The following is a 72089-nucleotide window of genomic DNA, read 5'->3' as shown; positions in this document are numbered from 1 at the left end:
TTGGAGTTTCATGGACTGAGTTATGTCTATTTGAAGTCATGCACTTTTTTCTGTCCAATTTAGCAGCAGCCTTCATGAAGCAAGAGCAGCCTCTATAAGAAATAGAGCCAGCTCTCTCAAAGACTCGAGAAGGCTCTACAAATTTAGAGACGGCTCAGAAAAGTAGAGAAGGCTCAATGAAAAACTAGAGAGGGCTCTACCAAAAAGTAGAGAAGGCTCTACGAAAGTAGAGAAGGCTCTAAAAATCTAGAGAAGGCTCCACTTTTCCATTGAGCCGTCTCCTTTTCAGAAAAAGAGCCTGCTCCACTTTTCTAATGGAGCCACCTCCATTTGAAATTGAACCGCCTCCACTTTTGCAAAGAGCCGGCTCCTTTGAGGGTTTTGAATTACAACGGCAATTTTTCTGCATTTATTTCCTCTAACCACTTCTAACAGCTATATTTAGCTATGAATTTCTTTATATATACAGAGGGTTTGTCTGAAAAGAAAATACGATTTTAAGAGACATCATATTACATTGCAAAGAGAGCTTTTGTTTTCAATCTTCTCATCATCTCTCTCATTTCACTCTTATTCTATCTTGAGAAATTCCAGTAAAGATTAAAAGGGCTGCTGCTCTTGTTTTAATCTTCATAGAGTTTTTGCTCTATTATACTACTTGAGAGAGCATTCAAGAACATTCATTTAAGTGCATCAAAGAGAGCTTTTGGCTCTACCATTATACAGAGCTTTTATTCTGGTTATACTCACTCATAGACCCTCTGTTCAGACATCGATCTTTATCTCATATACAAGCTTCCATAGTTGAATCAGAGTGAACTTCAGAGAGCATTTAGTGAGCCTTTGCTGAACTTTTGTTCTAGTATTTCATCAGAGCTTTTGTTCTGTATTTTCCTCATCATCTCTCATACATTTCATACTTAGAGTTTGAGCTTCACTTGATTTCATATATACTCTATTGTGAGGTTTGATTTGTATCAGTTCTTGAGAGGATTTCTTGTACTGCAAATTCTATCTACAAATCTGCTGTAAGCCTAGGAGGAAGAGTTTCTCTTAGCAAAGAAATTGTAAGGGCTGGTGTGGCCTATGTAAAACTAAGAGAGGTGGTCTCTTAGCAAGGATACTGTAAAGGGTTGGTATGACCCAAAAGAAAGCCTAGGAGAAGGGTGTTTTCCTAACAAGAAAGAGAAGCAATGTCTTGCTTCAATTAAAGGTTTGCTCTCCACCATTAAGGAGAAGCTCTAAGGAATTTGGGAAGTCTCAAGAGGGATCTTGAGCCGAGGAGTAGGAGTTTCCGAACCTCGCAAAAATTGCTGTGTTATTGTTTGCAATCTCTCTTCCCTTATCTCTTTTACAATTGTGCTAATTTGATTACTTTCATATCTTGTTTATTGCATAATTGGTTATACTGTTGATTAGAAATTGTAATTCTATAATTTGCGAAAATTGGCCATTGACTCTATTCACCCCACCCTCTAGAGTCAATTCTTGGGTAACAGTGGCATAATTTGAACAAGTTGCTAGATCATAGCCATTGGATCCTCAATGGACCTTCTCCGGTGAGAGGTGCCCTGAAGAGGATGTGCACCCTAGGTGCACGTGATATACGTACGAGGTGATTGTTTTGATAAAAATATCTTTATTCTAAAATTTTATAATCCGTTTGTGAGAGGGAGATATTTTTTATTTTGCAACTTTTTCATAAATTATGGTTGTTTGTTGTAAAAAAAAGAAAAAAAAAAGTAGTAGTAGTAGTAGGAGGTATTTTATAATTTTTTGATAGTATAAGAGAGTTTATTGCAATTTGGCCTTATTTAAATATACAAACGATATAGATCTAATACTAATTTAATGTTTTTTTTTCTTAATTTTTCCATCAAATGACGATAGTATTTAGTAGAGGCATATTCCTGTGTCGTGTGTGGTCGGTTGATAAACGTCTACCAAAATTAATCAACCCTTGCAATAGCATAAATCATTGTAAAATATGGCTATCACAAAGGTAAGTCAAACCATAAGGACTACAAGTTTATGGCAACCAAGGTCTTTAAAATTACTTTGTTTGATGAAAGAGGTGTAGCGTTTTTGGTTTGTTTGTCACTTAGACTTTGGAATTCAAATGTGCATAAAGCAATAAATTGAAGGAGATTAAGAGGAGAGGAAAAATATGTAGAGAGGATTAGGGAAGTGAATTAACTACCAACCCTATAAACATGCTAGCTTATGATTAACTTGGGAAATAAATTAGATATATGGCAATGATATATAGCAATTCAAGATTACTACACTATCTTCAAGAAGTTCATAAAATCAAGATTTAAGAATAATCCCTCAAAGTTCCACATGCCTGAACTACCTAAATTAAAGTGTAGCTTCACATGTTCACTAAGTTAGGGACTATCAAACCCCTCAATAACTATGGTGATAGCACATGGAGGAAAGAATCAAGAAAAATCCATTAAAGGGGAACCCTAAGCCATGTACTAACAAGCTTCTCATATACATGCCAATAAAAACCTTTTCACAATCTCATTTCCATTGTCACTGTGAAAGTGAAAGCAATACAACCATGAGAAAATATAATCTAATACAAGATAATAGATTCAACATAATCATTTATAGAATTTTGGGTCCATTACATCAAATGTAAAGCTCTAGATTATGAAAATACCATATACACAGTTCATTCCCCAAATTTAAATCAAACTAAAGCATGCTTACAAGAAAGGGCTTCATCACCTCCCTAGAAAGGGAGTTAGTTACCCATAGAAACAAGAAAGGAAGGAGTAGTGATGGCCAACCCCTCCATTTTTGCACCTAGAAGCCACACACAACCCAAGCTCTCAAGAACAATATTTCTCTCTCTAGAAATATCCTTACCATGTGTGTTCCCCCTCATATAATGCATCAAGCCTCTAATAGGCAACCATAGCCTTCCTACCACTCTAATTTCGTGGCCCAAAATCCCTAGAAAAGGGCAGAGCAATCCCTTGAATCAATAGGATAACATTGGGTGAAACAATGCAGCCCACGACTTCTTGTCTGCAGATTGGTGGGCTCCCGCAGCGCAGGGCGAGCGCTCGCAGGATGTCGAGGTGGCCTTTATGCGCTGGCAATGGCAACCTGAGGCTTAGCTGGTGACACTTGGCGGGGGCTTGCAGTGCATGGCGGGGCCCCGCAAAATCACAAACTTTCTGGACAAAATGGCGGGCGCCCGCAATGCTGTAGCCTTGGCTCTGAATTACTTTCTTGAATTGGCTTTAGCTCAGCCCGATGACACGATCATTGTTCTTAGCACTTTTTGTGGAGAGAACCTTGAGTTCAATGGATTACTGGCTTGGCAAAAATGAAGGTTTCCGGCAACAGTATCCTTTGATCTTAAAGAATTTACCAAAGCTTCATTTTTAACCCTTTTTGAGGAACCATCCTGAAAGCAAACAAAAACATGCAAATGAAGAAAATCTATACAATAGGACCAACAAATGGACTTAACTAATGCAAATAAGGGCGCTTGAATATGCAATATTCGGTGCTTATCAGTGTGGGAGTCCAGGTTTGACTCCCCTTCCCCTCCTTGCGAAGTAAAAAAATAGCAGATGATTGTTTACAAAATAATATTGTTTAAGAAATGCATGTATAAAATGGAACACCAATGATTATGGAAATTTTTTGAACCGTTCGAAGTCCAAGCCAACTGGCATGAGACATTTGTGAAGATAATTTGACAAGTTCGTTTTGTGAGTAGTAATACTTGGGTCGAAATCTTAAAAGTGAATTGTTTGATCCACAATTTTTATTGATTATCTTTATCAAATATAAGAAAGTCTTTTATTTTGCATATTCAAAACTTGTAGGTCAAATAAATCACTACTTAAACGGGGACAGTCCCAACAAATTATGTTAGAGAGCAAAAGTGAAATTTTATTTTATTTTATTTTTATTTATTTATTTATTTTTCAGATATAATTGAAATAAGGAAAATTTACTAGTAATTAATGTTATTTAAAAAATCAAGGCCACTTTAATGATTAATATGTGCCTGCGCTTAAGAATCATTTTTCGACCCAAAAAGACCTATTATATTATCTATCAAAAATGGGCTAACAATTATTATTATTATTATTATTATTATTATTATTATTATTATTATATATGCATGTATTTTAAGAATAAAATTATTTATTCATTGATTAATACTCCGTAATATAGTCAAGGCCGGCCCTGAGATTGAAAAAATCTTGAGAGACTATAGGCGAACATTAAATGTGAGGCCCTTAAATCAATTCTTCTTCTCTCTCCTCTTTTTTTCTTTCTTTTAATATATATTAACTCAATGCAATGTAATGAATTGATCCAGGTTGGTGAAATAAAATATAGATATTACCTCAATGCAATCATTTGTTTTTCTAATTGATTTGTCCTTGAGACTTCAAGCGAAGGATTGCTGTAGGCAAACATTAAATGTGAGGCCCTTGAATCAATTCTTCTTCTCTCTCCTCTTTTTTTTTTTTTTTTCTTTTAATATATATTAACTCAATGCAATGAAATGAATTGATCCAGGTTGGTGAAATAAAATATAGATATTACCTCAATGCAATGATTTGTTTTTCTAATTGATTTGTCCTTGAGACTTCAAGTGAAGGATTGCTGGATTGGAACATCGGTATTACAACAAATTCATTTGTAAAACAATAATTCTATAAGAACTTCCAACTTTATGCATTCTAATATATGAAATAATAATTTTATTAAAAAAAATTGCTAATCTGTGAGAGAGTTACTCCACTTCTTAAAAGTGTTTGGAGGAAATAATAAAAGAATTACAAATGTGTCTTAGCACAACAATTTCCCTTATAGGTTTTTTTTGCCCTGTCAAAATTAATATCTTGAAATCTAAATAACAGGAAACACAATCAACATAAAACTAAACTTAAAAAAAAAAAAAAAAGCTTTGCTGCAAAAAAAAATATAGATTACCATAATGGCTCAATATGCAGTAATATGATTTACCCAAAAAAAAAAAAAAAAAAAAAAAAACCTCAAGAGATCCAGATCCTAAAAATGCACATGCAAGAGATAATATTATATTGGTCGAATAGAAAAAATCAATCAATCAAAAAAACAAAAACAAAAAAAGAAAGAATATGATTTACATGGAGGAAAAAAAAAGAAAGAATATGATTTACATGGAGGAAAAAAAAAAAAAAAAAAACCTTTGTAAAAATTGGAGAAGTAGTTACCGTCTACAGAGATAGGACTAAAAGTTCAGCTATGGAAAAATGAAAATTAATCAGAGACAAGAAACTGAGGAGCCAACAAGCAAGAGTGTTCTGTAATTTTTTTCGAAAAGTAAGAATGTTCTGTGTTTGGTTTGCACTTAACTGTACGCTTGTAACTAGAGTGATGATCATATGTATAAAATATATACAAAGTGTAACAGATATTTGACTACTCAAAAGGCAGAAAACATATAAATAAATTTTTTTTTTTTATCCACAGGGACACAAATATATGAGGTTGTGTGGCTACTTTAAAGAAAAAGGCATAAAGAAAAAAGAAAATGCAAAAGGTATAAGATGATCATATGATTTATATTAAATTTTGTCAATGAGATACTAAGATGGGCTAATATTTTCGGTTTTTTCAAGTTTTAAGTCAATTGCCTTAATTTATTTTTTATTTTTTAAGCCCATCATCAATGGGCTTGCAAAATTTGAGGCCCTAGGCGACCTCGCCTTGGGTTAGGGCTTGCCCTGAATACAATATTTCAAAACTCTCTTACTCTATGTTTGGGAGCTCATCAGCCTTTTGGAGTTAGGGCTGCAAATGAACCGAGCTGTTCATGAACAGCTCGGGCTTGGCTAGTTAAGGGCTCGGCTCGGGCTCGTTCATTAAGCAAACGAGCCGAGCTCGAGCCTAATTTCTAGGCTCGTTTACTAAACGAGCCGAGCCTGAGCAACGTTGGGCTCGGCTCGCATAGGCTAGTGAATATGGGCTCGTTAAGGCTCGTGAACAAAGCTCGTATCAGGCTCGTTACATAAATCAGGCCCATTCTATATATATCAGGCCCATTTGTTTTTATTGTACATTTAAAATATTTAGTCCATATTATTTTTAAGTTTGGCCCAGCTCATATTTTTCATTAATATGGCCCAAGCATTATAACTTACTAGCCCAAAGAAAATCCACCATAGATCCATAGCCCAAATAAGATTTCGTCTCACCCATTAAATTAGAATCCATCTCATCTGTTGATTTTGTAAGATATCAAAAAACCCTAAAACTACACCCCACCATTCAGATCTACCTCTTCTCCATAACATCGTCAGTCACTCTCTCTCTATCACTCACTCACGAGTTACGAATCAACTCCACCGACAACGACAACCCTTCCATCTACACAACTACTTCTTTGTCTCTCTCTAATCAACTCAATCGCCATAACTCTCTCTCTCAAATCTGAACGCATCATCTGTCATGTCATCGTCTGTGCCGCTGTCCCTCCATTCTCGTCATCATCGTTGGCCATCCTCTATCCTCACCATCAATTAGGTACTGCATCAATTAATTTTTTGGCAAAACTTTATTTTCACTTTAATTCCATGGATCTGGACAACCTCAAAACATTCTTTAGGCAGTTGCAGACAATTTTGTTTAGCCTTTTCTTCTGCTTCTTCTAAATTTATGGAGATTAATGCTCAATGGCCACAGGTAACTAAATTAATTTATCTCCAACTTATTTTCCTCTGTGATTTCTTTTTCTACTTAATATATGCAATGTTTCAGTGGTTCTATAGATATTATTATCATGGGAATTTATAATTTTTTGATGTGTTATTTTTTCATAGAAAATGCATAATGCACTCATGCTCTAATTTTGTCCTTTTTTTTTTTTCGAAATTAACCCTTAATTTGTTCTTGAAACATAAAAGCTTGCACTACTGCACCTTTTTTTTTTTTTTTGCCCTTTTTCTTTTTGCTTACGTGATAATTGATAAAGTAATGGAAAAAGGTATTGTGGCCTGTAGAATACTAATTAATTTTAAATTTTATTTTTATTTTTTTTTGTTAAACGAGCCGAGCCCGAGCTGAGTCCGAGCTTTTAAAATCAAGACGAGCCCGAGCCTGAGCCCAAATTTTTGAGCTCGTCACGAGCCGAGCCCGAGCCCGAGCTGATCCCATAAACAAACGAGCCTAGCCCGAACAGCCTAAAGCTCGGCTCGGCTTGGCTCATTTGCAGCCCTACTTGGAGTAGCCAATTCAGTCCAAATGCAACAAGAGTAACCAATTCAGTCCAAATACAACATCACGTCATTAAACTTTGTGAATTCAAAATTGTTTTATTTACCTTCATCATTTTGAAGCAGCAGCCAATGGAACTGGGTTGGACTGTCCTCTCTATCCATTATGTTGTCATCCCTAAACATTATTGGATTCCGTATTCAGTGTATGTTCAAAGGAAGCCAAAATAGGTGACAAGGCTAGCTTAATTATGGTGGTAGCAAACAGTGACACTCGTGATAGACTGACTACTTTGCTTTATGAATTATGGTGGTCCTAAATTTTGGGTCCTCCTTATCCAAACTTAGGCAGCATCTATCAACAATATATATACATCTTTTCTTTTTCTTTTTTTTTTCAGTAAATATCAAACTATATAGATTGTTGCATGCTCAATACTTGGACAAATGCTAAATTCATAATATTTGGGCCATAATTAAGAGCCAAGTACCAATTTAGGTCATGCCCCCTTAGTGGCTTTCGTAGTTGTGGGTTTAAGGGTAGGAGAAGTGGGACACCTTTTGTTGCTTAACTATAAGAGAGAAGATTATGTGTATAATGGATCAAGATATGCAACAAGCAAAAGTCATGATAATGGGTTCTGGTCTCTAAAGAGACTAAATCTTAAGTATGGTAATTTATAATTTATTTTTAAAAATTGATATTAGAGAAAAATTAGTTTAAAATTTAAGTTCTCATAATTAAATTTACAAGGCGCGGATTCCATATTTTCAAACTCAACATGAGAGAATGCGGGAAATTTAGACAAGAAATGGAGCAAACAACAAAAAGAAGAATTCAAAAGGACTTCCGAGACTCCAGCATACCTAAAACTCTGCAGTAGATTCTGCAATTGGAACTTGTTTGGGAGCAAAAACAAGTTAATTTGCCGGGAAATTAATGAACCTAAATCTCTTGTTTTTGGCTGATACATGTTTGTGTACACACTACACACACAGACGTACATATACATATATATATACATATTTGTGTGTGTTCTGCTGCCTAGTGCTCCAGAATTGTTGGCTCTTCTCCATCATGATAAAGGATATATATATATATATATATATATACCCACATGAAAAGCCTCAATAAAATTCAAGTTTTCAATCCATCCATCATTAAAGCCACAATCTAAAGTATCAGATAAGAGCTAAAGCATTTCACTTGGCCTGAAAACGCACTCGAGCCATGTAGCTCGTAATTTGTCTCCAGTTACTTTTCTGAAACCGTGTTACAGATGTAATAAGGCCCTAATTTTAGTGTCTGCATTAGTTCTTAACTTTATAGTATCCTAGATGTAAAAAATTAATATATAAGTACATAAACTGATATATATCCATAGTTTTCAAATAATGGTTCATGTCTAATTGATATATACATGTGTGTGCATGATATCTCTCTCTATATGGCAAATTTATTAGAAGGTATCAACAATAAAAACTTGAGTGCAATGATTATTGATTTGGACCTCAAAATGTTTTCTTTTATCCATTCTCATCAAATTTCATTGAAATCTTTAAATGAAGTAATTTATATCTGTTTTCACCAACAGCCTTGAACAACTCGTAAGTTAGTCTGTTGATTCTAAATGTCGAGGTTTGTATTTTATGTAATTGTCTCAACATCGTGTTTGTAGCATAAGAAGAAGAGTCCATAACTATCAATGTACATAAGAAGAAAAAAATGAATATAGAACCTCATGAAAATGATTTCAAATTTTTGTTCATCGGAACAAAGTGTATCCACGCGTTTTCTTGGAAAGTGGCTTCTTCAAGTTACTGCATAAAAAATTTACTTAGGTTCGTGTTTCATTAAGTTCTCAATTACTATATATTCTCATGCATTTATATATACAAACCCTTCAAGCTAGTCTAGTTTACTTTGTTATTGTCAGTACAAATGGAGATCTTTCTCTTAACAATTCAAGATTTTACACCAATTACCTTAAAAGAAAAGAGTCCATTAAGATCTTTAAGAGCAAATGAAACTATATATATATTTATATATGTATAGCCTGCCTCCATATATTGCACTACTCACCACTACAAACTCCCTCATCATTCTAATGATTTCTAGTACTAATGACAATGATAAGGCAATGCATTAAAAACTTGAGTAGCTGCTTCATGCTGATACACCATGGTGGGCCTGGTGGCAATCTTGCTTGCTAGTCTTAATATATATATATATATATATATATATATATATATATATATAGATATAATAATTCTCCCAATATATATATATAGCATCACCAAAAACCAGTATATATAGTTTTGTCATAGATGCAGAGAAGTATCAACATCAGAATCAGAGTCCTGAGTACTCTTGACAGGCGAGGCTCGAACCAAAGGGGTGTCAGTGGGCCATGTCTTCATTGCAGTCTGATCAAGGCCCCGGAAATCGCTGCATTTGCTCTGGGAGTTTGGCCAAAGGGAGAGAGAAACTTGGACAGGTGGTACTACTCTAGGAGGAAGAATCAACTCAGAGTGGAAGAAGAAGCTGGATGATGACGGCTCATAATGCATGGTGGGACTAGAAGAATATTGTTGTTGGTCATGAGACTCCGAAATCATTCTCATTAGCTCTCTCTCCTCTCTCATCTCCTTCATTCTCTCCAATTGCCTAAACCTCTCTTGCAACAATGCAATAGAGGAATGAATGACTGTGTGTTGTTGATCACTACTTTCCCTTCCCATTTGACAAAGAAATTACTCAAAATAGACTCTTTGAATTGAAGTGAAGTGACCTATAATGAGCCTTAAATATCGCAGCATGGTCTATATATATATAGCATATGGGTGAGGTCAACATGGTAATTTTCCATAGAGATATGCGTGTTTGGCTACTGTAATTGATTCTAAATGATTTGAAAAGAGAAGATAGGGAGAATCGGCAGCCAAGACACAAAATCCAAACAGAAAAAGTTGAGTGGCCAATCTAAGGAGTAGTACTTTGTATAATGTGTTGTGGGGGGGGGTGAGAGGCCAAAGTATAGTTAAAGAAGAAAAGGGTGTGAAGGAAAGTCCAAAACAAGGTTTAAAACTAGCACATGGAAGGGTGTGTTTGGAGGAATAATAGGCCTTGTGATGCTCTGTCAGCTTGTCCCTCAAAGCCCTTTAAGCTTTGAAGAAGATGGCGCCTCTCTTTTGGGGGCTTTGGTTGGACATCAACATCTTTTACTTTTTCCTTTTCCTTCTTTCAAATTCTCCCTCTCTTAGAACCTAGTGTTTGTCTGGAGGGAAAAGAAGGGAAAAAGTGGGGGCGGTGTGAGGAGAAAAAGACAATGGTTAGAAGTGGGAATAATCTTGGGAAGTCATCATGCCATTAGTTGAATGATAATCCATGATATGTACTATGATGAATTATTTTCTTAATTAAAAAAAATTTTAAAATAAAAAACATACCAACATTCTCTCTAATATATAACATTCCCTCTCTCTCTCAAATCATGTTTGTTTTCTAGTGCTTGGAAGGGAATGGCATGCAGGGATGAAAGCTGCAGATGCTAGTGGTTGATGGATATAAAGGGGTGCTTCTTTTGTGCAGCGCCAAGGGACCCCTCTATTATTTGGAAATAGGAAGTGGTGGTGTGTTTTGAATTTTCGAACTTCGAAGAGTGGGTAGAGATTGAATAGACAGTAGACATTAGACAACGCGTGCATTCGATATTTCTCTTGTATGCATATGTGTGTGTGTTTGTGTGCGTGTTTGTGTTTGTGTATATGTTTATATGTGTGTGTCCATTACATTGATCGATTCTGGTGGTATGCTGCTTAATGTGGGACTCGAATTCTTCAATTTTTGTGTGCTATGTTTTTTTGGTGCAATTTAAATCAAACATGCAATACCATATAACAACATTAAATTTGTGTTTGGCCACTTTGACAAGTTTATCTACGATGGAACACCACTAAATTGAGGAAACTTTTGTGTGCTATATATACTTTTTGGTGCAATTTAAATCAACTACCATATAACAGCATTAAATTTGTGTTTGGTCACTTTGGCAAGTTTATCTAAGATGGAACACCACTAAATTGAGGAAACTTTTGTGTGCTATATATACTTTTTGGTGCAATTTAAATCAAATATGCAACGCCATGCAATAACATTAAATTTGTTGTTGGCCTCCTTGGCGTGTGTTTTATTATATGCAATATTAGATCGTTAATATTAGTTTGATCTATGCATTCTATGCAATAACTGACTTTGAAATCGGAGGAAATTCAATTTAAATCTGTACTTAACGCAGCATAGTATTCTTATACAATAGCATTAAATCGAAGACGCAACACCACTAACTCGAGGAAATGTATCCAATTTAGGAACCATTTGGACTAGAATATTTAAAAGTTTTAAGACTTTCCGAAATATGCAGGAAATGTATCCAATTTAGGAACCATTTGGACTAGAATATTTAAAAGTTTTAAGACTTTCCGAAATATGCAGAAAATGTATCCAATTTAGGAACCATTTAGACTAATATATTTAAAAGTTTTAAGACTTTCCGAAATATGCAATTGTGTTATATTACAATAGTAATTAAAGGAACCTATGAAGCGGCTTAGGATGTTGTATCACTGATGTCTATAATTTTTTGGTTTATTATCTGATTCATAAGAAAACAATGTTGACTTTTCTTTTTTCCTGTAAATTAAAATCAATGTTGATTTGTTTTCTTTTTTTTCCTCTTTTGGGATGATGAGAAAAACATGAACTGTCAATCTAAATAGGATAGCCCATATTAATCTTGGATTATATATGGCGTAATTTTATTGAGACAGACTTCAGTCCCTAAAGCCCTAACAAAAATCAAACAAAAATTTGGATTTTTTTTTTTTAACTTTATTTTTTTAAACAGCAAAGGACATTTTAATATTTTATTCTTTCATGCACTTTTGCATCATGCATAAGAACAATGAAACCATATTCTACTCCCACACAAGGAGTAGCTCTGTTAGCAAATTGTGTTGTGATTCATTGTTAACATTGTCTTTCTTGTCTTTATCCTTCGAGTCGAATCAATTTTTATCTCCATTTTTTCTTATTACACGTATCATTTCACCTACTATAATTAACTTTTTAAAGTTATTTTTAATAACTTTATACACACAAATTTCGTTTCCGAAAATTTAGTAATGAAAATGAGTAACAAGTAACATTTTATTAATATTTTTAAAAAAAATGTACTAAGTTTTTTTTTTGGAAAGGTAAAGGTAAATTTTATAAATAAAGAGAATGTACAGAAGTATGAGGTAGGCAAACACAAAAGCCCAGTCCAAAAGACAAGCAATTACAACCCTAAAAATACATCCCAACATCACTAAGGTAAGCCCAACCCATCAAACACACATGACACAGTTGGTCACAATTCCTGTGAAACAGCCATTGTGGCAAACGATTGAAGCATCCAGGGACAAGAAGCTTCAGTGTTCCATTCCTAGACCGGTGGCCGTGGAAGAGGACGAAGCACAAACCAAGGGATGTTCCAATCATTTCTAATTCGCCTGTTAATTGGAGAAACCAGAGGAGGATTAACTATGAGTTTGAATCGAATTGATTCCACCATTTTGTTCAAAATTGAGTTCGACTTTTTTTTCTTGAAACCCATCGGTTACGTTTTGACCAGATATTGTAAACCAGAGCTGTAAGTGTCAACCGAGATGTATGTGCTCTGTAATCAAGGGTCTTGCTCTTCCAATGGTGTGCAGCCCATGCAATCAATTCATTCCATGAGGAGGGGAGAATGTGAAAGCCACAACGTGCTTGAAGAAATGTCCAAATGGGCGAATGGAAAGAGCATTGGAAGAAAAGATGGTTGTGTGATTCTATAACCAAATTGCACAGATCGATGACAAAGGTTTGGTGCATTCAGGTATGATGTGTAGATTGAATGGCAAGGCATAATATGAATGAGTGTTTTGGGAATCATTGGTTTAGTCCAAACCAAGTATGTCCAAGGAAGGGAGCTAGGAATATGTTGGCAATAGAAAATTTTCCTGATGGTGATGGAATCCAGTGTAGTTTATCAAGGATAAGTGGATTGGGTTGAGGTAACAGGTTGTGGAGAGAGAGTTGACGTATGATGTTGGTGATGGTGGTTGGGAATGTCCAAGATGAGTCAGTGATGAAATCACTTTAGTCATGCCTTGGTCCTCTATATCTTAGGGTTACGGGTCAAAAAATGTAATATTTCTCTGTGGTCGATTATTGTATAATCAAGAATTTTCCTTTGATTCAATCTCCTTGAATCGGTTGTGTTGAGCTTTCTTCAAATCTTTAAAATTGAAGAAGGGTTTACTGGATTTTCGATCGATAGTTAATGGAACTTAATCACCGTTGATTTCTTCAAAGAAGAGCAACACGTGTGGCGAGCTTGTTGTTCTCCATCCTCAAAAACTTTTGAGTATTGGAGGTCTTAAAAAGTTTAAGGATTAGATGAGTCAAAGATTCAATAGAGCTCTAACTGTCTCTTGATCTCCTGTCTGTCTGAAAATTTAAGAATGATAATGAGTAAAAAATAACATTTTATTAAATTTTTTTTTAATTTAAAAGCACTATTCTCTGTGGTCGATTATTTTTTAATCAAGAATTTTCCTTTGATTAAATCTCCTTGAACTACTCTGATTTTGGATCGGTTGTGTTGAGCTTTCTTTAAATCTTTGAAATTGAAGAAGAGTTGACTGGATTTTCGATCTAGAGTCGAAGAAATTTGATCACGGTTGATTTCTTAAAAAAAAAACTTTACTTGTGTGTTGAGCTTGTTGTTCTTCATCCTCAAAAACTTTACGTAGTGAAAGTCTTCAAAACTTTAAGAGTTAGATGATCTTCCTCTCTAACCTATGTGTAGAGTGGCATTATATTTATAGGTCAAATGTGAGAAGTTTAACTAAAAAATTTCATTTGTCACATAATTGACATTTTTCATTAATTTTTAGCAACTCCAAGTTGGCAAATAAGGTTTAATCTCCTAAACTACTCAAAAGCCACTCGGTGAAAATTGTCTCTTTTTTTTTTTTTAATTGAGTTGGGCCTATATTTGAATTGGGTAATATAGATACCTTGGGCCTTTGGGTAAAAGAAGTCGTCACAACTCACAACTAAGGACATAGGATAGTCAATATCCAGACCATATAAAAATATAACCATGCCTACCATACTATTCTATAAAAGAAAGACTCAAGCATATAATTAAATTTGACAAGAAATCAATTAATATATTTTACGAGAATATTCAATACATTATTCAGATATTATATCATATGATATCAATTCACGTGTTAAAATCCATTTTTTTATATTTCTTAGACTAGGAAGGACAGAAAAAAAGGTCTATTCATGGACAATTCCAACTTGGGAAGCAAGCGTTTGGAACATTCTCGGAAAGAATTTATATATTTTGTTAAACCCCACAATGTATTTTTATTTATTTTTTTTCTTTTAAAATTTTGAAAATTATATATTTCTAACATACTGAGCAAATGAAATGAGGAGCCTAGTTCAATATCATTAGAAATTCAAGTTTGACTCAAATAATCAAAAGTTTGACCTCAAATTTGGCTCAAGTTGTGTGCAAGTAGGTTGAAGTTGACTATGAACTTGTAAAACGTATTATTTTCTGTTTTTTTTATTATATTATCATTATAATTCACTAATTTCTTCATCAATAATAGGTAAGAAGTTTGTAAAATCACCGGGATTAAAAAAAAAAAAAAAAAAGGCAAAACATGTATGTTAATGAGTTGAGCTTATAATATCGAAAATTTATGAATATATATAAATTTGTATGAACTGAATGTTTCTAAGGCTACACAAGTCGAGTCAAACATCGTTTGAACTTAATTCTTTAATAAAATGAATCTCGTAAATGAGTTTGAGCTTTCAATGTTTGCTTATTGGAATTGAAGAACACTAATTCAATCAATTTAAGTAAATCGACCAGACACTATTTTAGAACAACTTGGTTATGCATAACCACTTTTTCATTCCTTTTCTTTTATTAGTATAATAATTATTATTTACAATATTATAAAAGTGGGTAATGACTTCATTCGATTCCACCAGTGTTGTGCTTTAAGTTGTGTTGATCATTATTCGGGGCAAAAATAAAGATTGTTCCACACACGTCCGCATAAAGAAACTAAAGGTGAAAAAGAAAGATATATATAGGTTGAGACAAGTATAAAAATTTTGTACAAATGGGTCCCAATAAAAAGTCTCTTTAGTTAGTGGTTGAAAAGATCAGATGGAGATTACTAATTTGGAAGATGAAAAAACTTTGTGATTGTGATTTTAAAGTATGGTCATCCCCAACATGACGTTGTAGTTGATTTATTTAGGTCCTACCAAGGTGACGCACTCGGGACTAGTGGGATTATTCAAAAGCTCTTCCATAGTTGGTACAGTTAATGAATCTAACTATAATTAAATCAGAGATTTATGTCCTAATTAATGAAAAAAAAAATAGCTATATATGGTGTGTTTTTGGTGATTGAAGGTGTTTTGGGAAATGACTGAAAATGAAGAAAAAAAAAAGGTTAATTTTTGGTGTCAATTTAGTGAGGAAAAATAAGAAAACAATGCAAGGATATTATTTTTCTTATTTAGATTTCGCCAAAAAAAAAAAAATATTATACACACACATACATGTGTGTGTTACACTTGAATATGAGGGTCTTTGGAGGGATGATTGATTTGGGGGTACTTTACAACCTAGCTCTTCATCGTTGCTGACATGTATTCAATCACTGGTGAGAACCCACCAAAAGAAAAGAGAAGGAATATTGAGATTGAGTAGGAATATGTGACTGCCAATATAATTTATCAATATCTTTAAAGCTATTCATGTATGATCTTCCTCGAAAAAGCAGTCTGTACCCAAAATTGCTTTTTGTTTTTGTTTTTCTTTACTTTTTATTTCTTTCAGTAGCAACTTTTCGATTAAGCCACACTTACACATTAATCAATATCTTATTTTGAATAAATTTGTTTAATTGATCATTTGAGCGTGTTTACATGACATTGCACTTTTCATCTGCGATTCGAAAGGGAATATTTTTTTCCCTAACAATGATTAATAATTAATTAGATGAAGGGGACTCGAATTTAGAATTAATAGGGTGAGGAACACTTTAAATTTGATATTTTTACCACTCCAACAACACCACTACACCTAAATGGTGATATTAACTCATCTTAAAGTGATTTTTCACTCAATAATCCAATTATAGGGTTTGAGCTTAGTCATTAAATTTCAATATATGAAGCACAAGTACAACAAGAAGTAAGATGAGGATGTTGATTATAAAGGAATTAAGAAAAGTGGAATATTGTTGATACTTCTTTTACACTCAAAAGATGGGGCATTTATGGCCCACCATTCTTATCTTCAAAACCATTAAAATTAAAAAAATAAAAATGAGCCAAAATTTATACTGTGCAAGAAGGGAACAACAAAAGAAAAAAAAAAAAAAAATTATACATCAATAATAGGAAGATTAAAGCAGCCTATGGTGTAACAATTACTTAGGGATGACATAGGATTATAATATACATGTTGTATGTACAGATATTTAAAGATAATAGTTGAAGTGCATAGAACCATCTAACAAGAATAAAATAATCTACCATCATCATTATGCAAGGTGGTTTATTATTTTTTGCTATATCTCTACTCTATAAAATTGCTTTATCTTTCGAGAAAGAATTTAAAAAAAGGTGGTTTATTATTATTACTATTATTTCAAATTGCGGTGGTGGATTGAGAAATTATTGAACAATCCAAAGGTACTCCAATACAGTACCTCAGTATAATAATGAGTGACTATTTTATAAATGTTTGTTGATAGAGGATACTACAATGTTGGTAGTACTTTTATAATACTTTTCTTTTAGTGAGGATTACAAGTTACAATTTTATTTTAAGATAAATTATACTCTTTCTGTCTCAAAAAAGATGTCATATTTTTTTTTTTGGTCTGTTCCAAAATAGTTATTCACTTTCTTTTTTCAAATAATATATTTTACATCTTTTCATATATGCCCTTGGAATTTAAAACTTCAAACTTGAATATAAGGGTAAATTAGTAACTTCTCAATGAGACAAGGCATGTCCCACATGTTCCTTTAAAAATTCCTACTCCCCAAAAGCGACATCTAAATTAGGACAGAGAGAGTATTAATTATTTCTGAAGTTTGGACAAATTACACATACAGTAAAGTGTTTGGTATTTATTATCTTGACCTCCCTAAGATTTGACGTGTGTGCTTAACAACATTCCCTACCGTTAATGAAAATACAAAAATGACTAAATTGCCCTTTCTTTATGTTAAAATACCTCGATAACCTTATATTTTGACATAAAGTGACAAAAATAATATGAAAAACCCCGCCCCACCCCGCCACATTAGCCCCCGTCCCGACCCATCCCGCTCCGCACAACTTTTTTAAAATTCCAATTTACCTTCAACAAAATCAACATAACTATAATATTTTTCAACCTAATAATTTAATAAAACTTTAGTACAATTATAACAATTTAAAACATATCATTTCAACATGATCAATCAAAACAAATAACATTCTTCCAATAACAACTATGCTGCAAGGAAATAGATCTAGGGTTTTAGAAGTGAATATAATATATATATAGTTATGAAATTTAATAATATTTTATAACATATAAGGGTAGTTTTGTAAAAATATACTATAAACGGGACGGGGAGAGGCGGGATTACCCTCCCCCGGCCCCGCCCCGTCTCCCGTCGGGGTTTCAAATACAATCCTCATTCTCTTCCCATTTACATAAATGAGTTCTCAAACTCGTCATAACAGGAATGAGGTGGAGCGAGGACCCGCTGAGTATGGAGATTTTGCCATCCCTAGCGGCATGGTGTAATTGGGAGGTTATTTGGGAGTTAATTCAAGCTAATAATGGACTTGCAAAGAGGGACCCGATACAGTTGGTCCATTTTATTCTCCATTAATGGAATCTACACATTTTAGAATAAATTGTTCTTAGATAGACACATTGATTGTACTTTCGATGACTTCCAAATGTTAATAATATAACGCGTGTTTGTGTCACAAAAATCAAAATTAAAAGTCACTTCAAACCTTTTGAATTTAGTAGGTGGTTTGAGTTGTGTGTACTCCGATGAACTCAGCAATGAACTCAGCTTGGACTTCTAAATTAAAACGAGTGACATTTTTATGAAGTAGAACAATAATGAAATGATGAAAAAGACTATCAGATAAGAATATGAAGACAAAATTGGGGAAAAAAATAGTATACGAAGACAAAATATCCTTTTACGTTTTTTCCAAAATACAAAGTCAATTGACAGAATACAACATACACATATACATCACATATTATTATTATTATTATTTCAGAATACGTGAATCGACTTCATAATACACGCATTATTCAATTTAGGAATGCGATTCGAAAGCGAAACTTTAAAAATTTACCTCTCAAATTTCTATCAACGCTGTTATGTTCCTGAAAACCACACCACACATTATTAAAAAGCAGACACTATATATATCACCAACCAATTAATGTTGTCTGTATTTTTTTCAAAATGATACCAATTGACATAGTAGTATGTCTTTTAATGTTGTCTGTATAATACCAATGTTCTCCTACTAGTATGTTACACACAACACTTGTTAAAAAGCACACATGACACAATATATACACATCACCGATTGAGGACAATGCTTAGCTACTCACCTGAGTAGGGTGAAACTACTCACTCCTACGTGATTCAATAACAAACTAACACATCACCTTTAATAATAAAATAATTTGCACATTTTTCTGTTTTTTCGGATCAATCATTGAATAAACCGTATATAGTGTTTTTAGGTGTGGATTATCTTATTTTTAAATGTGGTGTGTTATTTTATTATTGAACCATATAAAGGTGAGTAGCTTTACTCTATTCACCAGTGAGTAGCTAAGTATTATCTACCTATTAATGTTGTGTGTGTTGTTTAATAAATGTGATGCCCGATGAATTTGTTGGGAGGAATTAATTTATTGGTGATTCATTCATGGTGTCATATATCACCATTTAATGTTTTTTGTATTGTTTAATAAATGGAACACGTTAAACTTGTTGGGTGAATTTAATAATTAGTTGGTGATTCATTCATGATGTCACACAATTGATGTCACAAAACTTAAAAAAAAAAAAAAAAATTGAGTCAAAATTCTATTTTTTATATGAAAAATTAAAGAATTATTTTGAATCTATTACAAATTAAAAAAAGAATCAAATATATATTATGATGAGAGGATAATATCTAAATCACATAAAGTGAAAGCAGGAGTGAGAACGAATTCAATAGCGAAAGAGTTATAGCAGCAAAATTAAGTTACAAGCCGTGAGAATTTATACATATAATTCTTCTCAGACTTTGCAAAAGTTTGGTACAATAAATTTGTCATGTATATTTGTATACATGCATGTGTGTGTGTGTATATATATATATATGTATATATTCACTTATTTTGTCATAATGGAAATAGGAATCCTAATTTTTTAGGTTTTTGGTAAAACCCTAACATGGTCGTGATGGCTGAACGAAGGGAGAAACAATCCATCTATTCTGAGAAGTCATGAGCTACCGAAGCAAGGAGGAAAGCCCATGATAACGACTAAGGAAAGGCTTGAGAAATGCTAACCTTACGTTAGCAGTGAAGCAGGAGTCAAAAGGAAAGCCTCTCAATTTCCACGTCAGCATACACTAGTGGTACAAATTTTTTTTCTCTTCAAATTAAGTAATAATAAAATAAAATAAACAAACGGGCAAAAATAAATGAAATTTGTTGCTTCTGAGAAGAAGCGAGTGTCAACGACTCAACGTCCATCCTAAACGCCGTCTGCGACCAAAGAAAACACCCTCAAATGTTTTTCAATTTACGGAATTGCCGTTTTGCCCTTCCGCGGACACCGCGTTCCAATAGCGCCCCTGGTTTTTAATCTACACAGTGAGCGTACGCTTGCTCCTTCTCGGAAACCGACTTTCGAACCTAATTTTGGTCTCATAATATAACTTTTCATCGAACACCACCATACTAGTATATATGTGTCTATATAACAAAGATGTAGTGATAGTTATTTCTCAAAAAAAAAAAAATTTAAAAAATTATTTTTAAAGAACTATAGAAGATGATTTTTTTTTTTTTTTTTTTTTTTTAATTGACTTTTTAGAAACGGTCATTCAAATAAATTTTTGTATAGGTTTTAATTTTCAATGCTCAAAATTAAAAATTGTTTTCAAAAAATCGAACCAAACAATCTATTCTTTGATTTTTTTCGTTAAGCATAACAGTTGAATAATTTGTTCTCATGCTCACTTTACTTTGTTTATTAGCTAATTAACTAGGTTGGAATTAAATAGAGTGGTATATTTTAATTTTATTGATTTAACTTGGTAATGGTGTCAGTAATGGCTATTTCTATTTATTTTGTTGTAAAGCGTCTTTTATTTTTATTTTTATTTTTTTGTGGATTAAGTTTAGATCTCGGATCGGATTTGATTCTAATTGAATCTAATAACTAGAATATGAATTGAATATTTAATTCCATAATCTGTTAATAATCCAAATGTGATGTGAATTATGATCAGAGTTAATAATTTGATCCAATAAAAATATAATATAAAAAATCAACACTCTCTCTCTCTCTCTCTCTCTCTCTCTATATATATATATATATATATATATACTTGTCATTCAACTGGTATGTTGTTAAAAAAACTAATATTTTTTTTTTCTTTTCTTACATAGAGTTTTATCATGTATGATATTACAAATATTAAGCATATAAATTTTTTTTCATTTTTCAAAAATCATTTTCTTCCTCATTTTTAAATTTTTTTTTTGGCTCTTCATTGTATTTTTCTTTGATAGAGAATCAAATATACATGGTCAGATTATTGGATCGAATATACAATAAATTATTAAATTGGATATGAATTTACTAACAAATAATCAAACAGTACTTATCGAATTGAATTATTCATATTACTTATTAAATTCGGGTCAAATTTTGCCTTATCTGATCCAAAATCGATTCGGTGTTAATATTGACCCGAAGTAAAAATCTAAATAAAGCACAGCAAACAAGAAAAAAAAAATGCACCACAGAATGATACATTTTTCATTCTAAGTAGTCAGTTTTTACTAAAAGAGAATATTTTTTTTTCGGAAGGTACTAAAAGAGAATATTCTTCAGCAGTAAAACTCAGGTGGGCATGTTGATAGTGGATTAAATTAAAATGTCCCGTAATGGCAATGATGTAATTTAATGAAGACTCAGGGGTGTTTGTTGCTCCGTCAGCACTATAAAATTATCACACGACATGCTACTGGAATTCTCATTTCGGCAAGAAGAGAACGGTTACTCTCTCTTTCTCTCTCTTCTCTCATCTCCGAAGAAAAAAATCAAAAGTAATCGAAATCCGAGCTGAGGGCTTGCGAATACTAGGTATGTGAAAACCCTTTTGTTTTGATTCTGTTTTGCTTACGATTATCTATTCTATTTCAATATTTGTGCTGTTCTGTGCCATGCTGATTGTTCTCTAGATTTTGGGCACCTATTGTTGTTTTGGCTGATTTATGGTTTGGATTGGATTTAAGATTTAATTACAACGTTGTTCCTGATAAGTTATGTTAGGGTTAATGTTAGAACTGTAAAATAGTGGCTCTAGAATTGGTGGATTTGATGAAGTTTTGATTTTGAAATGGGCTTTTTGTATAATTTGGAATTTGATGGAATTCAAATGAAATTGGATTTGAAGGGATTTAAGGGAAAAGTTACTGTTTTGATACCCAACTCAACTCTTCCCGTGCCCTCCTCAAGCTTAGTCTCTCTCTATCCTCTCCTTGCTCTGGTCCATCTTCCAGTTCCCCCATATGCCTCCTCTACTCTCATCTCACTTATATGTGTGTGTACACACATATACATATTGACCTTTTTGAGGTCAATACAAATTGTACAATCTCTTTCCATACCACACATACACAATCAGACACGTGTTTATAGGTCTCTCCGTTTCTAATTAAACATAATATCACTTCCTTTTTTAATTTCTTAATTTCATTCCTGTATGTCTTTTACGAAAAGGAAAAAAAAAAAAAAAAAAAAAAAAAAAAAAAAAAAAAAAAAGAAAAGAAAAGAAAAGAAAAGTAATTTTGATTACACTTAGATTTCCCAAGCATGTAAAATCTCATATTCAAAATTTTAGTTCTGCATCTTAGATTTTTTACCCCTAATCTGAAACAGACAATAAATTTCTTTGTTGTACTGTTTCCAATAAATTTTCTTAATTTGGGTGAGTTTAATGTTAATTATCACCTACCCAAGAAAAGAAAGTTACAAATTTGTTTTTTTCCGACTGTTTTGGTGCATCTGATATTTTTGTTAAAATGTGTCCCATTCGCAGCAATGTGCAGTTTCTGTTATTAATCATTGGTACCATTATGTGTCTCATTCTCTTTTTCTGACTGTTTTGGAGTATTTTAGACTGACTTTGCATTATAGTTGACATTGTTGTTAGAGCATTCACTTCCGTTTCCTTATATTTTAGAAACTTCAAAAACAATTTCACAGCTGAATGTCATTTCTGACATTTACGAATATGCATAATCATTTTGTAGACAAACTTGTTATAAGCATGATGGTGCTAAAGCAAGGAAGATTAGCGTTGAGGTTTTGTAGAGCAATTGAATTGATAAAAAGATTAACCAATTCAGAGTGCAGTCAAAAGTTTTAATCATGTAGGGTGCTATATATTGATATTGCAGATCCTGCTTAATTTTGTCCGTTTCCTTTTCATTTTATAACTTCTGAAAACCCTTTCACCTCCAAAAATTTCAAGTGGTCTGTAGTTGCATTTTAGGCTTGCGGGTTAATCATGGTTGACTAAGTTTTTTTCTATAGGGTGTTGGGGAGAAGGGATACTGCTAGGAACATTCCATCTTCATATTTTGTTGTCGTGGTTTAGATTTTTTTAATTTTTTTTTATATTTTTAATTTTAAATTGTTCGGAAGTAATGTTATCATCTTAATTACCAAAAAAAAAAAAAAAAAAAGAAGTAATGTTATCATCTTTCCTGCCCTTGATTTTTCTGCTGTTTCACCAAGCCTTCTTTTTGTCCATGAATATCCTTTTCAGTTTCACTACTTCATTCAATGTTTAATAAATAGCATTCAAAAATATAAATTCAATCTTTGAGTACTTTTTGGAAACCAGTGTTGGATGTATAAAGATCTATTGAATTTGATTATTTTCTGTATACAATTTATATGATTTTTTTTTTCTTTCAAAAAGATAGATTTCCTTTAAATTACAAATGTGAAGTGCCCAATTCCCAAAATTACAAACCCAAATTTGATGAAAATGTTTGATTGAAGAGAATGTAAATAGTCACTCTGTTAGTGTGGTTGTTGAAGGACTTGTAATTATTTAATACCTCTTGAGGAGTGTGCCAATTTATGAGTTCTGTTGCAAGTTCATATCTCTGTTTGCAACTGGATAGTGGAGACTCATTATCACACAACTCCAACATATAACTGGAGCTTTTACATGGACTTTGCTTTTGCAAATGCTTATGTTTTCCTTATCTTCCATGCTATTTCCTGTTTCTTAAATTCCATGATTACCTTACTGCTTAGAAGCTCTATTGACCCAACTTCTTATGTATTGCCCATTGATATTATTAATTCTTTCTGTTCAAGGCCACTGTTGTCAGTTCAATTGATTCAATTTAGGAACTTTTTCGCAAATATCTTACCTGCATGGTGGTTTATTCCTGCCTCCGAGACTGCCTCCAAACACATTGGAGGGAAAAACATAGTCCAGAGGGGTTGTCATATAGTAGAGATCTCAAATTCAATTCCTTCTCCTCTCTTTCTATTTAAAAGCCTTGAAAGGGCAAATATGGTTTTCAGTGCTATTAGTAGTCACAGAATCCCGTCTGTTGATAGTTTTGATCATCACATTTTCTTTCAGAGTTTGACACCTGCCCTTTTTACCAAAAATCTTGAATTACTTGTTCCCTTTGTACCAAGTATTTTGTGAGTGTTAATGATTATTTCAACATCAAGGTTGTATTTCTCATGATAATCTATCTTTTTGCAGATTACGTTGATTCCATCATCCATTCTCCGTAACCGGAGCAGCAGTCAATGTTAACAGAGTGGCTAAATTCATTGGAAACAAGATTTTGGCTGTCAAACAAATTATCTGGATGCTTATTGAGAAGCCAATGCTCATATCTTTTTGTCATGATTTGGCAACTGATGATGGCGGCCTATAACAAATGAGTAATTTTGGAGGGTTGTAAAAGCAACTAGTTGGTAGAAGTCCTGCATTCTATTGTCTTCTGAATCAATCAATAAATTATCCCCAGATGCAAACATCACCGGAACATCAGGATTCAGGTGGTATTCACAGGTTGTACCATCAGTCTATGCAGCAAATTGAACCATTCTGCTTGTCTCCTTTCCAAATTTTAAACAACAATGAATCTGCCGATAATAGCAGCCAAGGGACTCAAGTTTCTTTCCAAACTTACAATGAACAGTTCTTCACCCTGGATTCATCCCCGGCAAATGCTTACATGGTACAAGATTCCCCTTCTGCTCTAAGCATCTCATCTAACAGGAGCCCCTTTTCACCGCAAGGTTCTCAATCATACTTGTCAGATCCGCATCAGTCCCCCGACTATACTTATGGATCACCGGTTAGTGGGTCTTCTTTTGTCGATGATAGCAGTGAACTGAGACACATATTAAGAGACTTGGAAACCAAATTGCTGGGGCCTGAATCTGATGTTGATGACAACTGGAGTTCCTCCTGCAATGGTGCAGTCCACCAAGCCTCTTCCCTAGCAAGGTCAAATCAAATGTTGGAAATGAACCGTAGCTCAGACTTGAAACAAGTGCTCGTTGCCTGTGCAGAGGCAGTATCAAATGGTGATAGATTAACTGCAGAAAATTTGATGCGTAGGTTAGAAAGTATGGTTTCAGTTGTTGGGGAACCTATCCAACGGTTAGGTGCATACTTGTTGGAAGGCCTTAGAGCAAGGCTGTTGTCGTCAGGAAGTGTAATATACAAAAAACTGAAGTGCAAAGAACCAACTGGCTCAGAACTGATGTCTTACATGTCTGTCCTCTATCAGATCTGCCCATATTGGAAGTTTGCTTACAAGTCTGCCAATGTTGTTATTGAAGAAGCCATGATAAATGAACCCAGAATTCACATAATAGATTTTCAGATAGCACAGGGCAGCCAGTGGGAGTTTCTCATCCCTGCTCTTGCCGTTCGCCGTGGTGGACCTCCGTATATTCGCATTACGGGCATTGATGATTCCCAATCAGCTTATGCTCGAGGTGGAGGACTTCACATGGTGGGGCAGAAGCTATCAAAGGTTGCTGAGTCATACGGAGTGCCGTTTGAATTCCATGGTGCAGCCATGTCAGGATGTGAGGTCGAGCGAGAACATCTTGGGGTTCGACATGGAGAGGCGCTGGCAGTGAATTTTCCTTATGTGTTGCACCACATACCGGACGAGAGTGTGAACACTATGAATCATCGAGACCGGCTACTAAGGCTGGTTAAGAGCTTGTCACCCAAGGTTGTTACCATTGTTGAGCAAGAATCCAATACTAATACTGGCACATTCTTTCAACGGTTTTATGAGACCCTGGATTATTATACAGCTATGTTTGAATCAATTGATGCTGGTCGCCCAATTAGGGATGACAAGCAGCGGGTCAGTGCGGAGGAGCACTGTGTGGCTCGAGATATCGTGAACATAATAGCATGTGAGGGGGCCGAGCGGGTGGAAAGGCATGAACCTTTTGGGAAGTGGAGGTCTCGACTTGGAATGGCGGGGTTTGAGCCTTACCCCTTTAGTTCCTCAGTGGGTGATGCCGTCCAGGATGTGTTAAAGGTCTATAACGATAACTATAGAACTGAAGAGAGGGATGGGGTTCTTTATCTTGGGTGGAAGAAAAGAGCTTTGTCAACCTCTTCAGCATGGAGGTGATGATAATCTTATTAGTGGTTACAGCATAAAATTTGTAAATTTTTCCTTCTGTTTGTTAGATACGAACTTTTCTAAGTTTGAGTGACACGCTTATTTTGTACCTTTATAGATGAACTCTCTGTGCTGCAACTCCTCGTGCAGAACTCGAACTTGAGTCTTCTAGCGTTCTTTGAATCTTCTAGCTTTCTGTACATGCCTGATTAGGAATGAAATTAATGAGTTCTGAGTTAGACTTCATCTGATCTGTTTCACTCCTTGCCAAGTCATGAAGTATCCTAGTAGTCATTATGTAGGTTCGCTCATGAAAAATGTGCGCTAGGTAGACTCTTGTTGTACTCTTATGGTCATGCTATAGATTTTTTCATGAAATTTTTTCCCACCAGGTATTCTCTTGTACTCTTATGGTTTTCTACAAGGCATTTTCATGAAAAATGTTCTCACTGGGTGGACTCTACTCTTTTGCATCGGTCATGTAGGTGACTCATCTTTTCTGAGGATAAATTCATGAAATATCTTCTCAGATTTGTGTTCAATTTTTCATTTTTTTTTTCCCCAGAATAAGTTCTGGTTGTTGCAGTTGAAATGAAAACCAAATTGAATTAGCTTGGATTTCACTAAAATGAAATTTGATGATCATGGTTCTTTTTATATAAGACTTGAGACTTCCTCAAATCTTGATTATCTATTCCAAAATGCAACAGCCTACAGGGCACTTCATCACACTTGATGATGGACATTTGCATTGGCCTGCAGCTGGAAAACGTATTTGGTACCCCATTACACAGTTTATTCTAATACTGAACCAGAAACATAACTACTACCATATACGAGTGCTAAAGAAGGGGCTATGACTTCTCTCACCAGGAGCCAGCCATCAGAGGCTGTACCTTCTTGGGAAAACCTTGACCCCAAGAAACTCGGATTGCTTCTCTGGGAGCGGATCGCAACATGACCTGTTTCTATCTATAAAATCAACTACGAGATCTTATGGTTGCGTAACCTTGTTCATAGTGAAACAAGCTGCCTGAGTGAACTCTTACTGGAGAGGAAGACCAAAAAAGTAACCTGCAAGAAGTCTCAGTTGTATCAAGAAATTATGAACAATTAGCTATAACTGCAGGCATGGTTTTGAACAAACTTCCAATGAACGGGATTCTGACACCTCAAAAAGATGAAATTTATACTGAATATAGCTTTGGCTTCACATGATCTGAAAACTAAAAAGTACATTGTTTGTCTTTGTTCAGAAAAATCCTTCTGTGACCCCTATACTAATTTCATATTTGTATGCACTATGCAACTTGTAAGTTTACAGAGGTTAACAAAGAAAGATATATATATATATATATATATAAAGCAAAAGCCAGTTGTACATGTAAGCAGACTGTTGCAGTCATGCAGAAGGCAGTTAACGACAATTCTCCAAAACCCTGTTTAACAATTAGCAGCTTCAGGCTTCAGCAATATATAGCTGCATTTCGCGTAAATCATCTGGAAGGGAGCAATGATAACAATTTACGGACCCATCAGCAAGCTTCCCATGCTCTGTAGGTAAGGATTAGAAGAAAGGTTTAGATGTGGTGTATCAAAGCTAAATGTTTCACCCTGCTTTTCCCCAACTTCATACTGATTCACAGTAATATATGATGAAACTGGGGTTGTGTGTGTTGCCATACAACAATCAGGACTAGTGACATCGATTAGGGTCTGCTCATGTTCAGCCTTGGTTTGTGGCATCTTGTTTGATCCATCTTCAGGACTCAAGCTGATCCCAACACCAAGATCAAGGCTTATTGCATCATTTCCTTCTAATATCGTTCCTTGAACGGGTTCCATAGATGGCATACATGTACCGGCTCCAGCTGTAACATGGCTACTAGTCCGTCCAGCAGGTACATCATGGTTATGTTTTCCCTCATATGTGGTTATTACAGCTCTTGGATCATGTGATGCCCTTTCCACATGTTTCCTGACTTGGCATCCAACATTCGTGCACTTGTAGTAACTCCTATATAGCAAAGAGTAATAATAATTATTGTACTTGTATCTCTCTCCTTAAAGATGAAAAGGCAACTTGAAATACGGAAGATAAATGAAATACGGTGTCATGTGACCACCACTATATAAATCATGGCTGGTGTCTTACTTTTACTGGACAAAAGAATATGGGATAAAGTTGCCATTCAGCATTTTTATGTGCTAAATCAGACATAGAAGGTTAGATGATTTAGCTAAAGTACAAACCACGTTAAAAATAAATTCTATCTATCTACAGGATAACAGAACACTTCCAAATGTTTTCTTTTCATTCACTGTAAAGGTTTTGGAGGGAGACGGATTCACAGTCACACCTTACCCGCCGGGGGGGGGGGGGGGGGGGGGGCGGGGAGAGAATGTGCTTCAACTGTTTGAAGCCTGCATGTAGGTGTTCTGAGATATGGATCAAAAACGAAATAGTATACATTGCATATTTAATTTGATATTCTGTTCTCCAACCACGAGCTAAGCAATAATAAATGCACATAAACATATTTGCACATTGTAGAACATTACCCCCCAATGCACTCACGAGCAGGCACACTTGACATGCATGATAATAAATAAAAATATTCATTAAGATCCCAAGGTATACTTCTGCATCTATGAATTCCCATATGCAATTCTATGCCATTTACAGGAGGAGGTGTACTTAACCCTATAAAACCTTTACCCAATTATTAGAGATGTCTAAATAAATTCTTCTTTGCCTGCAGCCATATCTTCAATTAAACAACACACCATCATGTCCTTCCTTACAATCTCAACCCATGTTAGACAGTAACTGAAGTCTACAATCATGGACAAGTTTACTCCTACTAGAATAAGTGTTAAAGAACTAATATAGCAACACCGTCCTTTTCACAGTGGTGCTTCTTTCAGAAACAGTCAAATATGTAATGTAAAACCTGGCAGAGCAGATTCACCGGTTTGCACAACAAATTTTCCTATCTTTTTCCTTTTCTCCTTGTGAACCAGTAGCCAATTGTCAACTGGCAGATGTCCTGGCAGACAATTTCAAACTACTGTGGCTGCTTTTGATATAACAATGCACCTATTTTTATGTCCATCATTAAGTGTAAGGTCATCCGATAGAGTTATCATAGTTGGAAGCAAAAAAAAAGAGTTCTTGTACTTCTTCCAAAGCACATTATTCATATCTAAAAGACACCACAGGATGAAAAGTAGAACAATACTACAATCATCTTCATAAGTGATTATTCTAATTCATAGGACTATATTTCCTGTCACAAATCCACTCAAAGTACTAATTCTCCTTTGACAAACATGGATTACCTCACTTCAAATTTGCCTTATTAAAATTTACTTGAAGAGGTATGCATGGAGCAACAGCCTGGCTTGGTCAATTGGAAGTAGCCTAAAAATGACAAAAGCTAGAAAATCCGCGGCCGCAGAAATATATTTATGCCTGGTTTTAGGAACTAACAATAGGTTAAGGTTGTCAATAGGCTAAAGAAATATAAATATAGAGGGGTTACTTTCTTGCTTCACTTACACGCTACAAAGCTAATAGGAGCAAGTTGATAAGCTAAAGAAATACATATATAGGGGGCTTACTTACTCCCTTCGCTTACAGAGCTAATGAGAGCAGATATATTTATGCATATGCTGACGACATCTTACATGCTAGTGAAAACAGAAATTAGAAACTTGAGCTTCTTCAGCACCATATACAATACACAAAACAGTAGCAGGTGCTAAAGCAAGTTCAGGAGCAGGAGGGTTGGGATGTATTTTTTGTCCTTGAGAATTTTGAAGGTCAGGGACATAAGAGAAGTACATAAAATAAACGCATCAGTGCCCCCAAAAACTCAAATGTATGTTTTCATGCGTGTTTGTCTGAATTGGCACATAAGGTTTACTGAATCATGACTATGGTACAGCTCTACCTACTTCTTAATACTGCTAGCTTATGTGGAAAGTTGATTCATTTTCACTTTCAACACAGTACGAATTCCAAATAACACTCTGGTTGTTGGTGCCAGCACATTTTTCATGACATCATCCCCATGCCTGGAGAAACAATTTACATGTTTCTTTGTATAAGTGTCACATGTCAATTGGTCTTAGGATAAGAATCAAAGGTGGAAGAAAAACAGTCAGGCTCATGATTTTTTCCCATAAAACAGCTATAACATGAAAATTTTAATGCACCATACCTCGGGTTAGGATTGCCTTTCACCACTTTCTGCCCATATTTACGCCAGCGATACCCATCATCTAGTATATCAACCTCACTGATAGTTTGAACAACTACACGTGGATCTCGAGTTGGCGTAATCAATGGAACTAGATTTACACAACCAAAATCTTGCTTCCTGCTTAATTTTTTTACCCAGATGTCAATGAATTAGAAGAAAGATACACATGTTAACATAAACATTTGTCAATTGTTCAAAATGAAGTACCTGCGCTTTGATTCTGGATCATCATCGTCATTGTTATCATCATTACCATGCTCATCATCACTTGTAACTGGAGGAAGCTCATCTCGTTCAAAGTGATAAGATGTCTGGCCATGTGCATTGGAAGTCTTGCCTTCAAATATGACAATGGACCAAAGAAAATCAAGCAATCTACCAATAGAAGTATCAAACAGAAATTATCAGTGAAGTTCAAGCCTACCTTCCGAGCTTGTTAAACTAGAATTTTTTTCTAGATTTTCCTCATGGATGGACAGTGCAGTCCCAACTGCATATCGACGTTTAGGTTGAGGTTTTGGATGATCATGCCTACCCTTATAAATAATCTCGGTAATCTTTCCATCAAGAGAGCTTTCCAGGAGCTTCTTCACTTGGCAGTTAGGATATGTACATTTGTAGTAGCTCCGGGGGAATTCACTACCTTTAACATGTTTCTGACCATACTTTCGCCAGTTATAGCCATCTTCTGAAGATTTCTCTCCAGTGACTGAAGGACCAGCTTCTTTTTGTTCTTGTTCAAATGCTTGAACCTCAAAATCAGTATCCTTGCTCTGCTGCAAGTTGCCAGAGTCAATATCAGCAGGTGGAGGAGAGTTTGAAGTAAACAAGTCAACTGCTGGATGTGGAGCGTCAACAGAGAGAGCCAAGTCACGTGAGGAGACTGCTGCCTGCTCACTTGTAAATAAAGCTGATGATGCAAATGATTTAGGCTGGCTCTGATCTTGGGCTCCCACAAATGGTTCATATTGCTGGAAATTTGAACCTGCAGAAGCCTTGCAAACAGTTAAAAAAAAAAAAAAAAAATTAGATAAGCAGTACTCAAAGGTGCAATCTTGGCATATTGCATGCACAAATTATAATGAAATAAATAACCTAAAGTTCACAAGTTAGAAATGAAATTTGAGTAAAATGCACTTCAAATTCTCATAGAATCATATGCATATTTCTTCTTCATCTGTTTACGTAAAATGAAATCAACTCAACTAACAAATCTTAATCTTGAGTACCTATAGTCACCAATTAAAGTGAAACGCCTCATATGATAGATCTAAGTTGTGGCCGGCCAAATGATGATATCAAATTGAAAAATAAAAGCAACAGGAAGTCACCTATCGCTGTATTACTTGCCAAATTTAAGTCAATTTTAAAAAAGCAAAAAACCTGGAAGGCTGAAAAAAAAAACCTACTGTGCCAATACCATTCACATACAAGAGTATCCATGACTTAAAAGTAGCTCATGCATTACTGAAAACTAGAGTTTTGCAATGAATGTATATGAATACAGAAACTAGAGTTCGCACTACAAGTAGGGAGACTAGTGATTTTTCTATAAACATAGGATCGCACCAAGGATCAGTACTAAGCGCATATCTACTCACAATTATTTTAGATGAAATTACAATAGATGAAATAACGAAGGACTTATAAGGAGACATTCGCCGATAACATATCTATATTGAATACTTCGAAAGAACATTTAGCAATAAAATTAAGATGTGGAGAGATGCATAATAATGAAAAAGTTTAAAAAATTAATACGACAAAACTGATAATAAATTTAGTAAAGAGTTGGATATTGATAATATAATGATCACACTTCAAAACCAAAGGATTATCCAAAATAACCATTTTGATACTTAGGATCAATAATATAAAAGGATGGTGAGATAGACGGTGATACAATTAGTAGAATTGGATCAGGTTGGACAAAATGGAGAGGCGCTGGTGGTGTTTTATGCGATACAGAATAACAAACAAGTTAAAAGGAAAAATTTTTAGAACAGTTATTAGGCCAACTATTTCATATGCAGCAAAGTGTTATGCTTTATAAAAGAAGCAAGAACAATGCATTCATGTAACTGAAATGATTATGTTAAGATGAAAGGTAGGAGTGACTAGAAGAGACAGGGTCACTTATCAAAGTGTGAGGCATAAATTAGAAGTGACGCCTAAAAAAAGAATGAAAAAGAAAATCATGAGGCCAACCCCATTCATATGCTATTGACGACAACGACGATGACATTATTGAAAACTATTAACAGCAATTAGCACAGTGAAGTTGCAATTAGTAGAAAGTAGAAAAGCTCTTTTAGTTGGTTTGTCCAGATTTGCACCTTCATCCAATTTCTTGGTGCATGCAAACAACCATCAGTAGAAAGGCCATTTCCCAATGATGGTCATGTCAGTTTGGGATGCTATAGGAGTAGACTAAATGCAGAGGTGACCTATATGTTGTCGTGTCATGAAGAAATATCTATTACAAAATAGAGTGCAAGATATTGAGCACCAATCTCGGCACACTCAGGAAAGAGATGTCCCTCGAAACAGCAGTCTTAAATTTTTTGAATTACACAGATGTTTCTGAAATTATCAACAGATGGATTGGTTACATATACGGGCTGCATTGATGGTAATTATCGCTGTCAGGGTGAACTCCAGGAAAGTGCACGTCCAAATTTTTATTTATTTTTTTTAATAAAAATTTCAGGCAACTCAATTGCGAAGAACAACATGCACTATGGTGCCAGGAATGACTCTAAGGGAAACTGCCCATTATTATTATTTTTATCTATTTAATTTTGGGTTACTCCACAAGGGCTAAGCAAGCTATTGAGTCAGTGTCCCAGGTCATATTGAGTGTCTAGGCCGAGCATTTTATTCTTTTCCCATTGCACAGACTATATATTTATTCATCTTGTATTGATTATTCCATTCTAACTGCAACTTTGTGTTCTCTGGTCTTTTTATTTACAGTACTTGATATCTGTGAACTTTGATTCTTCACCACTTGTTCTATAATTATTAGTTATCTTGCCGCAAGTAGACATTTTCTCCAGTTAAATGGAGATATATAAATATGTGTGTATATATATATATATATATATATATATATATATATATATATATATATATTATTAATATACATTTTATTCAGTACCATAATAATTTTAACAAGATAACTGATTCCGGGGATGTAGATGGTTAATGCTTATTATTTTCTAATGAGCTGTTGAGTTCATTCTTAGTACATTTCTAGATTATAGGGATCTTACCTGAGAGATATAGGATTGCTTGGTGGCTTACCTAGTCTAATGAGAGTATAGTTATTAAACTCAGATGTAGAATACCTAAAAGTTCATCTTTTGGGTTGCCTAACTAACTAAAACAGTTAGATAAAAGTCTCATCATGTTGAATAATAGAGTGAGATGGAAGGGTTTGCAAAATTGGGTTTATTGGCGTATGGTAATTGAATAACTAATTTGTGTCCTATTTATTAATTAAGGAAATTGGGACATAACAACTCTACGGCGGTAAACGGATGCCAAAGGATATGTAAGTGAGATTATAAGGATACCAATATCTAAAATGCTGTCCATGCGACTGATTTTATAGTGACATAAAGACACTGAACCAACCATACGGATGAGTTGTGGTTAGGGGTGAAATGCCACTCGAACCCAGAGCTAGTTGGTTCTCCCCGAAATGCGTTGAGGCGCAGCAGTTGAGTCCCACAGCTTCATTCTCCCTCTCGTCATTTGAAGGATTTGTAGGTTCATTGATCAGGGCTTGACAGAAGAACTTTATAAGTTTCCAAAAATTGAAGATACAGATTGAGAAATTGAATTTCTAAAGAGGAATTAGTTTGAGAGTAGAAGTAGATCATGGATGTCTAGTAAATAAATGACACAAACACACTTCTATACCCAAGTTAACAACCAGTAAATTAGCTTTCATAATTATTTGACACAAATTACCAAAAAGGATAATGCATGCTCCCAACAACATTAATTTTACTTCCATCAATATTAGATACTGAATCACAGGGAATCCAGCATTTTTTTACTTTCGATAATTTTATTTGATTTTTCCTTTTCATAAGTACTCCAGAACAATTTTACTCTCAACTAGACCTAATGCCATTGATAGTCCTGAGCTCTGAAATTTCACAATAGTCAACACATGAATAAAGGTTAATGTGCCTTCTAGCAGTTCCCATTTTCTATATAGATTCTTTATCCAATATCGACCACTATTTCAAGGTATATTAAAATATAGGATAGTAATTTAATTTTTAAACAGTCAGGCCACACAAACCGTTCCACAGAATAAACATCTCTCTGTAAAATATTAACAACTCGGGCAGAGTTGCCGCAGAAACATTCAGAAAATATCAAAAATTTATTCTGATACTGTTTTTGCGTTGAAACATTGAAGTAGATCAAATGTGATCTTTAAGAACATTAAAACATATTGGCAAAGTAAATAATAATAATAATTTAAGATGTGTAATAGTCAATAAATTATTATCAAGAAATTATTAAAAAAAAAAAAAAAATTATCAAGAAATTACCAGAGGGCCTAATGAAGATAAGCCTGATCTTGATCCCGGTCTATCGTGGTGTCTAAACTTGGAGTTCCCAATGTTTCTTTCATCACAGGTGTTGCTGCTGAAGCTTTCTATAGTTGACATGAGAGTGGCTGAACCAACAATTTCCTGCACTTCAAGAGACTTTATCATGGAACCTGTAGTTGGGGAAGGCTCCACCTGCAAAACCGAAAGCTTTTCACTTACAACCTCAGACCTAATTAATACATGTAACTTAAACTCTTTTCTTCAGAACGCAGAGAACTAGATAACAATACAATATCTGCTAGTCATCCAAAATAAGTAATCAAACACATAAAATGCCAACTCCAAATCACAGCAAAAGAGATTGAACCCAATCAAGAGAATTCCAAAAGCTAACCAGTATCCGTACATTTGCTTCCTTCTCCTCCATCTCATAATAACATTTCTCCTACAAGCTATTATGCCACATGTATCTCAACACTTCAACAAGAACTTCTTTTTACAAATGAAAAGGCCACGGAACAACAATAAATAAGATATTTTCTATGAAAAAACATCACTTGCATTAAAATATAAAGAAAAAAAGCAACGACTCAATGGAAGGACAGATTCAAAGAACTAATCATCAAATAATTTTACCCAAAATAAAAAGTAATTACCAAACTACGATACTTTATGAACATCAAAAACTTACTATACCAGCATAAAAGCACCAATACAGAATAGTGTAAAGTGAGAGCATCAGAATCTAAGTCACTGCCTCAAGCACATATGCACCAACCTTTTTCTCCACTTAATTTTACAAAAATCATATTACAAAATCATTCACCACTGCCGTCAATTTCCAACATGACGACATAGGTGCTAAAAAGTAAGATCACTTTTGGTAAATCATTTTGTGTTTGTATATATATAATTACTTAGATAATTTGAAGAGCTGGAGCTAATTTCTTGGGTCCACAATTCTCTACTAAACAGTGAACCAAAGAAAATGATAAATCCACTGGAATGTCAGGAATTTGATTCTATTGACACATATTGATTGAATTTTTTACCAATTACATTAATTAAGCTAGAAATTTCCGGATAGAAATATTATAAGTAGATACACAAACAAGTACACACAAACAGCCTCTCGATTGTGACCTTGAGGTCATGGTTTCGAATAACGGAAACAGCCGCTCTGCATGCGGGGGTAAGGCGGCCTATATCTGACCCTCCCCAAACCCCACATTGGTGGAGCCGTGCACGCTGGGCTAGCCCTAGATACACAAGTACACATGTGCATGCATTTGTTTATGATCAATTCACTCAAAAAATTAGAAATTTATTTCTGTTGACACATATTGAATGAATTTGTTACCAATTACATCAATTAAGCTATAAATTTCCAGATAGAAATATTATAAGTAGATACACAAGTTCACACATATGCATTTGTTTATTTATGTATATATATAACTACTATATAGGAAATTTTTGATAGTATATTCAAAGAGTAACTGACCTTAATGTCAGAGAGAAGAATTGGGGACTCGAGCAACGACGAGGGGCTGAGACCAGGAGGGATCGTGATACACGACGAGCGCGAGATCGGAAGTTTCGCCGGAGACATGAGTTTATACCTCGAGACATTGGAGCCGACGCCGGACGAGCCTCTGGCATCGGAACTCATGGCAGATGCGGTTTTTCTCTGATCCTGGCCGTTCGATGAGTTGACCGAGTGGTTGATCACACGGTCAGTGTGGTTTGAGTGATCTAATTGAGTCGTCGGAGCTATGGAGACCTCTTGGTGATGTGTTGACTGTGAATTTGAGTTTCGGAGTTCACATTGTTGGCCATGATCGTGCTTCAGAGTAGCTGTGTGTGTGAATGAAGGAGGTGGTGGTAGACGAGAGGTTTGTCTGATGTTTGTGAGGGTATTTTAGGAATTTCACTTGTTGCAAACCACGTGTTCCTTTCCGCCGCAGTCAGTGGGACAGTGGTGGGCTGTCTTCTTGCTTCCACAATTTGACTGTAACGTCCCACGGTAAAATGATAAGATGGAGTATTATTTGTTAACAAAACACGGGTAAATTAGAGTCAACGATATTTTAAATTACACTTACCTTTGAAATTTGTATTTAGATAACACATATCTTAATGGTTAACAAATTTTATCCTTAAAAGACATGTTTATTAGAATATAAACATAATTACAAATTCTACAAACCTAATAAAAAATGCGAGTACATGAACTCGAGACATTTACAAGACGAAAATGTAACAATCGAACAAATAAATAAAAAATATATTATATCATCTAAATGTTGTGTGTGTGTGTATATATATATTATTTGCAACCATAAATTATTTAATTGTAATTTAGAAGTTGTGAATTCTAAAGATTGCAAGTCTTGTACGCTAAACTAGGTTTTTTTTTTTTTTGGCTATATATCATCCTTACATAATGTTGATAAAGAATTAATTTCTTAACATATTCAACATAAATTTATTTAGGAAAAAAATTAAATATAAGCATACACTTAAAATTTATATGTATATATTCATTCATTAATAATTATAAATCTTAAAAATTTGGAATAAGAATGGAAAGAAAAAAATGATGATAAAATAATAATGAATATTAACAAATTGAAAGAGATTTGGGATTTGAATGATTTTTATTTTTATTTTATTTTTTCCCAAATAGGTTACTCCTGTAATTAGAATGCATCCAAGGTCGGCAGGAATGATTGTAAATCTCTATTAATAAAGGAGATTCTTAATAGGAGTAGTTGAGTGAATACTTTAAAGTGGATTAATTAAACTTTGTAACATTTACCTAATCACATGGAGTTTTTAAAGTCAAAAAACTAAAAATGATGATAACCGCACGATTAGTTGACTTTTAAAGTAAAAAATTGGACTCTTCCTATTGACAGTCAAATTACTATGATGGTGTTGTTAATTTTTCCACGTTGCCATCATTTGGGAGAGGGAGTCAGATTAAATTTTGTGTATCAAAAATTATAATTCACAATTTTTTTTTCTTTCCATTTTAAAGTAGAGTATCAAATCTTGGATTGAATTCAAATAGTAGTGATGGACCATATATTTTTGTTATTCAAAAGCAGGCCCAAAATATTGGGTATGTTTTACAACTACTATATGGGCTAGGCTTTCAGGCTAACTAGTTGGTCACTTGGCACTTGGTATAATATATATGCTCACACATGTTATGTATGAACGGTTAAATATGCCCGTTACACATTGCAACGGGAACAATAAAGGCCTCGCTTGGATTGCATTTCAAAGAACAATTCTCAAGAACAGTTTTCAGTTTTTTCATATTTCAAACCTGCTTGGTTAAGAGAATTTACAAAACAGTTTCCGAAAAACAAAAACTACATATATATTTAAATAAGCGTTGAAGGTGAATTTATTTTAACTAGTATTCTTAACTTAATAAAAGTTGCACAAATACAATATATCAAGTTTAATTAAAATTTGACAAATTTAGATACAATAAAAGAGTTACATGAATTACTTCAAGTGTCATGTGCACTTTTAGTTGTACAAACATTAATATTAGTCATACATAAGCAAAACAAAATATTAGAGAATTACATAAATAGCTAATCAAAGCAAAATATTGGAGAATTATAAAAGCAACTTCATTTAGCATTGCCTCTGAATGATGCCCACATTTGATTCGTCAGATGAGTTCTAAGGGCTCCCATTTATGCTGCACCATCATCAAATAAATTAAATGCATTCAGTACACCAGCATTACTACTGTTACCATTCCCCCCATCAGCGACAATAACATCTTCTTCTCCATACTCCATAAAAAAACGATCATCTAATATATTTTCACGAATGAAATTGTGAATCGTGTAACAAGCAGTTATTATGAGCCGTTGTCTAACCAATTTATAATAAGGCATAAGCTTTAAAATGGGAAAACAAGCCTTTAGTACTCCAAAACAACTTTCAATGACATTGTGAAGTGATGAATGCCAATAGTTAAACAATTACTTTGCACCACGCGGTTGCCGATTGCTACCCCTTTAATCTTGTAGATGATATCTTTGAACACGATATGAAGGCAGAAATCCTTTTGTGCATGGGTAACCAGAATCAACTACATAGTATTTCCCTGCAAAAAATTATTTAAGTTTTATTAAGGTTAGTAGCATGGTATTATTAATATTAAAAAGACAAAAGTAATAGTAATACCATCAGCTGGTATCGGGAATCGTGCAGCAGCTCTAGTAATTGCATCAATAAAAACTCTCAAGTTATTTGTCGTTCCCTCCCAACTCGCGTAAACGAAAGTAAATAGCATATCAAATGAGTAAGCACACATGACATTTTGTGTCACTACAGACTTTCTTCCTCTATAAGGAGTTTGTTTGCTGGCAGGTGCAAAAGCACTTATATGTGTTCCATTAATTGCTCAAATGCAATTCTTAAACCAAGGATAGTACTTAGGATTATGAAGTATATGAGAAGGCACATCATTGCTTTGTGGTGGACGTATGAGAAATTTCCCAAGGTGACATATTGCTCTTAATACGAGCTTAAAATGTCTAGAAACTGTTTCGCCAAAATGTTGAAATCGTTCAGCTACTACTGCATGACGAATATTATGTCCTATAATGAACAAAAACATTGCCACTGGCTACTCGATTGAAATTATATATATGTCTTCTAACAATGATGTGCCTTCTCATATACTTGATTTCTATTGTAATTGTAATTCATTTGATAACATTATTAGTAGCTGTAATCTCAATTCATTTATTATTCCATACGTAATCTCTACACTATATGAGACTTCCGTTAGATTATAAAAGTACTATTATATCTCATCGTTAAAAAAATTATCATGGATTCGTCCACTGACTTAGTTACTGTGTATAGATAAGTTGTTCACTAGTCACTTTACTCCTAAACCTTCTCGCAACATATAGGACATTTATGCCCATGCTAAAATATAACTTTTAATCCATAAATTTTTTAGAGAAAGAGGAGTACTGGTGGAGAGGCGATGGAGGTAGAGATGGTGGATGGTGGTGGAGAGACGGTGATGCTGGCCGTGGTGGAGATGGGTGGTCGTGGATGATGGAAATGGTTGCGGGGGAAGAAAAAAAATATTTATTTTATTCTTGCATGTGTATATAATGTTGGTGCTAAAAAAAAAAATTTGAGTGAGTCTCTCCCTCGGGCACGCACATACACATTCATTTTCAACCTACACTCGATTTTACATCACTTATCATCTGCCTTTAAAATTTTCGATGAGCTGCAGGCTGCAGCAACAATTTTCAACCAAAGAACACTTACACATTTTTTAAGTATTGATATTTTTTTTGTAAACTTGTGATGAATGTAGATATATTTTGTTAGAGGGGATGGTAGTCTCGTGAGTTGCATAATACGGAATGATATAACCAATTTTGAAGGGGTAAGATAGGATCAACTCGTTCTTTTTATTTATTTTTTGCCCGTTTCTAGATTCGAATTCATTTTTCTTTTTTTGAAGATTGAAGGTTGCACCATTAGGCTGGATGACCATTGTAAAGGAGATTGTTAATAGGTGAATAAATAGATTATACAGTAGTGGATTAATTAAACTTTGTAACAAGTTCATAACTTTTGACATCAGATTAAATTTTGTGGATTGAAAGTAAACTTTGATAATTAGAAGCCAATCAAACAAAGTCTAAAATAGGAGTACTAAAATAATCAAGATTTCATCTTATCGAAGGTTGTTGATATTGGCGCTCCACAAATCTTTTTTGTTATAAATTAAATTACTAAAATGTTCTTAAGTCACAATATTTAGTTGTTGTATTTTTTGATCTCCTAATTGCGTATTTTGCTATTTAGGGAATCTCTCACGTTCTTCTGCTAATTGAGATTGTGCTTGGACTTTTATTTTTATTTTTTGGTTTTTCTTCGGCATTTATATAGTATAGATGCATTTTTTAATTAGAGAGAGTATTACACAGAAGAAGTTTGCCATATCCACATGTTTGTAGTGTTGTTATTGGTGAATGTAAACAGTTGTGTCCCAGGAGACAAAGGGCACAGAGTCCGTTAACACCATGCAGAAGGTAAATTATCTTAAGAATATAATATCCAATACTAGCCTTGCTCTAGGTTTATTATTATTATTTTATTACTTGAATTTGAATGTTTAATTAAATATCAAGTTGCATATTTAATTAGTTACTTTTTAGCATATTATTAATTATCTCATGTCATATTCGTATAATATTTATTATATCTTAAATGTCATTTGAAACATATATTTTTTAACAATCAAATTGAAGAAATCAAGATCCGGCGGGCTTGTATTATTCAAAGCTCAGAGTTCCCTGAAATTCGTCAAAATTCCTCTTCCCACTTCCCCAGCCGGTGGTCGCGTCATTCGAGAGACCGCTGACCAAGTTTGGCGTTGGCTATGACAGAGAGAACCAAGTAAGTTCTGAATTATACTAGATATACATATTATATATATATAATGTGGAGTTGTCAGGTACATAATTGGTGATCTTGGAAACTTGAAGTGGATGAAAAAATTGAGATGCATATAAGTTGAAAGAGTGGTGGTTATGAGGGATGTGTTCCCGGAGGAGAGGAAGAACGTGAGGGTGTATATTATTGTGATTCAGAACTTTGGTATAATTTCACTTTATTAAGATAAAAGAGTGGAACACCTTGAGTATATATGTGGAACGCGAATATCAACAGCCTTATCAAATACTAAGTTCATTTTGTCAGGTCTATATTATAAATTTGCTTTCAAACTTAAAAATGCACTATTGAAAATTATAACTTAACAATACTTTTTTACTTTTAAAAGTAAAAGACCAATCTGGGAGTGAATTCAAGTATAAGTGGCTATGAAATTGATCAAGGTCCAACCCAATCATGACTCCATATTACTAAGGAAAATAATCAATAGACTGTAACCCATATCCGACCCTTATTTAAAAAAAACAAACCCATATAGGATTGTTTTAAATAGTGTAGTCTTCTTATAATATTGTAATTTAATGATTTAAATGGGTAAATTAAGAAATTAAAAAATAATTACGTATTCTTATCATGATTGGAGGTATTGTTGTTTAAGTTTGCAAAACTAGAAGTAATTGAATTACACTTTCCTTCAGTTATCTCTTCCTCTCTTTATTACAAACTTGGGAGTGAGTGCAAATAACAAATTACCCTAAATTCTATTATAAGTAGGTTTGGAATTGATTAAGGTCTGACCCAATTAAGACTCCATTTTGCTAAGGCAAACAGATACTGAGTCTTGTTATGAGTGATGGACCATTATTGAAAAGCAGGCCCATACTTAATGGGTCTGATTTCCAATTATTCTATGGGCTGGGCTTTTAGGCTTCTTAGTTAATAGCAGTACTCTTGCCAAGCCTTAATTAACTAAAAGGTCTTGTAGTATTTCCTCGACCTTCTGGAGCAGAATCAGCCACACTAGAACATCCATCTCAACTTCTGAAAGCATAGAGGAGGACAACATCTTCATCATTCTTGCATTTATGAATTCGCACGTAAATTCTACTTCTTATATTTAAATTGAAAAATAACTTTTTATAAATTTCATTCAATATAATAAGAAAGATCCTTGTAATTATGTAAAATCTCGCAAGAGTTGAATATAATTGATCGCAAAGGTAATATTATTATTGATCATTTGAAGGGAATTAATATCCCTAATCTAAAGTACAGTATGAAAACAACCCTTTCACTTCCAGGAAGGGCCCAAATGTTATCTCTTAACCTCTCAAGGCATACTTTGCAGAGAGTACCATATGATCTACTACAGCTAGAGAAGGAGTACACTGATTGGATTCATGATTTGCAGGTAAAACATACTGTTTGGCCTGTAAAAATGGTCGATTCCTATATAATCGGATGGGCGTACCAGGAACTACTATAGTTTCAAAGAGAGATCCAAACAATATTTTAGACGTAAGATTGCAAGACAGGCGATTATGAAGAGGTTTGAAATGAACACCTCTGGGTTCTTTTTGCCTTTGAAAAAGGATTTCGGGACTACTATTTGGCTAGGAAGAAATACATTACTTTTGCAAGTAAATAATTTGAATGTAAAATACTGGAATGTAAAGCAATAAAGTGCATGACTTAAGTTAGACATATTGAAAGTGCATTGCAATGGAAATAAAGATTGTATTGAAATGCTACTGTAATTGTGTTGTGTTTGAACATGCCTTCTAAGTAACAATAGCACGCCCTATTTATAGAATTTAGTAATGGTTGTTAACATATTCCATGACTTTCCACTCGAATGTAACCGCTCGCTTCCTTGGCTGCCATGTGTCCTATGACTTTCCACTCGAATGTAACCGCTCGATTCCTTGGCTGCTATGTGTCTTATGACTTTTCACTTGTATGTAACCGCTCACTTCCTTGGCTGTACGTGTCCCATGACTTTCCACTTGCATGTAATCACTCACTTCCTAAGTTGCCACGTGTCCCATGACTTTCCACTTGAATGTAATCGCTCACTTATTTGGCTGCAATGTGTCCTATGACTTTCCACTTGTATGTAACCGCTCGCTTCCTTGACTGCCACATGTCCCATGACTTTTCATTTGCATGTAACCGCTTGCTTCCTAAACTGCCATATATCCCACGACTTTCCACTTGAATGTAACCGCTTGTTTTCTTGGCTGTCATGTGTCCCACGACTTTCCATTTGCATGTAACCGCTTGCTTCCTTGACTACCACGTGTCCCACGACTTTCCACTTGAATGTAACCGCTTGACTGCCATATATCACATGACTTTTCACTTAAATGTAACTGCTTGTTTTCTAGGCTACCACGTGTCCCATGATTTTCCATTTACATGTAACCGCTTACTTTCTTGACTGCCACATTTGCATATCACCCTTCCATTGGAATCGGCCACAACAACTTTCCATTGGAAAGTGACCGATGATTGTGGTGCAAATAATTGTAATTGCGGCCCTTTTATTAAGCCACGTGTCCACCTTGAATTGATTTCCACTGGAACGTCGTATTACCTTTCCATTGGAATCGACCACGGCAACCTTTCACTGGAAAGTAGCTGATAATTATGGTGTAAACAAAATTGATATATGACCAGTTTTATGTAAAACTCGCCACGTGTTAATTAGTCATTGGCTAAAATATAGGGTGTAAACACATACTACTAAATTTTGAAAAAAAAAAAAAAAAAATACCGAGTACCAATCAGAATCTAATATTTTACGCAGTATTTTTAACACTGAGTGGATGGTCCGAGTCTTTTCAAGGCGTAATACTAGAGTTCTTTATCAGAAAAATATATTTACGGTTACAAATTAGACATTACTGAAAGAAATCCACCACATAACATTCATATTCATGTTCATTATTTTTATATGAGACACGAAATTATATGAGATGTGGGCAGAAATGGGATGATGGAACAGCTCAATATTACCAGGAAGTGGCATTGGGACATATAATATAGCTATAGTTCACACAGTAAATGAACTATATATGTACTTGAGTGGACAGTAGACATAAAGCAACTCTGTACTAACGAGTACATTGATCATTCATTATATATATATATATATATGAACATTCAAGTTGGTGCAAACATTCGGTTTATTCAAAATAATTACCTTCAAAATTGAGGACACTGCATTAATATTGAGTAAAAATTTCATCATGCTATATATAATTTGTACCTAATTTAATCAAACCCTATTAACGAGTAATTTAATAATACAAAATAATATAATATTTTGTATTGTGTGATTTGAACAAACTTGAGAAAATTTCAAAGTAAATATATATATTTTTTCCATGTCAAATTAATAATAGCAAAGTGATGCATTGAACCATGTTTGTCAACTTGACTTGTAATACATGCTAGCACTTATTTTAGGGTGTCCAAATTTATTTACAGTGTCACCCAAAATTGAAATATGTGACACCAAACCATATAAGAAATTGATTGAGGCATTACCACCATCTGATAAATGAGGTTCAACAACTAAAGAGAAGGTTTGACTCGTGATATGATAAGAAAGTTCTACTTGATGGACGGTTAAGGGGTTATTTTTAATTGTCAATTATTATTTTAAATGGAAAGAATTCACAGGGCTATGGTCATGAAACCATATGGCTATAACGTCATACATGTGCACCATATAATTATATATATATGTGTGTGTGTGTGTAAATATAGGTTGAGGCGTCTACCTGTTCTATTCCAAGATGAGTGGGCGCACAAGCAATCCCTTCTGTCCTTCACACATCACCCACTTTATTTCATTTTTATATTAAAATTTTTTATAAGATATATATATATACACACACACACATTAAGCATATAAACTATAAAGTGATTTTCAAAATGACTATCTTATCTACATGACTCAAATCCAAACATTTGTAAGCATTCCAAAATTTGCAAATTTGTCCCTCAATTTGGAAAGTATTTAGAAAATGCATCGAAAATTGAAAATCATTTAAAAGTGAGTACTTTGACAGAGTACACCGTCCTCGTGATGTATCATCCCTTGCCTCCATATGAAGTAAGCATGTTGGTGTATTTGTAAATTAAATAATGTAACATGACAGCCCATTACAGAAAATAAAGAAAATAAATATTATACACTAGACGTTTTTAAGAATTCTTATTCTTTTACGTGTCTTTTCATCTTGTGTCGTGTCTTATATTTTTACATCGTTTATGTAACAATTTTTATTGCTGATGCAACAATTACATTATATCGTGACGCTATTGTACTGCGATTTAGTGTGTTGCACTAGCGATACAGGATGCGACTCATAATGTCCCTCCACAAGAAAGTATTGGAGATGATCTGAATTAGAGGGTCCTATCTATTTATAATTGATTTTTTATGATTTATTTTATATGTCTTTGCAATTTGAGAATATTTTCAAATATATGGTGTGGTATGTGTGGAAATAAAAATTATTCATGAATTTTCACATACATTAATCCATTAACTTAAAGAATAATATTTCATTTCCAATCTTTGTTTCCAATAAAGGTTAAGTACTTGGTAGATTACACTTGCTGTTTACTTTTGCGTTTAAAACAACTCTCATATACATCATGTATGCTTAAGACGTCATTTAATTAGAGAAAAAAATAAACTATATTCCGGTCATTGTTTGGTGTAACAATTGAAATGCACATCTGTGATGACACAAATTCGAGTTTTACATGGGCCACTATATGTAATATAATGTTAAATTTAGGTTTGTCTCTAATTCTCTTTTGGTATATTTTGTAAGAATAATATTTACCTATTTATCTGTGAGTAGGTCATTTTTACTTATAACTGATGTGGTCCAATAACAAATGTACATATTCTGTAACTATAAAATTAAGAAAATAATAAATAAGGAAAATAACATTTTTTTTAATAATTTCAAAATTTTTATATATAACTTTTCTGATTTTGTAATCACCAACTATATATTTATTTGTGATTGGACCTTATCATCAATAGGCAAGATATAAAAACATCACTGTAAGAAATACTATTTTAGAATGTATTATCTCTTAAAAAAAATGGAATTATATATAAATAAAATATCTTACAATGTCAATTTAAGTTAAAAGTGTACATAGTATGGTTTAGTTCCGTTTAAGAGGTAAATTAAAAGGAAATCAATCATAATTTTTTTCTTAAGGATGCATTTTTAGTTTTTAAAATTTATATAGCGTAATGGGAGAGTATTATTTCATCAATTGTTTACGTGAATGAGAGTCAACTTAGAAAGAGTAATATGTGTTGCATGTGTTAAAGATTAAAATGGAAAGTGTGACACTGAGATTTGATTTGATGTAAAGTTCATTTTTCCAATTTTGAATTTTAGTTTTGAATCTCGAATTCAAAAGGGTTAAATATGAATTGTTGTCAAAAGATCCGTTACAAATTTTATTCTGAATTTGACTCCAATCAAACATATTTCACTCTATTTGTATCTTACTTTAATTATATGAGATAGATATGGATACTGTCCCTAAGATCAAATTTGAATTAAGATCTTGACATGAATTTCGACATCCTAGGGCATGTTTAAAACCTTGATTTTAATTCAATATAAACATAAGGTAACCAAAAAAATAAATAAATAAATAAATAAAATCAAATATACATGAGAAAATAAATTAATGTTTTTACATTTAAAAAAGTCAAAAAAATCACTATGAGTCAAACTCTCTATCAACACTCAAATACATGCGTGTATAATGTGGTTAAAAACCAAATTGGCTTTAATCCTTACCTCTGAAGTTACTAGCCCATGGAGCAGCTGGAATTTTCCATTAACACGAATCCTTTGCTATAATTAGAGTATTGGATTGAAAATATTTAGCATCATTAATGACAAAAATAGAATATACAAGACATGAGGGAATTTTGGCAAAATTAAAGAATCCAAAAATAAATTATATACTTTTTTTACCTAAAGGAGTAATTTTAATTATTTAATTTTTATCTCATTTTTTAAAATTAAAACTAAAACTGCGAAGTCACCATCTTCCATCGTCTCCGCTTCTATATTTCTTACACGAGAGGATAGCCGAACCTCTCTTTCTCTCTCTTCTCTCTCTCTATATTTATATATTATATATACTATTACACATTTGGAGATGTAAATCCGTCTCCTCATACAGCCTCTCTCTCCTCTCTCTCCTTCTCTCTTTTTTTCTTTTCTCTCTCCACTCGACGAAAACTCATTGTATCATTGCCAATTGAATCAACGGTAAATTGGAAGAAGAAAGGAAGAGAGAGGAAAAGGGGGGCCTTTCGCCCTCTGCTCTTGTTATGTCTCCTCTCAGATCTTAGATTCTCATCTTTTCTCATCTGGGTCTTCTTCAATTGGTATGCTTTATGCCAAACACTTCTGGGTTTTTCTGAATTTCCAAGTCAAATTTTCAATTGTCTTGTTTTTCCAGGTATCGTGGATTGTTGTTGGATCAATTTTCGATCTGCGAAAGATCCGATGTTCTTCGATTGAATCTAAGAATACCCATCACTTAACTAATCATAAAACTCTCCAACTTTCTGGTAAATTCTTTGTCAAGGTACGGTTGTGCCTGTTCAATCTACATTATGATGTTTTTTATTGGATGGTCTTTATCGATAAAAAAAAATTGAATTGTATGCTCTCTGAGAATTATGAAATGTCAGGATTGAATCATACATATATGTGCTTATGTCCGATTATATGTCACTGATTAGATCCAAGTTGTACTTACTTCTTATAGGGTACTTTGCCTGATTTGTTTAGATGAAAAATTGCTCTACCTTTTTGAAGTTAGATTTGTTAGTGTGTCTGTGTATATATATATGTGTATGTATGTATTGAATTTGTTTGATGGGAAATTAAGAGATGGGATTATTGGTAATTGGCTATGCAGAATGGAGATGGAGCCTGGAAAGCTGTTTATTGGTGGGATTTCTTGGGACACAAATGAAGACCGTTTGAGAGAGTATTTTCAAAATTTTGGTGAAGTAGTTGAAGCTGTGATAATGAAGGATCGAACCACTGGCCGTGCCCGTGGTTTTGGTTTTGTTGTTTTCGCTGACTCCGCTGTTGCTGAAAGAGTTGTTATGCAAAAGCACATAATAGATGGTAGAACTGTAAGTTGTGCTCTTGAAACATATTATTTACTTGCCAATTTGAACTCTTGATCAACATATTTATTGACATTTCGAATTGAAGCTTTAAATCTTAAAAGTTGTGAAGCACATACATAGTTTTGCTTGAAGCACAAAGTTTATAAGATTACTAAGCAGAGCATCAATGATTAAACATGTGTTTTTAGATCAATGATCCAGTATATGTTTACTTGTAATGATGTCTACACCAAAATCATTTATCTTCATAGATCATATATCTTTGAGGCTCATGTATCCTATAAGAGTAGACAGCAGCGTTTGAATTAGTTACTTGACATGATTGAGAGAGAAAATTTTAATTAGGCCGGAAAAGTTATTTTACAAAAGAAAGCATTACAATTATTCTTCAGACATAGAATGCTTCTTTAGCATTGTTAATGTCAAGCACTTATCCAGCAATTTAATTGCCTTCAAGGTAGTGCGAGCATTGGTAAAAGATTGATTTAGTAAAGTTGATTCATGCATCAGAAAGTGCCCAAAAGAAATTATGGAGAGATAAAGATTGGTGCTATGTGCTATTTCTGAGATTCTTCTGTAAAATGCTTAGAAGAAAAATTAAGAAAAGAGTGAAAAGTACTGCTAGTGCTAAATGCTAGTAATATGAATCTTCTCACAAATATTTAGCCTTTCGAATGCGGTGGTTGGGAGAATGATTGCATTAGTCTAGAAATTTTTTAAGCTAAGACTAAGAGTATCCATGTAACTGAATTTTTACCATATGTGGTGGTTGGGAGAATGGTTGCATTATAATCTAGTAATTTTTTTAGCCAAGAGTATCCATGTAACTCAATTTTTACCATAGAGTTTTTACAGGGTGGCAAAAGATCATATTTTGCTTGCAGATGTGGACATGTGATCATTTGCTGAATCATGCTTATATAACTCTTGTTAATGGAAGTAGTAGAGGTAACAGAAACGTCAACTGTAGAGAGAGAGGGAGAGGGAGAGTGACTTAAAGGATAAGACTTTATTTCTTTTTTAAATGTGAAATTGTATTATTTTTTATTTATTATTATTTTTTTTTTATTACCTGGCTTTCTATATTAGGTTGAGGCAAAGAAGGCTGTTCCTAGGGATGATCAACAACACATTCTGAACAGAAATAATGGAATCATTCAGGGGTCCCCAGGCCCTATTCGAACAAAAAAGATATTTGTAGGAGGTTTAGCATCCACAGTCACAGAGAGTGACTTTAAGATGTACTTCGATCAATTTGGGACAATCACAGATGTAGTGGTGATGTATGACCACAACACTCAGAGGCCTAGAGGGTTTGGATTTATCACTTATGATTCAGAGGATGCAGTTGACAAAGCATTGCTCAAAACCTTTCATGAACTCAATGGTAAAATGGTTGAGGTCAAGCGGGCTGTTCCCAAGGAGTTATCTCCAGGACCAAGTCGGAGCCAGTTAGGTGGATATAACTATGGCCTGAATAGAGTGAGTAGTTTCCTGAATGCCTACACTCAGGGGTATAGCCCAAGCTCTGTTGGGAGCTACGGAGTAAGAATGGATGGTAGATTTAGTCCAGTTACTGTTGGGCGGAGTGGCTATCCTCCATTTAGTCCTGGTTTTGGGATGGGACTGAATTTTGAACCAGGAATGGGTCCAAACCATGGGGGAAGTGGAAACTTCAGTTCTAGCCTTGGTTATGGACGTGGATTGAACCCTTTTTATAGCGGGAGTTCAAACAGGTACAATAGCCCAATTGGGTATGGCCGTGGTAGTGGTGGGACTGGTTCTGTTTTAAGTTCCCCAAGTCGGAACATGTGGGGGAATGGGAGTCTTAACTATGGAACAAGCTCTGCTTACTCTAGTGATTTTATAAACTCTGGAAATGGGAATTCTGGAGTGGTTGGTGCTTTTGATAGTATTGGAGCAATTTGGGGTTCATCTCCTGTTACAGGTCAAGGTGGAGGCACTGATTCAGCCTACAATAGTAGTAATATTAGTTATGGCAATGCAGACAACAGTTTTGGGTTGGGAGGGGGAGTGTATGGAAGAAACAGTGGAAGTAGTCCGGCACCAACGTCTGCTTATGCTGCTGCATCAAATAATGGTAATGATGGGGCTCTTGGAAACTTCTATGGAGGTGGTTCCTTTTACGGGGACCCTACTTGGAGGTCATCCTCTCCGGAGCTTGAGGGCTCTGGGTCTTTTGGCTATGGGCTTGGAAATGTGGCTTCAGATGTTACAACTAGAAACTCCACCGGATATGTTGGTGGTTATAGTGTTACCAGTAGATCAAATAGAGGTAATTATCTCTCTCTCTCTCTCTCAAACACATAAACACTCTCACACACAAAAGAAAATTGTTCTTTAACTATTCTAGAACAATCCCAATTTCATTTAGATATTACTTGGATTTTTGCTCAATTTCCCTAGCATATGCAAAAACTAATCAAAGTAGATAATTTGATGCCAAGAACCTAGGCTTGTCATAGGTTCATAATGACTGGATACTATTCTTTTTGCCATATACACATTGTCAATTATCTATTTTACAGAACTATTCATATTACTCATTACTATCTTAAGATTATTGATGAAAATTCTCTTTAATTTAAAAAAGGCGTCAACATTATAATCCTATTGATTTGATAAACTCACACCAGTATTGGGATCATTTCCATAGCAACACATAAATCATCCTTAAGTAAACATTTGGGTTGAGCGGTGGTCCTATTGGACAGTATCTGCAACTTGATTTGAGAAATTTGGTTTGGTGCATTGCCACCAACTAAATTTTAGTTCATTTCAGTTGCTTTCTTGACGGTTTCTAATTTATAACAGAAACAGGACATACTGGATTCTTTCAAACTTCCAAACCGAAAGAAGGAAAATGGAAAGAAAAAGATTGGGACAACGGTAGATGATTGGATAAGATGGTTTAGAATATTGTATAATTTATAAATATGTAAGCATCGCTATGCATATGCATGTACAATCTTCTCATCCAAGTAACTTCAAGCCATCGGAAAAATAGGTCATTAGATGGATGCAATATTAGGACACAATATAATATATAGCTAATTTGTGTGTTCGTTGACAGTTCACATTGGATTAACCTTTGAAAACTGTTGACCATGCAATTTTCGTAGTTTTTCCAGATTTTAAGTTATTTGAAAACGTAAAATCGTTCTCAGAAACTGAACCAAACATATCCCATATTTTTAGGATGTATTCTTCCTGGAATGGAGGTTATCTTGAGACTAAGTAATCAACTTAACTTTTTATTCCTTGTATGGTAAAACATTAATTATTTCCAGATCAACCACAAGTTACTAACTTTGGAAAACGAAAAAAGGATGAAAAATTGGCAGAATTACCAAACATCACTATGATGGTTTCCTTTCTTCTTTTGTATCCTAAGTTATGATTACAAGTTACTTTGGTAGGCACACAGTATTGTTAGTATTTTTATGTTCTGGTATTAATGTGCCTTTTAATATAATTTTCTGCAGGAATCGCTACCTAGGAAGAATGTTATATGGATGTCAGAACGTTTATTATAGGTGAAGATCAGGTGAACCATACGAAGGACAGTGAATCAAGTATGTTACCCTCGGTGAGATATTTCAGTTCAAAGAACTTTCGATTAGAGCAAATTGGAGTGCTTGTTTTATAGAACTCATCACAGAGAGCAGTTACTAGGGATTTCACGTGAGGTTTGAGCTTGAGTTTTCCAGTATAGGTTTTCTTTCTTGATTTTTCATTGAGATGTAAAATCAAATTGCGGGATATAATGGAGAGTTACTGTGTCATGCATCTCTTGTGACATGACGGTACGTAAAAAGCAGAGTTTTTTTTTTTTTTTTTTCCTTCTTTATGCTGTAATGTCCAGCAAAGTCTGCTGGTCCTCGTCAGGTATGTGGTTTTAGTTTTCTTCCCCTTCTTGGGTTATTCTGTTGGCAGATTGTATGAAATGTTCGATTGACTTAATAGTGTGAAAACTATTGAGGGACACTCATCTGTGGTTCCCACGAATAAATTGCTAAAAATATTGATTCATTTTCCTTGACAAATTTATTTGCAGCTGGTTTTTACCCTCATTTCTTTGAGAATTTGATTATTATGTTGTTTTTTCTCGTTCTTTGTTGTGCTAGAAGTTGTAAATATTTGAATTGCTGACCTGTTGGCTCTTATATTTTTATTCTTTTTCTTTGAGACCACTAATGAATTTGAATTTCTTACTTCTGTTGAGCTAGAGAGTGTAACTTCTGTTGTCTGGTAGATAGTGACTGTGCTTATGATTTAGCAACTTTCAGGGATTTGGATTCATTTCAGGAAAAATTAATAATCAGGGACCGGGACCGGGACTCACCCATTTGGTGACTCTTAGCTCCTTGGTCAACCTCAGCTTTACATGATGAAATAAATAAATTATTAATTTAACTTTTTCAAGATTTCTTATAGATGTGGCATTGGCCATTTTTGAGTTGTTTCGAACTTCCCAAATCAACCAATTTAATTGTGTTTACTTGAGTTGCTCGAGTCACTAAAATAGAGGTAAGATCCTTTGAGGTCATTCTTTACGTGTACTATATTGTGGAGGATTCAAACTCAAACTTAAGTAAAATAATTTTAATTTTTAACCATTGTAAATAGATTAAAAATGGTTTGAAATTCAAATTTGGACTAGTTTGAATGGCAAGGAGGTTAGGAGTTCAAGTCTCCATGAAGACATGTGTGTGTGAGTACTAATTAAAAAAAAAAAAATTTATTTATTAATTAGGCTAGAGTAGGTATCTCTTAATGGTCTCACCCTCAATAAATAAAGTTGTGAATCAAAATTTCCAAAATAAATTGTGACTCAGAGTAACAGTTTTTCAGAATAGTATTTCTTACGAAAGAGGGTCCACAATTCAGTGGGTCCTAGCCTCCTCATGTGCCATAAAATGTGCCCGTGGGTAGGTTATAAGCAGAATCACACACAAAATTTTTTTAAAAAAAAATTCTAAATGTGTGGCCACGTTGACACTTATCCAGACTCCCATAAAAGGTGGGGTTTTGATAAGAGCTCTCAAATCAGTCAAAATGTAAGGAATATAATTGGGGGTGGTCCCATCCAATTTGAGTGAGAGGATGGGTCCATATCATCTATTCCTCATTTGATTGGGAGATCCATAAATGACAGTTATTATGACCACCACTCCCACCTTTTTATTTATTTATTTTTTTTTTTTTCTTTCTGAAAACTGTTAGGTCTCAAGTTCTTTTCTGTCAGTGGCAAGTACTTAGTAAAGATGGATCACTGAGTCACACTCACTTGGAGAACTTGTAATCCCAAGTACTACTACTACTCAATTTTACCCATAAAAATCTCTTTTTCCAAGTTTGGGGTAGATAGTAATTTAGTACCAGGTGTACATGACATTTGATCTTGAGCAACCCATCTTTCCAAGTGTGATTTTTGATAACAAATGCTACAAACAACAAATGGTATTTTGTGGTCCACGAAGAACACCCCACGTTAATTTTTGATAAGAAACTCAACGATTGTCACTTCACCCTGTCACAAAATGGGATCGACATATTTTAAAGAGTATACACGTGTAGAATTCACATTCGAAAGTAATTAATACGACTATGGCAAATAGTGCGCGTGTAACCTCTTCTCACTTAAGAGGAGGTGATGAGTTTGAGTTACGTTGTGAGCATTATTTATTAGGGTACGAGTAAAAAAGGGTTACGTGAAATAATCTCTGTCCTACACTTGATAAAATTAATATATTTGTTAATCTTAAGACGGTCGAATACATTGTAATTTGTAAACAACGCTACCCCATCCCAACAAAAGAATAAAATTGATGTCGGCCTTTATGAAGTCTCACCAAATGCTGAGAGTACTATTTTACAGACCACCTAATGTATTGAAATATAATATAGACATTGACAAATGACTGAACAATTACCCAACAACGTAAACACACATATAGTTTTTTTTTTTTTTTAGTTGGTAGTAACACACATTTGTCTTTACCGGAATTTAAATCTCTGGCCTTTTTTTAAAAAGTAAGAGTCTGATACCGTTAAGCCACTGGCTGTTGGTCATATAACGCGTGGAATGTATTGGATAAGATTAGAAGTGTCCTAAAATTTAAATTATTATTATTTACTACACAATTGTGACTCGTTTGAAATATTTTCATATACGGTGTGATTATTTTAAAATTATTTTTGTTAGAAGAATGCAAGTTAAATGCAGTTTTAAAAATATAATATAGATTAATTAGAACACAAAAACATAATACATCTAACTTTGAGTTCCAAATTAATGATGTCATTTGAGTTGAAAATATTTTCTAATCCTACAGTAGAATTAATTTACTCATTATTTAAGAAAAATAAGTGTGTTATACATAAATACAATTTGAACTACAATTTTTATAAATCTATTTTTACTATAATCCCAAACATTAAATACAATTTTATTAAATAACTGAAGTCAATACACTCTATTATTTTTACTATTCTTCCAAACATATTCCCTTTTGTCCCAAAAAGAATATCTCTTTTGAAAAACTTGTGACTCACGGTTCTTCAAAAGCGATATTTATTTTCGGACACTGGCAGTAGTTATTTGTATATAAATCTAACACGTTCCCATAATTCATTAAAAACTTTAATCAATACAAATTTTGGGATTAATTTCACTGAAACCCCCTCAAATTTGACCAAATAGTACTCTCAGGCATCTTTTAAAAATAACTATCACTTAAGTCTATTTTTACTTTTTCGTCACGGTCTCTATTAAAAATATAGAAAAAGACAACTTTACTCCTAATTTTTTAATCTCATTTATTTCAAAATATCCTATTACTTTAATTACCATTATACCCCTTATTATTATTCCCACCTAGCACCACTAACCACACTCCCCACCAATACACTCATTTTTCTCTCTCCTCTATCTCTATCTTTATCTAAGGGGACTCTTCTATTACGTTTTCTGTCCCTCTCTAAGTCACGCAATCATTCGCGACAAGTGTCGCTCTCACCCTCCGTCCGTGCTCTTGCTCAAGTTCTCACTATTTGTGATTTAATTTTATTATTTTCTTACTCCCGCTCTCGAATTCGTTCTCACTCCCGCTTTTACGTGACTTAACTCTCTCTCTTTTCTTTCTCTTTCCATAATTCTGCTTTTGACACACTCCCGCCACAGTCTACAGACGATTATCCCTGTCGACAGCTCCAATTACAACCTTACAACTCCAAACCATTCCCCTTAAAACACAACCTTGGATTATTTCCATATATTCATATTGTCTTGGAACAACTTGGCGTCGATGTAAAAGAGGTAACCCTTGGTGATGTGGTTCACCGTTTAGGACGATAGTGACAACAACATAGAAGAGGAATAACTTGTCAACGAACAGTCCAATTTGTGAGGTCACTACAATCAAGGATGGATTTAGGAATTCATATGAGAAGGAGCAAATTTATATAGAGGGGTTTTTTTATAATTTCAATTGGGGTAATTTTAAAATTTTATGGATATAAATGCAAAAAATATAAATTTAGGAATGTAAAATACAATAATAAAAACACCTTGTGATCATCTTCTAAACCTCTCTCGTCCGAACCTCCTATAACTCTTTTATTGTCTCTAGTCACGGATTTGCTGGCTTGGAGAAAACGAAACTCTTATATATATTTATATAGATATACATAGAAATAGTAATTTTAATTGAAACTTGCCTCAAATGACTGCTCTAGTTTTAATTCAAAAACAAGTTTTGCTACTTTGTTATAGAAATATTGGATTAGTGGGTCGCATGAAGGAGTGGACATTGGACATCCACAAAACCACCAACCTTTTATTTTGATTGTGTATAAACTTGTATGAGATAATGTGCCGACTGCAAACTATGGGGTTGTGGGTTTTGATTCGTTATCTTTTTGTTCAGATTTTTTTGGTTGTTTTGCTCTTTATTTACGTTTTTTTGAAGTTCAATCATTAGTTTCAAAAGATTCCCATGCAAGCTTGGCCAAATTTTATGATTAATGGTTGTAAGTATCTGATGTGTATATATACATTTTGGGTCAATTTTTTTTGTAGCTGGTTCAATACATATCATGAGCAATAGTTTGACTGAATTTCTGGTCATAGTTTGATGTTGACTGGAAATGAGGCTAGAAGTGTCATTTTATTCATCAAATAATTTTTTAATAAATTAACAAAAAGTCAAAAGGATAACAATGTCATTTTACATGCAAAAAGTTGTCTAGAAACCACTAAAAAAATAACGTTTGGAATGTGAGTAAAAACGGATCAAATATTTGTAATGGGAGTGATAATAATTTTTGAAAATTATTTCAATGTGATATTTGTAATTTAAAATTAATTTTACTAAAAATTAACCTTAAATTTTTTCCTTCAAATCACTCGTCCCAAAAGCAGAAAGTTTGAAAATATACTGACTTGTCTCCATATTGTAGCGTGCATAATATGATCCATTATATGAATTCAAGTGAGCCAAATAAATAAAATAAAAAAACACGCTAATATCTCCTTTAATGAAAGTGTATAAATATTTTTTATAAGACATTTTTGTAAATTGATGTTTACAAGAAGAAAAAAAAAAAAAAAAAATCTAAAATTATATACTAATCTCCTTTTCTGAAAAGTAAAGAAAAACTAAAGTGTTGCGAAAATGTCAACATCAACAATGATATCACATGTAATAATACCGGACAAATGTTAAATTACAAATTTTATAATTACTTGTTGGATTATTCAATAAATAATCTCTCAATTTTATTCTGGATGTTTTGTTAGATACAGTACTGAAAATAATATACATGTATATATATTTTTTTCTTTGGACATCTAAAAGTAAAAAGAGAATCGATTTTTATTTCGCATTTTCAAAGAGAGTGGAAGAGGAAGTTCTGTATACTGGTCAATTGAACATTCTAGGCACATAAACTGATCACATCAATACACCACAACATACCCATACCATAACATGATAATTTAGTGCACGAGACTTCTACATTGCAAAGTCAACCCCTATTCCCCTCACAACAAACATTTCAATCTCCTCTATTAAGTGTTCTCTCCCACTACAATTCTATAACTGCAAAATAGAATGGAAAAAAATCATAATAAATAAAAAATTCAGGTGACATATCATGTGAAATTAAGGTTAATTTAGGGATTCCAGTTCCCTCAAATCACTGAACATGGAATGCCAAGCCAGCACAATCGAACCATCAAATCTGCAGTACACCAGAACTAGACAATTCGTATAATTTAACCAACACCAACAACGTATGGTCCATGCGCTTTAGTTTCCACTAAAAAGGTATATGGTCCACTCACTCCTCATTCTTACTTATTGTTCCATTTCCTTGACAATTAAAGGTTTGCACACACGATTTGCATGAACAATTTGCAAAAACGAGGAATGGAACAATATCACTTTACATATTTTATATGTTTGTTAATCTAGAGAGGCACAAAATTTATGTAGTTATAGAATTGTAAAGTATAAAATTTTAGGCTTTCAAAATTTGCAGTTACTTATTTTTCATCTATTGCTAACATATTAACGGGATATAACTAAAAAAATGACACTCCATGTGGTTAACATCGCCGGTGACCTAAAGGAGGGTGAAGAGCACTCCATATAGATTGTGGACCCCATAAGCAGAGTGGATTCCACCCGGTGCTATAATCTACACCCTCTCCCCAGTGCATAGATCAATCCATATGGTGCTTGAACCCCACAGACAGTGGATTCCACCTCACGTGGAGTAATCTACACCCTCTCCCCAGTGCACGGAAGAGAATCCGAGTTTGGTGTAAAAGATACTTAAACCTGTTCCGTATGCCAATCCTGACACTAAGCTATGGACTTATGTAAATACCCAATATTCCCAGGCATGGCTGCTTCAAAATATATTTCTTGCCTCCAGCTATATGCATACAAACACACACACACACACAGGTATATATACATTAATATATATACAATCCACAACGCCCTGAATCACTCCATAAGCTAGAATGATACATGACTCTAGAAGATTTGTCTGAATAAATAGTGGACAGCTATTCTAAAACAAATGCATAAATTGACAAATTACAGGACTTAATACCATCCTTACTCAAATCCAAGTAGATTGGGCATTTACCCAATGGCCCAGTTGGTAGCGCGTCTAGCTCTCCGAGTGGGTGTGCCCGTGTTGGAGTCCCCCCTCTCCTAGTTTGCCAGGGAAAAGAAAAAGAGAAGAAAAATCCAACTAGATTCTTATGGCTCTATTCATTACTTGAAAAACACTTCCCAACAAAATAGGCATAGTAGAAACAAGATCATTTGAAACAAGGCCCAAGGTGTGAATTCTTTTTTTATCTCCTTGTGTCATTTACATTTTTTCTGCCAACTTCATCGCACAGAAAAAGGAAAAATATTGTTTGAATCAACTTTTCAAATGGACAATAAACTGAACCACATGGCGCAAAACAAATGTTGAATATTGTAAGGAATCATATTGATAGTAGAACTGAAGTGCAGTTTTAGGATGAACAGCACCAACCTTTCTTTGGTTGCCCATCTGCTTCCGGGTTTCCATTCCCCTGTAAAACAACAGTTTTTCCATTCCCCATCCAGCCAGGATCTTGTTTCTTGAGTTCTTGAGATTGGATTACCTTCCGGCTCAAAATGTTGTAGATCTCTTTGACAACAGTCTGAAAGGCAGTAACTACATTGGAGGAATCGAGGGCTGAAGTTTCAATAAAAAACAAGCCCTGTGCCTCAGCCAAGGATTTGCCCTCAGCAGTGGAAACCTCCCTGGCATCTTTGAGGTCAGACTTGTTGCCAACGAGTATCGTAACTACATTCATGTCAGAATGAGCTGTTCAATAAGTAAACCACACAAATCAAGCTTCGCACAAACTAGGGAAATATGCATGTAAAACGATCATCTTGAGCAGCAGGATATATATAAAAACAACATCATCAGTAATCTTTTCTTTTTTAAAAAATAAAATCAGAAGTTATTATAACACCACGATCCCATGCTAAATTGAATTTTTTTTTTAATGCAAAATGGAATACTAATCATCACCATACACTATTTTCTTATTACTATTTTTAAAATAACTCGCGAGAATTCACTGAACTAACTCCACGATGATAGAGGAGGAGGAAGATAATAAACTCATGTAAAAAAAAACTGCCAACAGTCCCCCAAAAAATTTTCTCCCATCCAAGCTGTTGAAAAGAATAAAAATCCCAAGAGCAATTAGTAAATGGCCATATCAAATTATATGTTGGGAATCATGTTTCATAGTCTTGACTCATTATATGAGGGTACATAAACAGTTTCCTTATGCATCTGAAACGAGTCCTTAAAGAAAAAATAAGCATAAAACAAAATGGAACTAACATCAATTTGTGATGGTGCTTACTGTGAAGCTCATTAAGCCATCTACCAATGCTATCAAAAGTCTGGCGCCTGCAGATGTCATAGACCAGAAGGGCTCCAACTGCACCTCTATAATATGCAGAGGTAACAGCCCTGAACCGCTCCTGCCCGGCTGTGTCCCAGATCTGTGCCTTGACCTCCTTTCCATTGATATCCATCTTCTGGGTTTGGAACTCTACTCCTATAGTTGATTTGGAATTGGGATAAAACTCGTTTCTTGCAAATCTAGCAAGCAAGTTTGATTTCCCAACAGCTGAATCACCAATCAAAACAATCTTGAAAAGGTAATCCTCAGTTTGTTCCCCCTCAGAATAAAATGCCATCTTCCAACCCTCAAACAGCATCACATGCTAGAGAAACATATTGACTGATATATGGCCTTCAGATCATGGGTCCTTTTAGGAGCTAAATGCCCTATAATATATCATATTTTTTCCAAATCAGATCAGGAAAGAGAACAAAGCAGTGGTAAAGGAAACTTGGAAGACAGAGCAAGTATATCAAGGAAAAAAGCACCAATTCAGTAATTACGGATGAAAGGAATCCAAGAAAATACATCTGTCTATGAAGGTGACGATGGTTTGGTCCGAACAGGAAATCGTAGCTTCCCCTACACAGATGGTAAATTCCCTATTCCACCCTCTTGCCTCTCCCTTCTTCTTACACGAATCAGAACTTTTTCTATGTAAGATCCCAATCTGGTCCTCTAAAAGAAGTGTCAGCTTAACGTACCTGCAGTGTCAAGAAAGCATCAGAATCTAAAAACTTCTATGGAAGCATTTAGTATATTTTATTGTTCCATTTTCAAAGTGTTGACAAATAATATTTCTCTTGGAGAGAAAATTATCCAGAAAGAGGAAAGGATACCATGATCCTATGAACTGACAGCCCACTGTAAAGATAAGCGAGTGTTGTGTGCAAGTTTCCTTTCTACATGCTCCACACCTTTTACCACCTTAGTGCCATTTGTATCCTCATTCAAGCACCCACCCTCACTCTGCTCCCACAACACTTCCGTTCAAACTACTCGATGTCCGCATCTAAAGATCAAACCTGGAAATAATAATGGATTAATTCACTGTCGCGAGGAAATTGTATCACAAGTTGGTACATGAACAAAATATCACAAAAACACACGTATTTAGTTATTCTAATTAAATAATTGACCGTGAAAGGTCTACAATTGAATTTAGTTTCCTGTAATACATTCAACATAAATCCTTCAAAGCATTGCCATACTACTGAGAGGGCTGAGGAGACTTTTGCCACCTTTTCTAATATTGCTTTCTGATGTGGGATCATAGGTGTCTCCACTTTTTTTATTTTTTATTTTGGTTTAAGATATGACTGATTATGCAGGATCAGCTTACGATAAGGATGCCTTTGTCAGAGGCTGAAGAAAGTGTGGGACGTAGCTCTTCCATGCCTTAGGTGTTGTACTTGGTTGGAAAGGAAAAAGGGGTTGCTTGATGTGGAGGAGCTCCTAGTGCATAGCATCAAGCTATGTTACATGGACTTTTCAAAAATAGGTTAAGTAACCATGTGGGGATCGGGGAACTCATCCTACAGAGATGATGGAGAATGCTGCTGGCAGATCCTTTCGACTTTAACAGGCCCTGGTAGTGTTGGATGAGGAAGAAAAGGAAAAATAATATTTTTTTGGGGCTTTGTCTTCCATAAATATGGTTAGAGAGGGGGAGAACATGCCAGTTCAGATTGCGGAGGAAAGGGAGGGGAATTAGATGGTGGAAAACATTGGGAAAGTTAGCAAAAACTTGGGGTTATCATATGAAGGGAAGGAAGGGCAAGTTTTGGACTTATTCCAAACTACTGATGAAGAATGGAAGGTAGTCGAACGGAAGAAAAATAATCGGTGAAGGGGGGAGAGAGAACTCCGCAATTTAATTTCGTATGTTAACTACAATGGGAGGAATGGAGCAGAGAGGGAGATGGGTAGGAGGGGAAGGAAGGAACAGGAGAAAACCATTGTTTGTATATGAAGTTTCGTATAATATCTTGGAATGTCCAGGGTATGATCCGAACAAGAGGAAAGTGGAGAAATTATCTTTGCGCAAGTGAAAGGCACAGGTGGTTTGCTTGCAATAATTAAAATAAGAATCCTCTTATGATGGGATTGTGAGAAGAATTTAGGACTTCTAGACTGGGAGGCTCTTGATGTCATCGTATCTGCAGGAGGCATATTGATTATGTGGGATAGGAGGTGGGTTTCTAAGGTGGATGTATGGAAAGGGAGATTCTCAGTCTCATGTTTATTCTCTCTTAAGGAGGATGGGTCTGGGTGTTCTCCCAATAATATGGGCCAGTGATGCATGGGGGAGAGGGTGGTTGTGGGAGGAGCTAGCTTATGCTAGAGGGAGATTAAACCATCCGTGGTGTGTGCACGGTGACTTTAATGTGGTTAGATCCCCTTTTGAGAGATCTAGTGTTGGAAGGTGGACTGTAGCTATGGATCAGTTTTCTGAGTTTATTGATGCTCAGAAGTTGCTTGATCTTCCAATAGATGGTGCCACATTCACTTGTTGTCATGCCCTCTTTCCCTGTATTCCTGACCCCCTCAAATATGCTCAAAAGTAAATCATCCATAACTCATCCTTCACATGCTCTGAAGACCTAGACTATGTATCCCACCCTTAGTCCCCAACCAAAAATATATATAAAAAATAAATAAATAACAAAGGTGCAAAAGAAAACCATGCACTAATTAATAACAAAAATTAGCAAAATTTCGTGGAAAATTTCCATCATTTCAACCTTATATAAGGAACATCCCACTGGAGTATGAATTAGTGCTGCCCGGGGTGAAACAAAACCTGCCTAATGACGTAAAGTGATAAAACACACGTTTCATAATGAATGAATCCATCCCATCCTCGGAATTCAAATGAATTAAACACACAAAACCTTAATAAGACACAGAAAATCACTCCATTAGAGATTGCAGGAAATTATTATCTTTATTTCCACTAATGCTTACAGAAAACAGTCACACACACACACACACGCGCGCGCATATATCCTATTTTTTTATTTTTTATTTTTTCTGATAAAAATAAAGTACAATATAATCTCTTAACTTCTAAAATAAACAAAAATGATCCTTCTACCTAAAATTGGCTGGATCCATGACTTTCGTTAAGGTATTTAAGGAAGCAGACACTTGTTGAAGCTTCTCTATAAGGAAGGCAGTCATAAAATCTTGACTTCAAAAGGTTTTTAAAAATAAAAATAATCCTTCTACCTAAAATCAGGTCAATCCACTACTTTTCGTTAAGAATTTCAAGGAAGCAGTCACTTGTTGAAGCTTCTTTATAAGGAAGTCACTCACCGAAGAACTGTTGGTACAAGAAGACAACATGTTGCTAAAAAATTGTAAAGCTATCATCCATATGCTTCCCAAATTATCGAACAGAAGATACCGTATACTTCGCTAGCTCTAACTTGAGATATAAGCTGTAGCAACCACAAAGTAAAAAACTAACAGATTCATATCCTTAATGTATCTTATATTGTCTCTACATATAATCATTTGTTTTTGTCGACTAAAGAACTATTGGTACCAAAGACAATCGACCCATCAAAAAAAGTGATATTTTCGTTTCCGACTCCATACTACTGAATGATTCAAATGAAGGCATATTTTTTAGGGACAAAATGAAAGGGTTAAACAAACCAAGCAAATGTCTTTACGTCCCCAAAATTTGGAAACTAGTCATCTTCCTAAAGCATTGCCTCAAATTTTGATTTCTCAATTAACAAAAAGCATTAAAGCACGAATATAAGCTCAAAAAAACTCAACCCACAAACAGATGATATAAAATTAGCAGTTTCAACACATTAAACACACAGTTGTTTCATATAAACACCCTAACTACGACACATAAACAAGCATAAAATGATAAAACCGAAAAAAATTGAAACTAAAAACAGAACAATAGAATTGGATTGTTTTGACATACCTGTAATTTTTATGCAATGCGACCTTCACCTTTCTATCTCTAGATTTATGATCAAATCAAAGGCGAAATTAGAACTATAAAATGCGGATCGATGTGATGCTACAGAAAATGCATAAACTCAACAAAGCAGCATCGAATTGAAGAGCTGAATCAAGAGATTCAACGGTTCTGTGTGAGAGATTAGGGTTAGTTTCGCGATTCGAGGAAACACAATTAGAGAAGTCGGAGGGAGAGAGAGAACACGTTTACTCACTACAGACAAAATCCTTCGTCAAATGGGCCGCGAATGGACCTGATTTGTTGGCGGACCAATTCGGTTTAAAGGCTAACCCAACCTCTGAATGGACTATGAGCCTATGTAGTTTTGTGATTTTAAAAACCAGCCGAAGAAAATAGAAAACATTTCTTTTATAACAAATAAATAAAAACTAATTTAGAAGTGTGAAAACATGATTCTTTTTAATTTAGTTTTCAAAAAATCAAAAATAAAAAATTATCAACCAATAATATTTTATATTATTTTTACATTATTTAAAACTTGGTCTTTGGACAATTATTTTTCTTCACTGCTTATTTTCAAATCTCATTTTATCTTCAATTTGTTAAATATTCTAGACAAAAATTGATTAAAAAACTCATCAAGAATTAGGGGCGGCTCGAGCCTCAGGCGAGTTAGGCCGGCCGCCTAAGGCCCCAGTCAATAAAAAAAGCCTCAAAATATTATAGTTGCCTAATATATGATATATTGTAATTGTTTCCTTATTGAAAACTAATTCTAAATTATTTATCTCCTAAAATAAGTCTCTTTTTTCTTGTTTTCTTTTTCTTTTTTTCTTTTTTTTTTTTTTTTTGTCTTCTCACTTCTCATCATTATTCATGGCTTTCATTAAACTTTAATCAAGAAAGAAATTATTTATCTCCTAAAATATCTCATTAATATTTTATTTCTTTGTCTATCTCATTACATGTTTTTTTTTTTTTTTTTTTTTTTTTTTTACACCAGCACTATATATATTTAATATTTTTAAATATTTAGCCGTTGTTGTATAGGAAAGTAAATAAACTTTTCATATTCTCTTTTTTTAGATTTTTATTTTTTTTATTTAATAATTAATATATTGCATATTATGATATGAAAAAGCTCTCAAAAAGTAAGGAGGATGATTAACAATTAATATATTGCATTACTTTTCGCCTAAGGCCCCGATTTACGACGAACCGTTGTAACAAAGAACGATTAGGCAAAAGATTAAAATAGTTTTAAGAAACTTTTTTTTGATGATTCAAAAACCAGTCGGCTAAATTTAAATATGACCTAAATTTGACTTTTTTTTTTTGGAAAATCGACCTAAATTTGACTCTCTTTTTTTTTGGAAAATCGACCTAACTTTGACTTCATTTTTTTTTTGGAAAATCGACCTAAATTTGACTTCTTTTTTTTTGGAAAATCAACCTAAATTTGATGGGAATTTAACATGATATCAGATCAAATGTTTGATTTGTTCTAATATTGCTTATTTGAATTTGTTGTAATTTGTACTGGATTGCACACTTGTCATATGACCTAAAAACTTAGGTTATTGGTCCCTTTTTTTTTATTATTATTATTATTTGAATCCACGTGAAACAAGTTATCCAAGTTGGTAGCAATTACTAACATCCATCCTATGGGCATGCTTACCGTCTCACCTAAAAAATTAAATTATTAGCTAGGAGTTTTGTGTGTATTCACAGTTCTGCAGTGCGTAAAAATTTTTAGAACATATAAATTTGACCGAATCAAGACCGATGTATAATTTTGTAAACTTTTATGATAAAATAATTTGATTCTTATTCTTAAATTTAAAAATTATTGATACTTGTCGTTTTTGATTTGGAGTCCAAAAAGATCAAACTAAACTGAACTATTAGTAATATATATGTGTGTGTGTGTTTAATTTTTATTAACAGTGAATATAATTTTAAATACGCCACACATAAGATTATTATTATTATATATATATATATATAAAATGTCCAAAACTATAAAATTGAGCCCATCATCTACATTTTGATATATTTATATATATATATATATATATAATGTCCAAAACTATAAAATTGAGCCCATCATCTACATTTTGATTTAAGTCCTTCATTTTTCACAAATGAAGTGAGATTAGAGTAACATGCGGAATTGCCAATGAACCATATCTAGTTTAAACATTTTATAAAAATTAAGAACATATAAAACTTTAAATGACACTCATTATAATATTAGACATGGATTAATTATTAATGGAACGTGTAATATAATAATCGTTAATGCCAATGGAGATTTTTATTAGTATTGTTCTTTTTACAATAGTTTTCATTTTTATGGTGCTTTGTATTTTCAACATTTTAAAAGTTTTGTCCCAGGGGCTTAACCGAGTTGGTAAGGTAACGACCTGAAAACGCTCATGTCCCATATTTGAACCCGTACATCGCCATTATAACTCTCGACTAAAATTGTTGATAAGGTATGGAGGGTTTGTAGCCTAAGATGGGTTTCGGTGCCCGAACAAAATAAAATAAAATAAAATAAACGCTCTGAAAGTTTTGCTGCGATTACACCTCTTGGCCTTTTATCCAACTAGGAGTTGGAAACATTAAATTCATTAAATGTGGATAAGCGTAAAATTAATAAGATCCGAATTATGGACAATCCTGATCTGTTCAATCCATACCAATAAGGAAAATCTAATAAATTAATTAGGTGACAGATAGAAAACAAATTAATTAGGTGACAGATAGAAAATAAATTATTAGATAATTCTGTGGAATTAAAATTCTCTAATTAAAGAGGTGAAAAAAATTGAATGCACTATACTATATAAATCAAAATCACCTAATAATTTATCTGAATAGAGTTGAAAAGGGAGATTTTATATATATATATATATATATTGGGATGAATACTACTTAGTAGATACTGTTTAAGTAAAAGATCCCATTTAGAATTACCTAAAAAAAACAAAGAGTAATAAAATGAACAGTCCAGAGACAGACACGTGTCCGTCGTCTCTGTACCAACGGTCCTGATTCAATTTTTTTTTGGTTGTGGGCTTTACATATTTTTAATTTTCAAATGCCTCATTAATAATAACTGTCACACTATTTTAAAAATTCAATCCCAACAATTAAAAAAACGAGAATCCCGATTTAAGTAGATATGGCTTCTTATTGAATTATCTACTTTCATTTTATCTATATCTATATATATATATATATATATATATATATATATATATATATAACAAGAAGGATAGAAAACTAGGAGAAGTCACATGCAAGAGAAACGGAAGAGGAGAGGAGAAGAGAAGCTTTAGACCAGGTACTTTCTCTAGTACTAACTGTGATATATATGATATACATAACTGTAATATACCTGATATATGCAAGTCTAAGGGCGATGTGTTTGGCGATTTTTCCAATTTTTTTATAGTTAAAATCAGCTTGTTTCTCTATCATAATCATCAATTAGAAGTAATGTGCATGATATGATTGCTATTACTCAATTAAACCAAGTAAGTTTATACATGATATATACACAGATATATATATATATATATACTTATATTGTTTTCTCATCTTATGATGAAAGCAAAAATTTTACCTTTATTCGGAGGAATTAAGGTAAAATGAGTCTTCACTAAAAATTGAAGCTACTTTAGAGATTCCTAAATAACCTTATTATCTCCATCAAGTTTTTTGAATGAATCTCTTTGTTACTCTTACATTCCCATTAGAATTTTGTTTTTTAGGGATATATTTATTTATTGACAGGTTTTGCTTGTTTCCCTATTCTAGTTGCATAGTTGGATGTTATTCCTAATTTTCTTTTTTTATAAGAAATTTTTTATACAAATGGATTGATCATGCCACATGAAAACCATTTTCTTTCTTACTTTCTTGGGTAGTCAAGCATAAACAATTTGTTGCTCATGAACCAATAGTGTTGATTTTCAAATAATTTCACTCAATTTCTTCATTCTAAAACATTTATTGTTTTCTACATTATTTTCCCCTTTGTTTTTCAGTGAATAGAACTAGTGTTGAATTTATTTTCAAAAGTGGATTCAAATGGAGGGGGGTGTTCATAAAGCAGATAGAACAGAATTCACAGAATGCTGGAGGACAACTTGGAAAAAACCCTACATAATGCGGCTTGCCCTATCGGCTGGCATTGGAGGACTCCTCTTTGGTTACGATACAGGTAACACAAGGATTATGAGATTCATTAATTCGTTTTTCAATTACATCATTTTTAAGCAATATTCATGTTATGTACTTAATTTGTAAGCATTTGTGAATTCGGACTATTTTGGACTGATTTGTAGTCTATACAATGTTTGTCTCTATGTACATTTGTATAATTCGTGAACTTTGTTATTGTGGTGTAGGTGTTATTTCTGGTGCACTTCTCTACATTCGAGAAGACTTCAAATCTGTTGATAGGACAACATTGCTACAGGCAACTTATTCGGAATCGCTTTCTTTGAAATCGAAGTGAAATGTTTGATTATATATCTCTTTTATGGGATGGCTTGTCATATTTGTTTGTCGATGTACAGGAGACCATTGTGAGCATGGCAGTAGCAGGAGCTATAGTTGGTGCCGCATTTGGTGGATACTTCAATGACAAATATGGGCGGAGAAGGTCAATTTTAGGAGCGGACTTTTTGTTCTTTGTTGGTGCTGTAATTATGGCCGGTGCTGTAAATCCCGGGATGATAATAGCTGGAAGAGTATTTGTGGGTTTGGGTGTTGGAATGGCATCCATGACAGCACCTCTTTACATTTCGGAAGCATCACCTGCTAAAATCAGAGGAGCACTGGTTAGCACAAATGGTTTCTTAATCACCTTTGGGCAATTTTTGGCTTATATTATCAACCTATGCTTTACCAAGGTATGAAAGCTTTGAAGCTTTTTGGATGTTTTGATTGTTCTTTCTAGTTAATTTCCTTGTTTTGTAGAAGGAAATAATGTTGATGTTTCTTCTTTCTCGTGTTACAGGCACCTGGAACATGGCGTTGGATGCTTGGGATAGCTGGAGTTCCAGCCCTTGTTCAATTCATATTGATGTGGTCGCTTCCCGAGTCTCCTAGATGGCTGTATAGAGATGTACTAATCAATCTTCTTTTTGATAATCATGCTGTTGCAACCTTTGTTTCGCTTTCTCAAGTAAATTAGTAGTATGTTTAATGTGTTTGACTGATTGGAGGTATCATTTGGGCGTACTAAAAAGTGGAGTACATCTGATGCTAGAGATGAATATTCAATTTATTGTGTTCGATCTGCAGTGTTATGCATCTCCTTAAATCATGTTCATCTAGTTTGTTTACTGACTAATGGACATTTTCTATAAGAAAATTTCAGATTTTAATAGAAATTTTTTGAAATTTTGGATGTTGCTTTAATTTTAATACTCTTTGCTATGACTTTCATACATTTTTTTTTTTTTTTTTCTGAGAAGATGATTCACTATAGTCATTTAGTCATTATTTTGTAACAATTAACCTTTCCGTCCCAATAGCTTCGTTCCATGTCATCACTTCAATGATATGGCCAACTAAATAGCCTTCAACCAATTTTATTTTTTTCTCGAACACTTTCTTTATACCTTATTTGACTTTTACAATAATATCAAACTTATCTTTCTAATGTGTTAAACAGAATCAGGTAGATGAGGCCAGGAAAATATTAGAGAAGATCTATCCTCCTAATGAAGTTGAACAAGAGATGAAGGCCTTACAGTCGTCTATCGAAGCTGAAAAGGCGGACGAAGGTTCTATTGGTGATGGTATGATTTCAAAATTAAAGAGTGCTTGGAGTAATAAAATAGTTCGAAGAGGTCTCTATGCGGGAGTCACTGTCCAAGTGGCTCAGCAGTTTGTAGGCATAAACACCGTCATGTATTATAGCCCAACCATAGTTCAACTGGCTGGATTTGCTTCAAAAAAGACTGCTTTAGCACTTTCTCTCATCACTTCTGGTCTCAACGCTATTGGCTCCCTTGTGAGTATGCTTTTTGTTGACAGATTCGGGAGGAGGAGATTGATGATTATTTCTATGTTTGGAATTATTATCTGCCTTGTGGTGTTATCCGGCATGTTTTTTCAAGCTTCTACCCATTCTCCGTCTATCAGTAAACTCGAATCCACACACTTCGGTGGGAACTCTACGTGCTCAAGTTACCAGACAGCTCCAGATGCATTGTCTTGGAATTGTATGACGTGCTTGAAAGCATCCTCGGATTGTGCATTTTGTGCTAATGGAGTGAATCAAGTAAGTTATCCATACTCGCCCCCTTTGGTCATTTAGAAATCTATTTCAACCTTTCATGTGTTGTCAATCAACTTAGTACTTTGGTACTTCATTTTTTCCCCCTCTTTCAACATATACTACCATACAAACATTTTTGCAATCTGTTACCCTCAAAATTTTTGAAACATATAACATTGAGATGCCTATTACATTTCCATTATTAATGAACTTCTGTCTAGTCTTCTCTGCCATGGTATATTACTGATTAAAGTTGTTTTTTTTTTAATTATTATTAGTATCATCCCGGGGCGTGCTTAGCTTCAAATGATGTTACCAAAAGAACATGTGGTGCAGAAAACCGTACCTGGTATACAAATGGTTGTCCAAGCAAATTTGGGATTTTTGCAGTTCTTGTTATGGGATTATATATTATAAGTTACTCACCTGGAATGGGAACTGCACCTTGGATTGTGAACTCGGAGATATACCCTTTGAAATACCGAGGCATTTGTGGAGGAATCGCTGCAGTGTCTAACTGGATTTCCAATCTCATTGTAAGTGAGACGTTCTTGACATTAACTGAGGCGATTGGTTCAGCTGGCACATTTCTCCTGTTTGCCGGATTTTCCTTCCTCGGACTGGTAGCTATATATTTCCTTGTACCAGAAACCAAAGGATTGCCATTTGAGGAGGTCGAGAAGATGCTGGAAAAAGGTTACAAACCTTGCTTATGTTCCTCCAAGCAAAAGAATGTTGATTCTGCTTAAGCGCAAAATATTTGTTAATTTCATTTAACTTCATTATTTTTACTTTGTTAGCTGGTCCAGTGATTTTAGTTTTTAATGGAACACATTAGTATTTATGAAAAATTGTCTACATTGCAGAATCACTACTGGTTTTTATTTCTGTTTAATATGCTAAGACTATTTACTTTAATGTCATCTTTGTTCACTAATTTTTCTTTTAAGCACAAGTCTCTGGCTGAACAACATTTTGATGGCAAAGAGGTTTTGTTCAGCACATAATAATATCCCATGTGATGTTCATATTTCCCAAGTGTAAAAATTTCTTTACTTGGTGTGTTTGTGTGTGTGTATTGGTTCGATTTGCTGTGCTTTTTGTCTCTTTTTTTGTAAGTGCAGTCACAACAACATTATAAGCCAGTTGAATTTGTTTTCACAAAAGATGATTTTCTAAATGTTGTCTTGTTATGATGCACATGGTTTATTTTATTTTATTATGTGTTGTATATTTGCTGAACAACTAGCAATTACACTTAAACATGACCAAACATATCAGATTAATTGGCATCAAATACCAAGACACATATGTAGAAAGTATGAATCTTTGTTTCTTCAATTCTGTCATACACTGACCTTTTTTTGTTGATTCAAAATTTACACCAACAAAATCTGCTTACTCAGCAAAATTAAATTTAATGATACAAAAAAACAAAATTAAATGACATAATATGATA

At 34.0% G+C, this 72089-nt stretch overlaps 6 protein-coding genes across 10 annotated transcripts; 3 read left to right on the top strand and 3 right to left on the bottom strand.

Moving 5' to 3' along the window:
- Positions 1-9563: 9563 nt before the first annotated feature.
- LOC132278830 (uncharacterized) lies at positions 9564-9983 on the bottom strand. The gene has a single exon (XM_059780732.1). It carries the CDS (start codon positions 9981-9983, stop codon positions 9564-9566), a length of 420 nt encoding a protein of 139 aa, XP_059636715.1.
- An 11704-nt stretch (positions 9984-21687) lies between these two features.
- LOC132309126 (scarecrow-like protein 13) lies at positions 21688-26594 on the top strand. The gene is made up of 2 exons (XM_059807477.1): positions 21688-21789; positions 24446-26594. Exon 2 carries the CDS (start codon positions 24717-24719, stop codon positions 26355-26357), a length of 1641 nt encoding a protein of 546 aa, XP_059663460.1. The 5' UTR covers positions 21688-21789; positions 24446-24716; the 3' UTR covers positions 26358-26594.
- Positions 26595-27527: 933 nt separating this feature from the next.
- Positions 27528-37077, bottom strand: LOC132309111 (probable WRKY transcription factor 20). Of its 3 annotated transcripts, none has more exons than XM_059807463.1 (6): positions 36698-37077; positions 35191-35385; positions 31041-31611; positions 30824-30953; positions 30575-30733; positions 27528-28365 (listed from the first exon to the last, which is right to left on the bottom strand). In XM_059807463.1, exons 1-6 carry the CDS (start codon positions 36863-36865, stop codon positions 27873-27875), a joined length of 1716 nt encoding a protein of 571 aa, XP_059663446.1. In that variant the 5' UTR covers positions 36866-37077; the 3' UTR covers positions 27528-27872. The 3 variants fall into 3 exon arrangements, with proteins under 3 accessions (XP_059663446.1, XP_059663451.1, XP_059663456.1); XM_059807468.1 differs by lacking the exon at positions 36698-37077 and adding an exon at positions 35588-35740; XM_059807473.1 differs by lacking the exon at positions 36698-37077 and adding an exon at positions 35600-35739.
- A 10707-nt stretch (positions 37078-47784) lies between these two features.
- Positions 47785-52935, top strand: LOC132309103 (heterogeneous nuclear ribonucleoprotein 1-like). Of its 2 annotated transcripts, none has more exons than XM_059807459.1 (5): positions 47785-48109; positions 48184-48295; positions 48649-48871; positions 49958-51164; positions 52375-52935. In XM_059807459.1, the coding sequence occupies exons 3-5, from the start codon at positions 48650-48652 to the stop codon at positions 52386-52388; spliced, it is 1443 nt and encodes a 480-aa protein (XP_059663442.1). In that variant the 5' UTR covers positions 47785-48109; positions 48184-48295; position 48649; the 3' UTR covers positions 52389-52935. The 2 variants fall into 2 exon arrangements, with proteins under 2 accessions (XP_059663442.1, XP_059663439.1); XM_059807456.1 differs by having other exon boundaries at positions 47786-48109; positions 48184-48312.
- A 6278-nt stretch (positions 52936-59213) lies between these two features.
- Positions 59214-64586, bottom strand: LOC132309088 (ras-related protein RABA5a-like). Of its 2 annotated transcripts, none has more exons than XM_059807450.1 (5): positions 64324-64586; positions 61214-61399; positions 60903-61078; positions 60330-60760; positions 59214-59752 (listed from the first exon to the last, which is right to left on the bottom strand). In XM_059807450.1, the coding sequence occupies exons 4-5, from the start codon at positions 60688-60690 to the stop codon at positions 59436-59438; spliced, it is 678 nt and encodes a 225-aa protein (XP_059663433.1). In that variant the 5' UTR covers positions 60691-60760; positions 60903-61078; positions 61214-61399; positions 64324-64586; the 3' UTR covers positions 59214-59435. The 2 variants fall into 2 exon arrangements, with proteins under 2 accessions (XP_059663433.1, XP_059663427.1); XM_059807444.1 differs by having other exon boundaries at positions 59214-59773; positions 64324-64585.
- Positions 64587-68427: 3841 nt separating this feature from the next.
- Positions 68428-71423, top strand: LOC132310495 (inositol transporter 4). The gene is made up of 6 exons (XM_059808691.1): positions 68428-68560; positions 68748-68818; positions 68919-69254; positions 69362-69469; positions 70022-70633; positions 70909-71423. The coding sequence occupies exons 1-6, from the start codon at positions 68428-68430 to the stop codon at positions 71377-71379; spliced, it is 1731 nt and encodes a 576-aa protein (XP_059664674.1). The 3' UTR covers positions 71380-71423.
- Positions 71424-72089: the final 666 nt, after the last annotated feature.

Source organism: Cornus florida, unplaced genomic scaffold (genome assembly GCF_030987335.1).
Source record: "Cornus florida cultivar Cherokee Brave unplaced genomic scaffold, ASM3098733v1 CherokeeBrave_3.0.0_Hap2_Chr01, whole genome shotgun sequence".
Classification (NCBI taxonomy): Eukaryota; Viridiplantae; Streptophyta; class Magnoliopsida; order Cornales; family Cornaceae; genus Cornus; species Cornus florida.
Note: the sequence above shows the minus strand (reverse complement) of the source record. Positions and strands in the feature narration are given on the sequence as shown.

What these genes read in the sequence shown, in the direction of transcription:
- LOC132278830 (XM_059780732.1), bottom strand. Translation starts at nt 9,983, where the DNA reads ATGGGAAGGGAAAGTAGTGATCAACAACACACAGTCATTCATTCCTCT.
- LOC132309126 (XM_059807477.1), top strand. Translation starts at nt 24,717, where the DNA reads ATGCAAACATCACCGGAACATCAGGATTCAGGTGGTATTCACAGGTTG.
- LOC132309111 (XM_059807463.1), bottom strand. Translation starts at nt 36,865, where the DNA reads ATGAGTTCCGATGCCAGAGGCTCGTCCGGCGTCGGCTCCAATGTCTCG. An exon ending in TTCTTCTCTCTGACATTAAG is followed by an intron (nt 35,386 to 36,697) that starts GTCAGTTACTCT and finishes TCGGTTTTGCAG; the next exon opens with GTGGAGCCTTCCCCAACTAC. An exon ending in TAGTTTAACAAGCTCGGAAG is followed by an intron (nt 30,954 to 31,040) that starts GTAGGCTTGAAC and finishes TCATATTTGAAG; the next exon opens with GCAAGACTTCCAATGCACAT.
- LOC132309103 (XM_059807459.1), top strand. Translation starts at nt 48,650, where the DNA reads ATGGAGATGGAGCCTGGAAAGCTGTTTATTGGTGGGATTTCTTGGGAC. An exon ending in ACATAATAGATGGTAGAACT is followed by an intron (nt 48,872 to 49,957) that starts GTAAGTTGTGCT and finishes TTTCTATATTAG; the next exon opens with GTTGAGGCAAAGAAGGCTGT.
- LOC132309088 (XM_059807444.1), bottom strand. Translation starts at nt 60,690, where the DNA reads ATGCTGTTTGAGGGTTGGAAGATGGCATTTTATTCTGAGGGGGAACAA. An exon ending in ATGGCTTAATGAGCTTCACA is followed by an intron (nt 59,774 to 60,329) that starts GTAAGCACCATC and finishes CTTATTGAACAG; the next exon opens with CTCATTCTGACATGAATGTA.
- LOC132310495 (XM_059808691.1), top strand. Translation starts at nt 68,428, where the DNA reads ATGGAGGGGGGTGTTCATAAAGCAGATAGAACAGAATTCACAGAATGC. An exon ending in TCAACCTATGCTTTACCAAG is followed by an intron (nt 69,255 to 69,361) that starts GTATGAAAGCTT and finishes CTCGTGTTACAG; the next exon opens with GCACCTGGAACATGGCGTTG. An exon ending in CTAGATGGCTGTATAGAGAT is followed by an intron (nt 69,470 to 70,021) that starts GTACTAATCAAT and finishes TGTGTTAAACAG; the next exon opens with AATCAGGTAGATGAGGCCAG.